Here is a 71,283-nt window from a genome sequence, read left to right as displayed (position 1 = left end):
CTCATCGAATCCATATTTATTTTTCTTGTCAGCAACAACATGTTGTTCCGTTCTCTTGTAATCGGTAGGGAAATGGGTGTGGACCCAAAATTATGTACCCGCTTCCATTGAAAGCACCACTTTCTCATTTTTGCCCGGACAGACTATGAAGTTGATTGGCCTTGGTCCTTCATTAATCGCAATAGATCCATCAGAAATTGTAACAAAACGTGTAATAGCAAAATGCAATATTATTTCCAACATGTTTATTATAACTGCGCTGGTAAACAACTTTGAAACTGATTAATATTTCTGCAGCACAAGAAAAATTTTGTAGTTGGCATTTTTATTAGTTATTAACTATATTTAGATTAATATATTATTAATATTTAATATATTATTAATATAGGGTAGTAATATTTACAAATATATTGAAGAGAAAACGCAATGATAAAACTAGCGATCTATAAGCGGATTTTCTTTTTTCAAAGAAATAAAAATGTTGGATTGAGCTGAGTAAAGCCTATCACGTTTAAAACTATGAAAAAATTTAGCGAAAGCATGCTTACCCAAACTTAAGGCAATGAAAGTAAAGAATTATAAGCTTGACAAAATAATTTATAAGCTGAATATCGCAATAGTCACCAAAATCGTAGCAAAAATTAGCAAAATAAAGCATGGTTGATTTCCACTAACCGCGGAATAGAAAAAACTTGCTAAAGCTTGCATGATATAAGTATTTAACTGGTAAAAGGTATTATAGCTAAAATTAGCAAAAATAAGCTTATGAATCAATTTGAAAAATGAAAAAGCACTTCTAAGCTATCTGGTTCGTACGGGAAAAGGAAGAAAGCGCTTTTCAAGGCATAAAAGAGTGTTTGTGCTCCGCTCCTACCCTCGCGTATCCTGATTTCGTGCACCCTTTATATTACACACGGATGTGTGTGGGTATGGAGTAGGCGGAGTTCTCTCTCTGATGCCCCATCCAAATGTCAACCCAGAGCCCGATGAGGAGTCACCTGATGACTCACAAGAATTGAATGAGAAGTTAACAGGGGATTTCAGTACATCCTTGGAACACCCTATCGCCTACACTTCTAAACACCTATTAATTAAAGTTGTGTACTACAGAGAAGGAAGTTTAAGTTATCATCCATTAGGTTAAGGCGTTCTTTCACTACCTATACGGAATCAACTTCATTATAGTTACTGACCATAGACCTCTGCAGTACATTTAGAAAATAAGAGAACCAACAGGGAGACTAGCAAGATGGATTTTATTTCTGTAACCATTCGAGATGGGGATTCAATGCCGACCTTGGAAGAAGAACACCAGTAAACGTACTGATATCACAAAAAGAAGTTGTGGACGACTGGCTAATCCCGCAGCAAGAACTTGACCAATTTTGTCAAGAGATGACTGAAAGACAAGGAAAAGGAATCATTGAGAAAGATGAGTTTAAATACTTGCCTAGTGGAATTTTGATCACTTCTGGAGGAAAAATCGTAGTACAGGCGACGCTACGACGACAAATAATGGAACTATATCATGACCAGAAATTAGCAGGTGATTTAGGAATTGTAAAAATGACCGCTAACGTTAGTAATGAATTCTTTTGACCGAGAATGGCTAGTGAAATAAAAAATAGATACTTAACTGTTTATCTTAGGCAAAGAGAAAAGCCTCAGTTGCAGCAAAGCGGCATTCCAGCTAATTCCTATTGCCGACTACGTCTGGCATAGGCTGGCTATGGATATCGTAGGCGTACCTGAGAGCAACAAAGGGAATAATGTACCTTAACAACCAAAAGAATCTACACTTGGCCGTTTTTTGGCCTTTTTAACATGGCCTCTTATGGAAAAACGTCTCCTCAGTTTTTATCTTTTTACGGACTTCCCGTAAGAGTTACGTTAAAAAAAAATCGGCGTACTCATCGATCAGTTTGCTTTGAAGTGATGTGTGGCGCATCAATGTAACTGTTATACCATAAACGGTATTTGTGCGTTCATGTGTATACGATTTCTTTCTTTTCCCCGTTTTGCGCCGCCATTACTTTAGTAGTTGTTAACCCAAAAAAGACCCTTTTTTTATTTCGTGCATAGCTTTTAAACGAAGAATCGCACTAAGTTCCTGTTTGAACCCTCGTAATAAGTGTAAGTTAAACTTTTCATTCTTATAATTTAAAAATTTGTTAAGTAACTGTTGTAATGTTCACCACTAGGTGGCTGATCATCCTCCATGCAGGGGAGACCCAGACCTAGGCTGACAGAATACACCCAGAGAGACTCAGACACTTGTAACTACAACATCGTATCAGAAGTTGTCGAGTAATTTTTCAATTTCTTGCGTGGTTATTAATTGTTTGAGTTTTTGCCACTGTTGCTTGGACCTATTTGGTGAATAGTAAGTTACTTTAAGTGTCTTTAATTTACATTTGGTGTAACGAACACGTCTGAAGTACTGAGTGTGTGTGGCGACAAGATTGTGTCGCGTGGTCTCTCTCATCTGTATCCGTAGCAATCGTGAACATCTTTTGTTCATGTGGTTTACTGTTTCTGCTATGTGATTGTGGACTAGTTATCTCTCACGCAGTGTAATTTTGACTCAATTTTGCAAACGTTTGTTGCTTGGTTCACGTTGGCCCATCTTTTACTGGTTCTCGTCAGCAAATCGAGCGTGGTCATCATGGCTACGGGACTAAAGTTTCCTGATCCGTTTAATTTTTCGGCTCCTAACTTAGCATTGGAGTGGAGTCAGTTGCCAATTTAACTGGTTTATCCTAGCAACACGTAAAGACGAAAAAGCTGAAGAAATCATAGTCGGTGTGCTTTTTCAGTTGCTGGGCAGAGAAGGAATCAAGATCTATGACACTCTACCCTTGTCAGCTGCTGATGCGAAGAAGAGATCACGCCAGTGTTGGATGCTCTGACAGCATATTTTCAACCACTTAAAAATGAAATGTTTGATCGATTCTTGTTTCATCGCCGGCATCAACAACCGGGGGAGATGACCTAGAGTCCAGTCAAACCATGCAATTACGGAACTGCGTCGGTGATTGAATCGATAGTAAGGGATCAGATAGTTCTTGGCGTAGCCAATGAACAAGTTCGTGAAAAACTTCTGTTTAAATCTGGTATGACTTTGGCTAGGACGTGCAACATTGTTCGGGCGTGTGAATCAGCGTCATCACAGCTTACACAGATGACCGCTCGTTCGGATTCGACCGTTCATCGCCTCATGGATAGCTCGTCAAAAGGAAGGCCGTCAACATCTCAGGCCAATAAAATTCGTCAAAATGGTGGAAACGCACAAGCACAGAATTTTGCTAATTGCCAAGGCTGCGGTCGACGTCATAAAAAAGGCCAATGTTCGGCAACAAATGTGGAGTGCAACAGCAGTTGCATGCCGTTGAGGAGGAGAAGTGGGACAACCAGTATCGAGAAACAGGCGGGTTTTTGGCGGATATTGTGAATCACCAGCTCACGTGCTCAGAAGAAAAAGAAGAAGAATGGTACGAAGACTTATCGGTTGACGGACGAGCGGTAATTCACTTTAAACATGATTCTGAAGCCACGTGTAACGTTTTTCCATATGAGTTGTATACCCGTGTGTGTCCCAATGGTGGTAATCTGGAACCAGGCCCTCGTGTACGAAACTATAGTGCTAAAGGTGGTTATTTAGATGTACTTGGAGTTTACAAAGGCCATGTCGTGCGCAAATGCGTAACTTATGCACTCAGATTTGTAGTTGTGAACTAGGGTGGTCCGTTTTGCAACTATATTTTTTTTTCGTAGCGGGCTTTTAATATGTTATGATATATGTTTAAAATAGTCATTTCCCAAAATATTATTGACTAAAAAAATTTTCTTCATCCCGCACAAGGTCTCAAAAGTTTGAATTATTTTTTTCCTTTTTTCTCTACACGCGTTTTTTGGTTAAAGTCTATTTGATAAAAATAGTCATTTCCCAAAATATTATTGACTAAAAAAATTTTCTTCATCCCGCACAAGGTCTCAAAAGTTTGAATTATTTTTTTCTTTTTTCTCTACACGCGTTTTTTGGTTAAAGTCTATTTTACCCGACTAGATTTACTTAACTTTTAATTTACTTTTACTTAATTGTAAGCCTGTAATATATACAACTGGTCTGAGCTTTGTTGATTCTATGTCTGCCAGCAGTATTAATGTTACATTGTTGCCATATATTATATAATAGGGTAAACAATTTATATATTTTTTTAATAAATCTGCTATTGCTACTGTATTTATTACTAAAATTATCAGCATTGAATGCGCTTTGGTATAACACTTGATTGCGGCGATCGAGGTTATGGGTTCAAATGAAGATGATTTAGTACTTGGTATTTATTGTTTGTTTTTTTACTAAATATCTTGATTAATTTATTTTACTTTATAGAAATAGTAAAGTAAAATATTTACTTAGTTAAGCAAGTGAATTTTTTTGTTGGTTTTAAGTAAAGTAAAGATTAGTTATTCCACTTATAGAAAAAATGTATTTAGTATTATGATACTTAATTGTTTAAGTTAAGTATAATTTTTTTAGTTAAGTGTGGTTATGGGCGTATTTATTATTGTAAACAGTTACGATATAGTCATGTCAAATAACGGTTCAATGTTTCTTAGCTCGTCAAGTGAAATAATAAAGAGTTACAGTGAAGCTCTTGAAAGTTTTTATTTTAAATGTAAAAAAAAGAAATCTACAGTAAAATCTTTAATTCCATTTGATAATTTAGTATGGACTCATTCACAATCACAATGATATGCCTAAAAAAGAAACCAGATAGAACTAGGGCTAGAAAAAAAATTGGGAAATGAAAAAATGAATAGGGTACCCACTGCTAGGAAGAAAAGGGAGAAAATCTTAATTATATTTATGAAAAAATTTTTTTAACATGAAGAAGTTGGTTTCTCCATAAGACGCTGGAGCCGCAGTAGACCAACTTGGACACAAATGAGATTTTCGCATTTGTGGAGAACGTGCAACGTAGGATGTTGCTCTATTGAGTTTTGTATTTACTACACTGTCAGTTTACTATACTTTTAACTTTTTACTATATTGGCTACGATGTCTTGTTATATTAATCGTTGTAATTAATGTTTAAATGTATTGATTGTATTTTTATATTTTTTGTTATACTTATTTTATTTTTTTATTGACATTGTAAATAAAATAATTAATAATTTAATAAATAATTATTATTAGTTTGACCATACAACAGTGTGGTATTTCAATTAGCAGACTTTTTTCCAAGACTATTTTAGTTTTCTCTCATAGCTTTGATGTTGTTATTTCTGTGCTGTGAAATTATACAACAAATAAAAATTATTTGTAATTTCTCTATTTGGACAATTTTATCTTGTAAGGTAAACATTGTTTTAATTGTAATGTTTTAATGCTATTGGTGTTTATTAATTTTAATTTCACTTTAATTTAGTCTATACTTTACTTAAGTTATATTTAGAATACTTTATCTATTACTGGTAGGTTTTAAATTACTATACTTAAAATGTAACAGTTTAGTTTAGTTAAGTTAAATTCTAGTACTGTTTGGTTTTAAATTACTATACTTAAAAAATAAGAGTTAAGTTTAGTTAAGTTAAATTTACTAAGTGTAGTTAAGTAAATCTAGTCGGGTAAAATAGACTTTTACCCGTTTTTCTGTCCGCAACTTGTTTTTTTTCTAGTGGGATTTTTTCCTATGTTTGATAACTATCTAAATTTTAAGTGGTCTAAATAAAAATAATTTTGAGAATGTTTTACCTACCGCACAATTTGTTTTATTCGGACACTTTATTTGGCAGAGATAAAGCAACATTTGCACAAAAAAAAATTATTGGTGAAAAACAGATTCCATGGTTTTCTTATTGTAAGCCGGTCCAGATGGTGCCTAGAAGCTCATACGATGTTTTTCGACAACCTGTGCAAGATATTCTCGCTCCTCGATGCCAAAACATGAATCCTTGTAATCGGTGATTAATTTGATCCCTCTTTCTGCGAAATCATTAACACATAAAAAAGAATCCACAAAGTGTTTAGCCTTCTTGAAATTTTCAAAGTTGTGCCAATGCTCGGAAGGAATGTTAAGCCATTCTTGTTTTCCTTCTAGTTTCAGTAAATTGAACAAAAGCCATGACTTTGAACCGACAAAAGATGACAGTAATGGCTTTTCGTCGTCGCGCCAGACAATAACGGGAAGTTTAGGTTTGTTTGGTGGAATATTTCTCGGTCTATTGGTGTCATATAAGGGCTTCCCAATCATAGTTTTCTCCGTATAGTTCAGTGAGTCGTCAAAAAGCAAAAACACAACTAACTCTTCAGTTAGGTATGACAGGTGTCTCGAAATCGACTTGATAGTTTCTTTTGCTGCTTCAGGATCAATTACTGAAAATTTTTTCATCAAGTAAAAGAAGTGGAGATCGTTTGCTGCAGCAGCAGCAGTGAGAGCTGACTGCAAGATGACTGCAAGAAGTACTTTCCGTAGAATAATCCAATGTATACTTCCATTCGTTCAACTTGCTTGAGTTCCGTTGGCGTCATCTCAAATGACCTAGAGAGTAAATATATTTTCGAAATATAAATGGCCTTCGACATAAACCTTGCGTGATGATCGGCACCAGGGCGACGAATGAAAAAACCTCTGGGAATAGAGCCACCGAGATAAAACAGGATTAGTTCACACAGCTCGTGATAATCCTCCCGCGGAAAGGTGTTTTTTTCAATGCAGTTTGTAACCCATATTTTAACTTCCAATGCTTGTTTAAAAAGGAAATCGTCTTGATTTTCTGGCCAATGCCACACCTTCAGCTGTTCTTCATCCTTGTCCACGTTGTCAAAGTCTTCTTTTAGTCGTTGGAAGAGTTTGATTGTTGGTGCTTTGTTTTCACCAAAGACAACTTTGAAGGTATGCTTGATATGCAATTCCGCTACATGATGGCGACATTCACAACGGAGAACGGCACGATTAAGTTTTTTTTCTATAAGGATTGCTGCTCCAATCCATTTTCCACTATTAGAAGCTGTCGTGTCATAAACTAATGCTACAATACATTCGGTTAGGGACCACTTTTCAACCAGAGAAACAACTGCTTTCATTTGGTTGCGTCCAGTAGAAGATTCGCTAGATGGTATTCCAAGTAGCTTTGGTGGTTGAGAAGCATAAACTGCGAGCCGATCTTCTTTTTTCCCAGTAATTAACTTGAAGAGCTTAGAATCCCAATGTAAAGTAGCAAGTGGCGGTCTTATCCAATTTTCCATTATTGATTTGGCTTCTTCCATTCGGCGAGCTGTCCTCAATCTTTGAATTGATGTCTTCGAGAGAGTTATATCACCCAGTGATCCCCCTCCGGATGTAACTGCACTTCCGAGAACTAATAGTTGTTGTCTCTGGGAGAAACGCATTCCGTCTGAAACTACTGATGATGCTTGTATCAGTCTTCTTGTTGGAATTTTAATTGTCACTTGGTCAGGACGCCGTCTTTTTCTATTTTTCTCCATAACAAATTCCGCATCTTCATTATCATTTTCTTCATTTCCACACACGTCGCTATCGGAAATAGTTGACGATTGGTCAATTACTACATCCCTGTTTGCTTGACGAGCAAGTTCAGCTTGCTCTACTCTCTCAATATTTTGTTCCAGTTGGTTCCGTCTTTTTTTTTCTGTGCTAAGCATTGATCTATTCCATCCTTAGTGCCGAATTGAGGAAATTCACGTTGACCAATGAGAAATTCCCAGTCAACCATCCAGTCGCAACATCCAGATGGTTTTAGCAAATTGTACGTGTTCTTGTGAGAAATATCAAATAGACTGTCCAGTTTTGATGAAAATTGCTGTTCCTTTTCCAAAACCGAGGTGTTCGATCTTCTCTGTATTGGTATTTTTTTTTATGTTAACGTATTCAAAAATCAAGTCCACGAACTGATCAATACAATCTTTCACGTCTTTAGTTGGTATTCTTGAAGGATACCAAAATCTATCTAATATTTCTTGAACTAGTCGACTTGCTATATCCCTGATCTCAGCTCTAGCATCAAGTTCTCTTTCAAACAAGTATCGTTTCAACATTATTCGGTTAAGTGGAAGCTTACCCCCACCAAATTTTTCCAGGGAAACACCAACAATCCAATATTTAGTTTGGGAACGACTGACTGGCCGTTTGGCTCTGGTTGACAAATCAGTTTCAGCCATTGTTTTACTGAAGGATAGACAGTACAAATAAAATTATAAATCGGTGATTAATAAGAAGGAAAGCAGTTATACTTACATTGATGAGTGAATATTAAGAAGACGCTGGCTAGACCACGTTGGAAAGTTATGAGAAGTCAATAAGTCTTACAATTCCTTTTCGTGTAGCTGATACAACGGTGCCAAGTCGTGGGGTGTTGTTAAAAAAAAACAAGTTGTGCGGTAGGTAAAACATTCTCAAAATTATTTTGATTTAGACCACTTATAATTTAGATAGTTATCAAACATAGGAAAAAATCCTGCTAGAAAAAAAACAAGTTGCGGGCAAAAAAACGCGTGTAAAGAAAAAAAAATAATTCAAACTTTTGAGGACCTGCGCGGGATGAAGAAAATTTTTTTAGTCAATAATATTTTGGGAAATGACTTTTTTAATCATATATAATAACATATTAAAAGCCCGCTGCGAAAAAAAAATATAGTTGCAAAACGGACCACCCTATTGTGAACGAGCTGGGTCTACCGGCCATGTTGGGCCTTCCAGCGTGCAAACTAATGAGACTGATTAAGAGAGTTCACACAGTTAAAGTGACACAGCGATTCAATCATCCATTTTTAGTGAACGAGTTTTCGGAAGTGTTTAATGGAGTTGGCAAACTGCCGATGGAACACGAAATTCGACTCGGAACGGGTGCAGCTCATGTGGATCCAGTCGTCTCGGCAGCAGATCGTCTTCTATTTAGTTTGGAGAAGCGTGTGTTTGACAAACTGGATCAGATGGTGGCGCTGGAAATCATAGCTCCTGTGGGGGAGCCGACAGAAGGGTCAGCAGAGTGTTGGTGGTCGGCAAGGCAGATGGAGATGTTCGCATTTCTCTTGATCCATCCAACTTGAACAAAGCCATTCAACACCAGCATTTCATGGTTCCAAATGTTGAACAGCTCTTTGGAAAAATAGGTAAAGCAAAGTATTTTTGTGGTTTGGACGCGGCGTCGGGCTTTTATCAAATTCCACTCTCTGAACGTTCGTCGTATTTGTGTACTATGGCAACTCCAAAAGGACGATACCGATTTCTTCGACTACCGTTTGGACTCATATCTGCCCCCGAGGTGTACCTGCAGGCTATGTCAGAGTTGTTTGGTGATCTACCAGGAGTGCTCATTTACTTTGATGACTTCTTAGTGATGGGTGAAACAAAAGAAGAACTAGAGTGTAACTTGCAGCGAGTGCTGGTACGTTGCCGTGAAGTAAACTTAAAGCTACAATTAAAAAAGTGTCGTTTCTTCCTGCAGGAGCTACCGTGGTTAGGACATGTTATTGCTCAAGGAGCCCTGAAAGTTGATCCCGAGAAGGTAGAAGCCATTGTGAACATGCCTGCCCCGACGGATAAACAAAGCTTAACTCGGTTATTGGGAATGGTAACGTACTTGGACAGGTTCTGTTAGAATTTGTCAGTGATTACCCGTCCACTTCGTGACATTTTGAAACAGGATGCGGCCTGGGTCTGGGATGACCAGCAAGAAGAGGCTTTGGGTGCTCTAAAATCTGCCATCTCATCGTTACCAGTTTTGAAGCTATTTGATCTGTCCAAACCGATGGTGGTTTCGGTTGATGCGTCGCCGATGGGTATTGGTGCTGTACTTCTACAGGAGGGACAACCGGTTGCATTTTCTTCTACGTCGCTGACAGAAACCCAAAAACGATACTGCCAGATAGAAAAAGAGCTGTTGTCAGTACAGTTTTGCCTACTCCGTTTCAAGCAGTATGTTTATGGCCAGAAAGTGCTGGTCGAGTCAGACCACAAACCCTTAATTGGCCTGCTAGAAATACCTGTTGCGTCCTGCTCGCCCAGAATCCAGCGTATGAGGCTTCAGCTCTAGAAGTTTTTTCCAGTTGATATATAAGCCCGGTAAAGACCTGTTCATTGCTGACACTCTGAGCATAGCGCCGTCTCCACTCTTGTTCGTCCATGATGTCACGCAAGATAGTGAAGATCAAGTTCACCATGTGCTTCATAGCGTCCTGTCTTAAGGATCAACCCGACAGAGACACGCAGACGCCACGTCATCGGATCCTACTCTTCAATTTTTAAAGACAGTCATTAGTAAGGGCTGGCCTGAAAAACGTAGCCAGTGCCCACCTCCGGTGAAACAGTATTGGTCTGTCCGGAATGAGTTGTCGGCTGTGGAGGGAGTGCTATTGTGCGGTAATCGCTTAGTGGTCCCGATGTCTCTTCGTCGTGAAACAATGGAAGGGATCCATGTCGGCCATTTTGGTGAAACAAAATCGGTTCTACGCGCAAAGTCAGCAGTATATTGGCCAGGCTGGGAAGATCAAGTGAAGAACATGGTGGCAAGTTGTGCGGTGTGTCAATAAAACAGGTGTCGCAATCCTAAACAGCCGCTATATCCAGTTCGTCTCCCAGACTACGCCTTTCAAATAGTGTCGGCGGACATATTTCATTTTGACAGTGTCGACTATCTTCTTCTGGTGGATTCGTATAGCAAATGGCTGTGCGTTGTTCCGCTCAAATCCTTGACGTCGGCGGTATTAATTGAAGAAATGTCCCCTATTTTCTGCGATTTTGGGCGCCCGGAAGAGTTGGAATCAGACAATGGGACCCAATTTGCAAGTGCCGAGTTCCGGGAGTACTACAAGAAAATAAATGTTACCCAGGTCACATCCAGCCCGGAGTATGCCGAGTCTAATGGGCTCGTTGAACGTCACATTCAGACAGTGAAAAATGTGCTTCTGAAAATTTTTGCGGATGGAAAATCGCTATGGGAGGCACTAGCTGCAATCCGCTCCACCCCCATGTCCAGCTCGTTGCCGGCCCCATCATTTTTACTGCAAGGTCGCAATCTTCGGGGATCTTTACCATTTGTTTCATCGTCGCTCAAGTCTACATTGATTCCTGCGTCGGTAGTTCAGGAGGAGCTGGGGCGTCGTCAACAGAGAGCGGCATTTACCCAACCCCATTCGGTTGATATTCGGTCCTCCGCATTGTCTGTTGATCAACCTGTTCCGGCTCTGGTTAAAAATAGGTGGTTGCCAGGTGTTGTGAGGGTAGTTTGCCCCGAACCAAACTCGTACGTTGTGCGTTTAAATGATGGCCGTCTGTTTCGACGCACACGCTGGGTTATTAATATTTCGGTTTGTGATTCTAAATTAAATTCGGTGAGGCCTTGTTTTCATCGACATCCAGTTGTTGCCATGCCCCCTGCTACAGTTCCAGTATCTAGACCGGTTACTGGTCTTCCGACCTTGGCTCCGCCTTCAGTATCCAGATAGATTCCTACTCCGAAAGATGTGGATTCATCCGGATCATGCGGCAGTGCTGGCCAGTCGTCGGTGGCGCAACGTCAACAAACTGTGGCTCCGCCCATTGGTTCTGCGCCACATTTGCCCTTGGCTGCTCAGAGCGTGTCTTCATGGCCTGATCCTAGTCTGTCGCCTGCCCGTCCTGTTCGGAGTTTAAAATCCAAACTTCCGGTAGCTGATCGTAGTGTTTGGTTGCCGATGGCATTTGTTCCTCCATCACAATCGGTTCCTTTTCCGGCCATTGTTGTTACTCGCTCTGGACGTCATTATGTCAATCCAACTCCATAGTTCCATGTCTTTCATTTATGTTCTCTGGTTTAACTGCATTCAATTAACGCTTGCTAGACTGATCCTATCCTCTTATTCTACACGTTCTATTCTGTTCAGTTCGGTGTTTTGTTTTATCATTATCATCCACAAGCTCCCTCACATCATCACTCTTTTTTCATTTATTCATGTCACGCCTTTCTATCATTTCGTCATTGTTAATGTCATTTCATCATTGTTCATTTCGGTTCTTGCTTATTTCTTGTTTATCGTTTGTGGGTTATGTTAAAGGGGGAGATGTTGTAATGTTCACCACTAGGTGGCTGATCATCCTCCATGGAGGGGAGACCCAGGCCTAGGCTGATAGAATACACTCAGAAAGACCCAGACACTTGTAACTACAACAGTAACATTTTCTCTCTAATAAAAAAAAGTTAATGGGAGCCAATTTTTTGAAATAAATACATAGACATTATGCATGGGTAAGTTGGCTTGAGATTACATTATTTACCACTAGAGGAGCATGTTACAGCAATCTTCAAATTGCTATTCCCTCCCATATTTATATTTTCCTTTAATGAAACGAATTGAAGTTTGCTGGGCTGTAGCTGTTTTGTTGACATTGTTTGAAGCCAATATAGCTTGTTTTAGACAGACAAAAAAAGTCTACAACGAAAATAGTTCGTTTATAAGTAAGTAAATAGTATTAACACTATTCTGATAAGTAACAAATATTTTTCCATTTCAAAAATCCATTTCCAATTCAAATTCTTACCAAAAATTTTAATTTTAATTTTGCAGGATTACGGCTCTCGTTTTCAAACACTACTACAAAGAAATTACCCTTTTTAGGTCAAACAAAATATTCAGACAATTGAGACACCACCAATATCTGCGTATTGTAAGGATAATTCTGTTAACACATTTGTTACGTACGCTCACGTGCAGTGGAACGTCGTAACAGAAAAATGTGGGCTGGAGGATGAAAAATAATGAAGATGAAAAATATGACTTGAGGGAAAACGCACGGCTTTATTCTTTGTTGAAAAAAGGGGGAACAAAGAGAGAGAGAGAAAATTGTGAACTTAAATTTAGACTGGATTACGGGGGAGGTAAACGAGAGATCCTCGTTCACGACCGTTACAGTACACTATACGGAAAAACACTGAACAAAAAGGGGGCAAGGGCCACTTCCGACGTAAACACAAAACGAAGGCCCTTGCCACCTACAATCCTGCCCGTGAGGACAGCACTGTAAGTGACAACATTATAGAGCACTGTTAAATGATTTCTCGTAGCTGAATAATTATATCAATCTAACATATACTACACATTGTATTTTCAGGCAGAATTAATTTAAGGGTTTTGTGTGGTTAGCTGTTGCAATGTGTTAATGCATCAATATTTAGTGTGGCCACATTTAGCATTGATCACAGCTTGACATCTTCGTTTCGTGAAGTCCACTTATGCTTGAAGGATAGGTTGTTTAATCTCCCCCAGTACTTCGAAAGTTTTCCCCAGGCATTAGATACATTTGCTGGTGGTGTTTTCCATAGCTTTTGATCCAAATGGTAGTGGTAACTCTGAAAGCGAACGAAAAGGATGAAATGCGGAACGAAAACAATCAGAATGTTGGAGAAACGGGAAAATAGCCTGAAGGAGAGAATTATGAGAAAAATGAAAGCGAAGGTGAAAGTAGAGAAGGAATTCTTGAAGAACGAGAAGCAGCGGCCTAAGGCAAACAGTAACAACAGAGAGTAACGATAATAATGAAATAGCTCAGACACCAATTGAGAATGGGAAAACGCGTAGAGAAAGACGGAAAAAACTAAGAATCGTCGAAGTTTAACCTAGATGTTCTTTAAAGAGAAACACAAAACAACCCAGTTGACTGATAACAGAAATATGATGCTTTTACAGATAGAAATGGTAATTTCGAGCTTCTTTATCGCTATAGCCGTAGACCTGGTGCTACCACTAACGATCAACATATGCAACTGTTATCAACAGATCGTCAAAGGTACTATAGATTTAGAAGACCCTGAATATTGCTCACACCCAGAACCAGTAGAAGCAACGCGGAAAACTAATTAAAGATTACTAATAAAATACAAAGAACCGATAACTTGAGAAGGATATGCGTGTACACAGCGGTTGTCGACGAAAGAAATCTCGGCGATTTTTCTGCTAAGTAACGATACCGTTTGCAAAAAACAGATACTAAAAGTACCTGTCAACGACTGTTGGGCTACTGCTCAATACCCTCATACCTGCGTAGCAAACCCCATGATAAAAGATGAAAAAATGTACAGACACCTACAGGAGCCAGAGAGAGAAGGCTATTGGATGGCGATCCAAACCTATACATAAGAAAACTGCACCACACAAATGATTCAACAGTCAAAGGAATACCAAGAATGTCCGTTGATGTCTCCTTTTGGCATTTTAGCAAACACAAGTACAGCAGAATTCTCTAATCAAAATAATCTAACGATCGTCTCGAAGGTTCCAGACTTGAAAGAACCAGCTTCTGATGGCATAAACTTGGTTTTTCAAGGGAAAGGAAATCTAACGAAAGAAAAGAAGCAAAGTAGAATAAAAGATCATACAGCTCAGTTAGAATTTAAAATCACGACTAAAAAAACATTGATTTGTACTAATCATACAGCTTATCCAGGAATAGGCTTACCAGACACTTATATAGATATTCTGGATGTGACAAAGCGTCAAAAAAGAAGCTTAGTAGACGATCCATCTGGATTTTTAATTTTAGCTAGTGATCCTAATCGTGGTCTGGCTTACATGCCAAGAAGCGAAAAATTTACAGTTCCACCATGCATTTTCGATGACAGAGCAAGTGCAGAAGAACAATATCACAAGGCAGTGAATAGCGGATAAAATTTTAAGTTCTTACCTAATGGAGTTATTACGCAAAGTAATTTTAGATACTGCATTCATGAATTCACCCAAAACAAAACGGGAAGAAAAAAAGTGCGAAGGTGAAGAAGAGGCATTCGGGCATCGAACCGATTCGTGGATATTCAATCCGAATCCAATGACGTCAGAACTCGTACCGTTTCAATTAATCCAATCCCATATGGGAAATGCCTGACAGCTGATTCAGCAGTGGAAGACGCCATAACAGAAGAACCGTGTCTAGAGGAAAATACGAAGCAGTTTTTGCTATTAGAATTAATAGATCCAGATGATGACTTGCTAGAATTTAGTAGTATAAGCGAACAGGAGCAGAAAAGACCAAAAGCAGAATGGTGGGGAAGAGGAAAAACAAGGAATCTTGCAATCTACCATTTCTCTATGGAAGGATTCAACCGAAGGCTAATCTCAATTATTGCTTATCCATAACCAAAGAAAAAACATTAGAATTTTACCGCTGTAATCAAACCTCTTCATGGGATGATTACCCAAAACAAGACTTCGCTTATGTAAATGGATGACTCCGTATTTTAGGCACAGCAACGTGTGTAACCCATCTAACAATACAACCCTGCGATTATGAGGAAGGTCATCCGATCTACTGGGTTTATTATGATTTGTTAAACAGACAGTTTGCCACTAGACAGACTATTTTGCCTAACAACATTTTTTAAAGAGAAGACCGTACGCACCACACCATGCGACTCAACACAACATCAACAAGAATGGGTATTCCAACGTAACCGTAACCGAAATTTTTTCCCACTGGATAAAATAGACGACATTCTTAACGTTAAAAGACGGAGAGAAGAGAGAATGCTGAAAAGAGGGAGAGGAAAATTCATTGAACTCAACGATTCCAACATGACCTTAGAAAATACTGAAAATAATGCTAACTCAAAATTAACCGAAAATATTCGTGCTTTACTCGATGTTGAAAACCGACAAAATATCGAGGGTCAAGTGGAAAAACACGAATCACAGCTGGCTAACGAAATTCGTCAATTGTATCATAAAATCACATCTTTGCAAAGAAATCAAGCCATGATTTTTGTGCAAAGCAATGGATTACTAGCAGCACGAGCATTAAACTTAGAAACATGTAGTCGAGTAAAAGGAAATGGGAAAAGTTAATTCTTTCAAAAATGTGAGACCGTATTGATTGAAATTTAAGCCATTCAAACTCAATGCGGGTATCAACCATTTTTCCAAACCAGTTTAAGTGGAAACTTACCGGTTTGGAAAGACGGATGGTCCCTCCATCCATTCCACGAATGCTTTTGGAATGGACAATACGTAAACCTCAATGACAAAACTTATACCTGGATAAATGGGTAATGGTAAAAGAAGAACAAATTCTAATCTATTCATGTTTTAAAATTAAAATTTATAGGAGAATTTGAAAACTTACGAATCAAATCATAGGATTATCAACCCCAACATCATTCAATGTATGAGGCAAATAACGTAGAACAAATTAATGTGCTGACCGAATTGATCATCAGAATTCAACAATCCAATACGACTTCATTTTTAGGATTATAGAGCCCAAAATAGTTTTTGTGATATGAACAGTTGGATGTCCATATTCAAATGTGGAACTTAAGCTGCCAGCTTAGTGATTTTGACCTTAATTATCGCTTATATTTGTTTTGTTTCTAGTCCGTTCACTACGATAAAAAAATCATATCGGAAAACTAGAACCCTAGCACCCCTCAAGAAATTGAGCAATCAATCCTTAATTCAAGAGACAAATTGATGACCTTACAAATTCTTGGAACCTAAAAACCTGTGAACCTTTGGCTCCGGCTTTACTCGATAGCGTTGAAAAGAGGTTCAGTAACTTTTTCCTCTGTGATGAACTGCGTTTTGCTTCCGCAATTCACCCTTGATTTTGATTCAATAGGGTGTCAGATGGTTTTTCGTCAGAAGAACAAATTGATGGCGTAAAAACAGTAATGAGGGCTGAACTAAACAAAATTAATTAATGGTCCAAGCTGATGTAGGGGACGAAGTTAGTTCTATAGATCCTTTATTATATACCAAATAGCCCTAAAGATTTTTTAAATCCCTAAAACCTGTTTCAAACCCACAAAACAAATTTTCCCCATGTGATGATGAGATCGGTAGAATCTTAATGGTTTGCGTTTATTTGTTCAGCTTCACACGGGCTGTCATAAAGTGATACCGTTGAATTGCAATGAAATAAAAAAACTTTTAATTTTTTTTGTATCGGTAAAAGTATCGATATCGGCGATATCGATACTGGCTAAAAATGTATCGGAATCGGCAACGCCGATAAAAAATTTCTGGATATCGGAAGCGAATTCGGCGATAACTTTTCAAAGTATCGTTAACAACCCTGATCCAAATGTTACCCCTAAAAAATAATTGTACTAATTGTGATGACTTTAGGTGAGAGTGCAACAACGCATTGCCCGTCGGCTATTCGACAGCCTCCCAACCTCCCCCTGGTCCAGTCTTGATCTTACTGCCCACTACGTTACATCACCTCTCATGACAGTCCATTACTTCACCGTCCCAATAGAATTTATTCGTCACCTCGACGTCTACTTATTTATACACGAATGACGTCATCACACTAATGTTCATAACGACGCACATAGCATTCCAGGTAAAGACCTATGCTAGAATGACGGATGCCTAATTGTACCCCAAAAGTAAAAAAAAAATATATATATATATATATATCGAATAAAGAAAACAATAGAGAAAGAAGACAGTTCTGTCAACTCATTTAAGTAGAAATTTAGGGAGGTTAGGGGTACCCATCCGCTAGGATGAGTTGAATTAAAATTTGGAAAGGTGGGAATAATTATAGTTTTAGGTCGTACGATTTACGAGAGAAAGCGTGAGTTTGAGGTATAAATTAGTATTTAATAACCCTTTGCTAAAACCACCCCTAAACTGTGGTGACAGTTTGGACAGGTCACTTAACTAGGGTTTAAGTGAATAATTAGTGAAAATATTTCTAAATCTAAGGTTTATTTACGCATTGTTATCTTAATCTAAAAAGGGGTTGAATATTCTGGCGCGTGTGGTGCAGGTGCAAGAATATTCTAGGCGTGAGAAAAGGTAGGAAAATGTTCTTGAAGTTTCCGGCTAGACAAGGGTACTCTCGTGATAGTCAGCTGAAATAAGGATGTTATCGGTAGCGCAGTTGTCTTTTTGAGAGTAAAGAGGGAAAAAAGACCTCTTGTGTTATTCGGTTGCTGCTTGCAGTTTTATGGTGGGTTTTAATGAAGTCTGTGTGGTGATGGAAGTGGGGGAAAGAAAGTGGAGGAGCCATGCCTGCAGAATGGAAATTGTGTTATAAAGCTATATGAAAACAAGTAGAAAAGTAGTTGAATCGCAAAACCTGATGGGACCCTATTGCAAAACACTAGCAAAAATCATGCTAAAAACTTAAAAACTAAAAAAACCAAAGATCGCATGATAAACCGTAAAAGAAAAAGAAAGAGAAACTAAATAAGAAGCACACGGAAAAATCCTCCTCGGTGGCCCCTTGACGTCTAGAATTCTCGCTCAACGGTTACCATGTAGTTAACGGCCCAGAAAACTAGGTAAGCCTCCAACCGAACGTGTGCTTCGGACTGAGGCCGTTCGGGAAGAAGGAGGGAGGATGAAAGGGGTCGTATGATAAATATCCCGTCCTGACTCTAGTAACCACAGGAAACGGGAAAACGGTAGCGGGAAAACCTCCAGGTAACGACATTGCCCGGATAGTTCCTAATATCGAAGAAACAGTGGACAAACTGAAATAGAAAGTACAAAATGAACTTACATATAGAAATGGTCGTGCATGTGTTCAACCTCAAAACCAAAATCCCGTTGTGAGGAACTCTTCAGAGCAAGTGACGCGTCCAGCAGGTCATAGAAAAGCTCATGCTCCGCGGGCCAAAATCGCCTGAAAACACGATCCGGTGCGTGGAAAACACACACATTAAAATGTTTACTTGCTATTTAATTATATTTAAACTAGTTTATCTCTCTAATGGCTCCTGATTACACTTTCCATTAAGTAAAACGGAATGAACAATTCAACAGATGGCAGTCAAAATAATGGTCAAATCGATATTTAAGCGCTTTTTGGTTTCGAAAATAGTTGGTATAGCTGCTACAGCCCCTTCAGTGGCTGTACCAGGTTTCTATAATTCTGGTGAGGAGTGTGGAATGCCGACGTTGTGGTTTTTTTAGTTTCTGGCTGAGCCAAAAACCAGAGAATGCAGAAAAAATGAAAGTTTTTCCAGAGTAATACAATCTAAAAAGGATGGTAAAAAGGATGGCTCGTTCATTCCGTCGACTTTGGCCATAAGGCTTGATCGTCAGTTTTCGAGGGGTTTTTTAACATTTTCATTTTGTGTTTTTAAATGATACAACTGAGGGCAACACAGTACTAAAGGAAAAACGCTGAAAGAAAGATTTGGGTAGCTGGAATTTCATTTGGAAATTTGACTAGTTTGGGATTGAAAATGTATCAATAAAATCTGCTGCAAAATATAAAGAGTATCTTTTGTTTTCAATCGTTTTTAAATATCTTGGTACAAGCTAGCCTAGGGTTGACATGTAGTTCAGTTCAAAACCACCACTATCGTTTAGGAGAATTTTGACGACCAAGCCTTATGGCCAAAGTCGACGTAGTGAACGAACCATCCTCTCTATTGTCGAATTTGGATGGCTGCACTTTTTCTGCACTGGTGCAATTGCCCCGAGAAAAAGTTGTTCGAGTAGTAATCTTAGTGCAATCCACTTTTTCCGTGCATCGATCTTTCTTGCCCGATGTTTTTAGTCAGTGCAAGCGGTGCAGTGCAATGTTTGGCAGAGGAATTTAGAGAGTGTGTTGTTTAGTGATAGGCGCATTTTTTCTTTCGTCTTCTACTTTCTCCAGCCGGGGAAAAAAATAAAAGAGCAACTAGATATCAATCATCCCGACGGCTCTCAGAAACGCTTTGTGGTGATTCTGAGCGATCGTAGCCTACAGCGCGATGTACTTTTCTGCACGGTGCGATGCACTTTAAAGCTAATTTTTTTTACAAAAAAATGTTTTAAAGCCTTAGTTTAACATTTCCGACTGTCGCTTAAAAAACACACACCCTAAGGGTTTCAAAAATGACCTGACCTGTTACTTTCCCTGAAGAAAAAAAGCAAGGTGTAGACTTTCCCAACCCTGCCCTCTCGTGTCCTCGCCTTGTCTACCCTACTTATTAAAAAAACAAAACAACAAAAAACCCGTAACCCCGTCAATAGATGGCTTTCAACATTTAAATCGCTGTTTGAATCTTTTTGCAGGATACTGTACATAATAACTATGGGAAAGGGAATTATTTTTTTACAGGTTTTCCATTTCCAATTCCTCCCTCCCGCGGTCTCTGGGTAGAAGGCTGACAACATCGTGGTGTTCGTGAGCAGCTAATCTTTCGCTAAGTAGGTAAAATTTATACCCAAAAAATATTATTCCCATGCTCAATACTAAAGCTACTATTATTAATTCATATGGTTATCGGGCAGAAGAAGTCTCCATCAGTTTATCCACATCGGTCACGAGGTTGTGAGTTTTCCCCGTCATTTCAGCTGCCAACCTGGCGCGGTCATTGCGTTGGAGTATTTCGCTAATGGTGTCTATCAAACTCGTGTTCTCCCACGTGATTTCGATGACGACGTGCTTCCCGCTGCTGTTACTGGTTGGGTTCTGAGAAAAAACGTTGACAGATGACAGGAGCGCCACTTGCAGATTCGGGTTTCCTTCCATGCTGGCTGGAAAGACCCAATATTCTGTTATCGCCGTACAACCCGAAGGTACTGCAAATATTCAAACTGCTGGTAATGTTACTGTTCTTAGGGGCAGTTGTACAACATTCGATGGGCATGAAAAAATGTCGAGTGGTATGGTCGCCAAAAAAGCCTATTGATTTGCTTCAATGCATACGACTTCTGGACCTCGACAATCTACAAATTTCCTCCGACATTCGAGGTACATCGTTTATAAACGCCGCAATGGCGTGGACTTGCCAGCGTTCAGTTTGCTGATGCCCTTATGAAATTTACATAACGGTCGGTCTATTTTACTGCACTCCCGGAAGTCGTCCTTGGATAGTTCCAGGAAGGTTTCGAGGTCAGCGGCTACTGCAAGAAAGTTTGGTAAGTTGCTATAGCTGACACTATGCGTTCCATTATCCGCGGCCCCTGGCCAGTTGATGATCTGGAACAGCTTATTCTGTTGAGCATGATCGAAGATAGGAACCTGAATGAAGATCCTGAAATGAAGTTCCAGTGCCGCCACCGTGACTGTGGATTCGCGATAAACAACCCAAAGCTCATCGCTAGAAATTTACCATCCTCTAGGTAATTGTCGGCTGACTTTTTAACCACTGCGTTAAATCGTGCTGAGGAAACGATTTGAGGGGCTAAATGCCCATTTGCTAATAGACTGATTCCTAAGTTGAGACTATCGGCAAGTTGGTGTAGCCATTGCAGGATTTGATTCAACGCCTTAAATGGGTCGCACAGCTGGAAGAAACGCGTGAAATGGTCGAAGTCAAGTTCTTCTAGCTTTTTATTGCACTCTAATAATTGTGCTGTAACGCCTTGCAGGGACGCGAACTGATCTCGTAGATTTCTAATCAACTGAGGGTTGGCTCTGGATTCCTACAGTGGTTCGTTCAGAACGGTAGCTTGCTTGTCCATAATGTGTATCATTTCCTTTTCATTCAGCTTAACCTGTTGCATTTGATGCCTGTTTAATACTTCTAGGTCTTGCTGTGTTGAAACGCTAAAAAGCCACTTGAGAGCTGATCCACCTCCGTCGATGTGACTACGTCGGTTTCTTGGGTTGGTATTTAAGGATTCTTTCGCGGTCGTGAATTTATCGGTCACGCTCTCCAGTTCCTTCGAGAAACTTCGTGATTTGCTAAAAATTCTTTTGGCTGCTATTTTTTGGGGTCGAGACCCTTGCTTATTCCACTTGTCTGCCACTGCTTGCTGTTGGAGAATTTTCTGTTGCAAGTAAACTATTGCAGCTCCAGCCGAAACTAAATCGAGGTCAGTCACGATTGTCCATGCTGATTCACTGAAAGCGACATCTATGTTCTTTAAATTTTTTTCCCCTCAGGATCAGGGCTGTAACCATTGATGGATTGAAGACTGTAACCAAGAGCATCAGGAATGGTACCAAGCAAGATAGGTACCCAGCAGGTGGTCTTCTGTTACGGATGGGCCTTTGAGCTGGTGCTACTTCGGTTAAAGTGGGAGGCGCTACCATGACGCCATCTGCTGTGGGATGTTCGGTAACTGTCTATTCATCGTCTGCTACCACTTAAGAGCTGGTAACTACAGCTACATCTTGTGATTAAATTTCTTGATCTTCCCTTTGTCCTTTTTCAGTGGCCTCTTTCAAATAGTTTGGAGCTATTTATTGTGAGAGCTGCCATTCCTCTGAAGCTTCAAAAAATGGCTTCCTACGAATGATGCGAACAATATCCGTTTTCTTTCGTCCGGGGGCCGCATCTTATAATTCACTGGCACGGTGTTCTCCAACACCTTGAAAGGTCACAACCATCAATGAAGGAGTTTTTCGGATTTTCCCACTTTTCTGAATGGCTTGTACACTAGCACTAAATCTCCTGATTGAAAGGATAAATCAGGACGATGTGAGTCGGACCTCTGTTTTGGTTTGTTTTTCACCACTTCCATTCTAGTTTTCACCAATTCTCTAGCAGTCGATAATTCGGTCAATAGGCGATCTGCGTAATCTGCTGTGGAGCAATCTTCTGTCAACAATGGATTTCGATCTGCGCCAAACTCCAATTTGATTGGTAATTTTGGCTAGCGTGCATAGAGGAGAAAGAATGGATAATATCCTGTGGATTCTTGCCTGGCTGTGTTGTACGCGAAGCACACGTACTGTGGGGTCTCATCTCAATCACGCTGTTCAGTACTAACATTCATGGAAAGCATTGCTACTTATTGTCACGTGGAGATCACGTGACATACGCGTGAGACACACCCCACACTCAACTCCTTCTTGGAAACAAGCAAGGGCGAATGTAAGAGTACATTCGACCTTGTTTTGTCTGAATGTTGCGGTAGCATCACAGGACGCTTGCATCTTCTCTAACGCTTCGGGGAAACAAGCAAGGGCGAATGCACTCGAACGTTCGGCCTTGCTTTGTAGTAAATGGTTAAGGGTATCTTCTTCTTTTGTAGAAACAAGCAAGGGCGGATGTACTCGTACAACCGACCTTGCTCAGTAATAAGTCATACGGGTTATTTCGATTGTTCGTAGAGACAGCAAGGGCGAAAGCACTCGATGATTCAACCTTGCTGTTCACCTACCATAAATAGGCGGTGTAGTGTCTCTTGAATGCAATGTTCTTACTTGACGTCTTACCGTGTGGACGTCCTAATACACTCGTGTTACACATCACCCCCAAGTGTAACAAATGGTGGAGATGCAGCATTACTAAGGAGACAAGGCAAGGAAGTTTATCTTATAGTATTATTCATTGTCAGAGGCGAAAATCGTTTAGGGGCTCTACCACAAGCGGTTTAACCAACGGGTTGTGCCAAATCTTAAATTGTTGGATACGGATCCACGTTTTCGGCTGACAGTGGGGAAGACTATTTGGTTTCTATTAGCTTTCTCTCAAGGAAATCGTTTATTGCTGTGACAAGATTTTGAGGTATTGTAATGCAGAAAGACATTAATCATTTTTTTTGCCAGAGGTAAATGAGAAAGTCATCGAATCGACGTTGGCCTAGTTGTCCAAGGGATCCGAGCAGACGTTTACACCCTTTGCCTCCATCTACGCGCCCGGTACCGGAACAGCATCTGGAAGGAAAAACTGTTGAGCCGGACAGCACAGAGGACGTAGTGGGAAGTGGGCAGCGGATAATCCAGGCGGAAAAAAGGTTGGAGAGTACTGCGAAAGATCTTGAAGAATCTTACGTAGACAAGAGTATTGAGGCAGTTAAAGAAGGTAGCGAAAAAAGTGAAGACGACGAGTTGGAGAGTACTGCGAAAGATCTTGAAGAATCTAACGTAGACAAGAGTATTGACGACGCACACGAAAGTAGCGAAGAAAGCGAAAAAGAGGAAAACGGGGATAGCACTGACGAGGAGCAGTTATTTGCAGATACCGATAGTGATTCAGGTACTGGCATTATGCCTCCTCAGATAAAGTTTTTGAGTCCCAAGGTCTTTAAGGCAACGCCGGAAGATGACGCCTTCGATTGGCTTGAGCGTTACGAGTCAACGGGAGCGTACAATCAATGGGGCGATACGGAGCTAAGGGCGAATTTCAGCATGTATCTGGATGGAGCGGCAAGAAAATGGTACCTGTGCTCCACACTTCCGACGGAGTGGCGTGATTTACCCATACGACCGGGGGTTGGCCTCAACGCAGCTGATCTTCCGGCAGTAACTGGAGTCAGAACACAGTTTTTGAAAGAATTTCAGCAACAAAACTACAAGCTGTTCCAGGAAACACGCTTGCGGAACCGGGTTCAAGGTATCGAAGAAGCGACAACTAACTACTATTACGATGTTATTGATCTTTGTAGGGTGGTGGATCCAACAATAGCGGAAGCCACCAAAGTCGACTATCTTTTTGGGGATTACGGCCCTCGTTGGTCGAAAAATTGTACCCGTTACAACCCAAAACAGGCGAAGAATTTTTAGAGGCGGCGAAACGGTTTACTGATGCCAAGCTCTTGGCCAATAGACGAAACTGGCCGGACGCGGTGCTCGGGGTGGCAGCAACCAGAGTGGCGGATGTTCCAATTGATTTCATTCGGACCCTTCCAAAACCAGCTCCAACTGTGGCTGATACGGAATTATGGAAAGTAATTAAAGAACTGCAAGGTGCGGTAGAAAGTTTGAAGATTCAAGCAACTCCACCTCCGAAGAGACCAGGAAACGAGAAGACAGTTACGTGGGGAGAGTCGGAGAGAATCTACAGAAACAATAACGGAGTACTCAAATGTTACTGTTGTAACGGAACGGGGCACATGGCCCGGAATTGTTGGGAAAATCCGCAATCTGCTCGTTTCCGACAACGATCCTACTCAGGTCCTCCTGGCCCACAGAGAGGGCCGTTGGGTCCTCCCACGCCAATCAACATCGTGTCCCAGCTAGCCGAGACGACTGCAGATTCATCAACACAGGAGGAGATAAAGGAGCAACCTATCCTTAGACTAGATTTCAGCAAGCTGATCAGAGAAGAAGTCACTTGTGGAACACGGCAAGTAATGGCAGTCGTCGACACAGGGGCAGCACTGACAGTTATATCACCGGAGCTGCTACTTGCATCCCAGTTCCTGCTGCGTCCATGGGACGGACCGCGGGTGGTGATGGCTAATGGAGAACAAGCAACGTTGATGGGAGCAGCCGCCATTTCGGTCAACCACAAAATGGGAACAGCAACTGGCGAAGCGGTGGTATTGGGGATGGACGGAATTGATTTGATTTTGGGCAATGATTTCCTGAAACAGTATGGCAAAGTACAAATCGATTATCGAGAGCCGAGGGCCTCAATTACTTTTGGAGATCAGCCTCTTGCAGCCATTACATCGCAGCGGACAGATCACCAAACACGGTCGGTTAAATTGATTACCAACGCTGATGTAACAATCCCTTCTTTCTCAGTGGCCAATGTGATGACAGTAGCGCCAGCTTTACAGGCGGAGAACTTTTGTTTCGAACCATCAGGAAAACTTCTACAAACCAAGGGAGTGTCGGTGGGACACGCGTTACTGGCAGCCAAAGTGGATTTCACCCCGTTGGCCAATTTAACGTCGACTAGCGTGTGGATTCCAAAAGGGACGACATTGGGAGTCATCAGTGGCTACGACGGAGAAGTGCTGAGCTGTGGCCTAACGACAAAAGAAGAGAACTCCCCAATGACCAGACCACCAACAAAGGAAGAAGTGAATCAGCGGAGGAGACTCATAGACGACCTCAAAAAACAAGTAAATCATGGCATTCCGAAAGACAAACGTGAAAAAATGTTCCAATTGCTAGAAGAAAATTTTGAATGTTTTGCGGCAAACGCTTCGGAAGTAGGCCGCTGCAACATATCCGAACATAACATTGAAACGGGAGATTCCCCGCCAATCCATCAGGCCCCGTATGCCAGCGCGTGGAAGGCTAGAACCATCGTGAACGAACAAGTAAAAAGTTTGGAAGAGGCGGGAATTATCGAAATTTCGGACAGCTCGTGGTCCGCACCGGTGGTGCTAATCAGAAAGAAGGATGGAACATGGAGATTCTGTGTCGATTACAGAAAGCTGAATTCAGTCACGGTACGGGATGTTTATCCTCTACCAAGAATTGCGGATGTGCTGAGTCAATTGGAAGGAGCAGAATTTTTTTCCATCCTCGACTTACAAGCCGGATATCATCAGATTCCGGTGAGAGACGAGGACCGTCACAAGACTGCCTTCATTACGACTGATGGGTTGTACCAGTTCAAGGTACTCCCATTTGGCCTATCGAACGGTCCCAGTTCATTCCAGCGGTCCATGGATATTATACTGGCCGGACTTCGATGGACAGCGTGCCTCGTCTACTTGGATGATGTTATAGTGTACTCGTCAACAATCGACCTCCATGTCGAACGACTAAGGTTGGTATTGGAGAGTTTAAAGAAAGCGGGCCTTAAGTTGAAGGTGTCCAAATGTCATTTTGCGGAAACCAGTTTGAAAGTATTAGGTCATGTAGTGGATGCGGATGGTATTCGTCCAGACCCGGACAAATTAGCAGCGGTAAAGGAGTTCCCATCGTGCAACGAAGGAAAGACGGTGGCTCTTAAAGTGAAGAAAGTACAGAGCTATCTTGGCCTGTGCTCTTATTATCGTCCACACATCAAAGATTTTTCTATAATTGCACGCCCGTTAATTTTGTTAACCAAAAAGGATGCAGTGTTTGATTGGGGTCCTGACCAGGAGTCCAGCTTCAACACACTGAAGCAAGCGCTGCTTGCAGCCCCAGTCCTGGCTCATCCGAATTATGACCTACCAATGGAAATCATTCCCGATGCCTGTGGCTACGGCATTGGTGTGGTATTGGCACAACGAGTGGAAGGGCAAGAACATCCGTTGGCCTATGCCAGCCGCCTGTTAAGCAGCTCCGAAATAAACTACAGCATCACCGAGAAAGAATGGCTAGCCTTGGTTTGGGCCTTAAAAAAATTTAAAGGTTATGTATGGGGATGCAAGATCGTGGTAGTTACAGACCACCAGGCGCTGTGTTGGTTGTTAACCAAACGAGATCTCGCTGGACGGCTAGCCCGTTGGAGCTTGTCGATACAGGAGTATGACATCGAAATCCGGTATAGAAGCGGAAAACTCCATGACAACGCAGATTGCCTCTCGCGATGCCCTTTACCCGTGACCGAAGACCAAGAAGAAGATCGCTGTGTGGCCATTGGACTTGTGGGGAGTGGCAGATCGGTGGATTTTGGACCGGAGGAAGAATTCGTTGTGGAGCAGCGTCGGGTCCCGCGGTGGCGTCGTCTGATGGACCAGTTGGAAGCAGGTCGTGCAACGTTAAAAAACTTCTGTCTATTCAATGGGCGACTATGCTTACAGACCATTAAAAACGGTAAACAGTATCGTCGCCTGTGCGTCCCACGTTCCTTTCGGGAACGCGTCGTAAAGGCATACCATGACGACTTGATATCAGGGCATATGGGAGTTCGACGCACCCTAACGAAAATTGCTAATCGATTCTTTTGGGAGCGTTTGGCGATTGATGTTACGAATTATGTGCAATCATGTCCTAATTGCCAGGGTCGAAAAGGAGTGAACAAACGGCCAGCCGGTTTACTGCAGTGTATTCAGGTGGCACGTCCATTTCAAAAGGTGGGAATCGACCTCTTAGGTCCGTTTCCTATGTCCAACACCGGAAATAAGATGATCATCGTTGCTGTTGACTACTTAACGAAGTGGGTGGAACTACGGGCCATGCCCAACGGAAAGGCGGATATGGTGGCAACATTTTTCGTTGAACAAATTGTGCTGCGTCATGAAGCACCGGAATCCATCATTTCGGATCAAGGGAAATGTTTTATAGCTGAGCTTACCCAAGAAGTCATGAAGAATCTTGGAACTAACCACAAGACAACGTCAAGTTACCATCCACAGGCAAACGGATTGGTTGAGCGAATGAATCACACCTTGGCGGCTATGCTCTCAATGTATGTCAGCGCGGACCATAGAAACTGGAACGAGGCATTACCTTACGTGTGTTTTGCTTACAACACGGCGCGGCAGGAATCTACGGGATATTCACCATTTCTTTTGCTTTACGGGCGTGAACCAATGTTACCTATTGATTTGGAATTAGGTGTGGATGCCAACCCTCGGCTGGTTACGTCGGGAACGGCTCCGGATTATGCAACCCAGGTTGTGACCGAATTGGCGAAGGCTCGAGCATTGGTGCACACGCGATTGGGAGTCGCCCAGGACAACCAGCGACGAGAGTATGACAGTCGCCACAGAGAGCTTCAATTTCAAGTAGGAGACCAAGTCCTGGTGTACAAACCCTTTCGAAAAGTAAAACGAGCAGAAAAATTGCTTCATCGCTGGCAAGGACCGTTCAAAGTGATCCGACAGACAACTCCCGTGAACTACGAAGTGAAGTTAAGTTCCGGATCAAGAAAATCGGAGATTGTGCACGTCGTAAAAATGAAACTTTTTCACGACTTGGTCGAACGAGGTCCAAATTTGAATACGGAATCCACAGAGGCGACACGTGAGACACCTCTACCAAACGCCCCTCAACCACCTGTGAGGATTCATCGGGAGACGGGTACGGATAATGGAAACCACGGTGAGAGGGCTGCAGTTTTATCCGACAACAGCGTCCATCCAGTACCGTCATCTGGGGGAGTTCGTCAGCCAGAGACAGCAAACAGGCCGGCCCGCCTCCCCACAAGGATACAGCCGGCTCGTCGAGCTGGTCGACCGAATCGTTACCTCGCTTTGTTGCTGCCTTACACAATTTGTGTATTGACCTTTCTCGGGTCAGTCAATGTAGATGCGTTGCTTGTCCGAGACACCGTGATTTTCAATGAAAAGCCGGGTGTCGCGTTCGGAGAATCATTCTGGACAGTCATAACAGACCTCGATATACGACCGGCAGAGGCAGTGGTTCAGACATTGAAAGTGAGGCTGAAGGAGTACGCGGACATGGCCGTTAAATGCCGTAAAACAGGAAATCAACAAGGTGCATCGGCGGCCAAAAAACTTGATGTCAAGTGTCATTGGTTTGAACGTGAATTAAATCAATCTGAACATCGACTAGCAACTTTTCGGGACGCCATTGGTTCTCCTTCCAAACAACGTCGAGCGGTGATCGATGGCGGCGGATCAGCGTTAAAGTGGCTGTTCGGAGTAGTCACCCAGGCTGATCTCGCTGGATTGAATAAGAAGATCACCGGCCTTACACACCGGGAAAATGAAATAGTCCATTTGATGGACCAGCAGGCAACTGTAGTGAACGAATCACTTTGGGAGATCCGGACAAATACCAAGTTGATCCAGGAGTTGGAAGGGCAAACGGCGGAACTAACAAAGAATTACAAAAATTTGCTTGGACGAATGGCAGAGCGTCAAGCTTACATGATCGAGTATTTCGATTTTTTCATCAATCTAGACACAGCATTCGAGTCGATGGAAGCGAGCCTGCAGTGGCTTCGAGACTTGGCAGACGCTCTTGACGAAGGGTTGGCCCTCTTGGCAAACGGCCGATTAGCGCCTCAGATATTTCCACCTGCTCAAATGGCTTCGGTGTTGAAAGCAGTTAATCGACAACTACCCTTGGGTTGGGCAGTATCGAGTGAAGAATTATGGGTGACCTATCGTGAAGCTATGGTGACGGTGGCAGCGGTGGAGGGACGTTTTCGTCTCTTTATCAAAATTCCGATCTACGATCACGCACAGCAGTATACCCTGTTTGAAATTTTCAGTTTACCACGAGCAACAGACAATGGCACCCATGGAGTGGCGATCGGGGACCTACCGAATTTTCTGGCCGTTTCCACAGATTTGGAGACTTTTATTGAACTTTCGACTGCCGACGTTCGGGGTTGCAAACAATTGGAACGATTAATTTGTAATTTTCATACAGGTTTAGGAAAACGGGGAGCACGGAAATCCTGTGCGATTTCGTTATTCACCAATGACGCCAACCGTAAGCTAACGCAATGCAGACAACAATTTAAAGAATGGAAAGGATCCGAAGTAGCTTATCTTGGAGAGAATCGCTGGGTGTTCTCAGCCGTTACAGCTCATGAGGTGGTGTTCTCATGTCCGATCGGTAGCAGCCAAGGGCCCCCGCAATCACTGTTGCTGCCTCCGTTTGGGATTTTTGATGTCCCTCCTGGATGTACGGCTCGAACGGAAGACTGGGTCTTCCCCGCCAGTTTAGACGGACGATTGGAGGCCTCGTTAGATCCTCTGGTGGCACCCACGCTGGCCGCAGGGGGTTTAATGTAACAACGTTCAAATCGGTGGCCATCATTGAGCTCCCGAAGGCGAATGCCACATCAATTAATTTCATCAGCGACCTACTGCGTCGAAACGACGGCGCTCGTGCGTCGTCTGAAATGACAGGATTCCAGATTCAAGAGTTAATGAAGAAGACGACCGAAGAATTTCAGCTGTCGGAGCCAAGATATCCGTTTGAACTTCTGATCATGTTACTATTACTAGTGGTGGCAACAACTTATCTCAGTTACCAAACTGTTTGGCTGAGAGGCCGTATGAGGGCCCACGAACAATTAGATGTTCAAGACGATCACTTCCTACCGCACCTCGAACAGGTGGCGGAGGTTTGACACGACATTTCCTTTGTTTTTTTTAAATGCTTCTTTTGGGGTGTTCGTTTGGAATTTTTGTTTTTCGGGATTTTTTGTTTGTTCTTTATTTTGGTGTGTTGGGTTTTCTGATTTAGGGTTTTAATACTTTTTGGGGTTACCGTTCTGGGGGTTTTATTTTTATCAAGCAGTCGGGGGCGACCGCCTTCACGGGGGGGATCTGTCACGTGGAGATCACGTGACATACGCGTGAGACACACCCCACACTCACCTCCTCCTTGTGAAACAAGCAAGGGCGAATGTACGAGTACATTCGACCTTGTTTTGTCTGAATGTTGCGGTAGCATCACAGGACGCTTGCACCTTCTCTAACGCTTCGGGGAAACAAGCAAGGGCGAATGCACTCGAACGTTCGGCCTTGCTTTGTAGTAAATGGTTAAGGGTATCTTCTTCTTTTGTAGAAACAAGCAAGGGCGGATGTACTCGTACAACCGACCTTGCTCAGTAATAAGTCATACGGGTTATTTCGATTGTTCGTAGAGACAGCAAGGGCGAAAGCACTCGATGATTCAACCTTGCTGTTCACCTACCATAAATAGGCGGTGTAGTGTCTCTTGAATGCAATGTTCTTACTTGACGTCTTACCGTGTGGACGTCCTAATACACTCGTGTTACACATCACCCCCAAGTGTAACATTATGTATGGTTCATTCTTTCCATAGCCCCATTTGCTTGAGGATGATAACTGGATGTCATTTTGTGGTTGGTGTGTAACTTTTTGATCACTGCTTGAGTTAACTCAGCAACGAAGCATTTTCCTCGGTCGATGATCATTTGTTCTGGAGCTCCATGGTGTACAAAAATTTGGTTAACGAAGAATTTAGCGACATCATCTGCTTTGCAGGTTGGCATAGCTTTTAGTTCAACCCGTTAAGTCAGGTAATCCACTGCAACAATTATTTTTTTGTTACTCTTGTGATTTAGAGGGAAAGGAAAGGTCTTTCTACTTTAATGCACTGCAGGAATCCAAAAGGTTTATCAGGGACTTCTTTTCGTCCTTGACAGCAACTCTGAACGAATCGAGTTATGTCAAGATTCATTTTCGGCCAAAAGAATCGACTACAAAGTTTGTGGAGAGTCCACTTGATGCCAAAATGACCGGAAACAATGTCACGGTGATAAAGTTGCAAAATTCTTTCACAAAATTCCGCAGGTACACGTTATCTTCTGTAATACTTTCCATGTTTAAAAGTTTTTTTGTAAAGTATTCCGTTGTACAGCACGTTTTTTACTCCTTCTTGTTTCAAGTTTTTTACTCCTTCTTTCCCATCCTCGAGCTTCGAGATTTTTTCGTTCAACACATGGTGAGCTCTTTGTTTGCTGACAAATGAGCCATCTTCTTCGGGAGAAAGGATGTCCGATGTGTTTGGTCCAATGGCTGCAACGATGAAAACAACGAACAATGGTTCCATCATCTTCCATTTCTTCTATCTGCTGAAGTGGATTTCGTGAGAGGCCGTCGACGTGGTCGTGAGTTTTCCCACTACGATATACGATAGTTATATCGTACTCCTGAAGTGGGAGACCTCAACGTGCTAAACGTCCGGCGAGGTCCCGCTTGCTCATTAACCAACACAACGCTTGATGATCGCTGATCACTTTCACTTGACAACCCCACACAAAACATCGAAACTTGGTAAGACACCACACTAATGCAAGACATTCTTTCTCCGTGCTTGAATAATTTCTTTCTGATTTAGGTAGTAAACAGCTTGCATAAGCTACTGGTCTTCCGACTCCATCGAAGCGCTGGGCTAGTACACCTCGTATGCCTAAACCACAGGCAACCGGAATATTTTCCATCGGCAAATTGTAATTTGGATGAGCTAGCACTGGAGCTGATGTAAGTGCTACTTTTAGAGCATTGAAGCTACTAACTTGATCCGTTCCCCAAATGAATGGAATGTCTTTGTTTGTTAGCGATGTGAGCGGACGTGCGATGGCTGAAAAATTCTGGATGTGTTTTCGGTAATAGGAGCACAATCCCATAAAATTTTTATACTCGTTTGATTTTGTTTCTTGTTAAATGGCCTACTGCAAAAGATGGAAAATTTTACACCGCCTCTAGTTCTTCAGGATCTGGACCAACAACTTCCTTGGTAACGACATGACCAAATACTTTTAATATATTCTTAGCAAATGAACACTTTTACCATTTGATTTTCAGGTTTAATTTTGCAAGACAATCCAGCACTGATTGGAATCGTTCCAAATGTTGTTCGAACGTTGCCGAGTAGACGATGACGTCATCTAGGTACACTAGGTACGTTGTCCATCAAAATCCGACTAAAATAACATCCATTACCCACTGATACGTACCAGGGGTATTAGTTAATCCAAACGGAAGAGCACGGAACTGATATAATCCTTCCACAGGTACGAAAGCTGTTTTCTGTCTATCCTTGCTGGCGACTGGCACCTGGTGATATCCGGATTGGAGATCCATGCTGAAAAAATTGTAGCCCTCTCCAGGCGGCTCATCGTATAGGGTTCACGAGGCAGCAGGTAGACGATTTTTTTTACTTGGATCACAGGCGAAGACCAAGGGCTGTCAGAGTGTCCAATTATTCCCTGACGTAACATTCCTTCCACCTGCTCTTGGATCACGGCTCGTTCCTTCCAGGAACTCTTAAAAGGAAGCTGGTGAATTGGAGAATTAACTCCAGTGTTAATGTCGCGCTCCACCAACGTACAGAGCCCCAAATCATCTTCACTCAATGCGAAAAAATGGACGAAATTCTTGAGAATTTTAAACACCTCATTTCTTTTATCTTCGTGCAGGTTTTTTTCAATTCTGGTTTTCAAATTATCCAAGAATTTTTCTATTTTTTGATCCATTTTCTCAATCGCAGCTGAAGCTTCATCAGATTATTCTGTGTTTTCCTGTTCTTGGAATTCTGTCAAAGTCCCCAAAGTTACACATTTTTCCAGACACCCTAATTTTAGAGACAGATTTGCTACAGGAATATTTGTCAGGTCATTCTGCACGAGGGCTTGACCCGTAGAAAGACTTGTAATGGCCATCAGCGAATCTGGCGGTTTCAAGACACAAGCGCCTTCCAGTTTGCTAGAAACTTTCGCTGGAACTGGTTATTTAAATAAATACATTGGAATTTCCTGACGTTTATTGGACACAAACACAATATTTCTGATTCTTCTTTCGTAGGGAGGGAGATTACCGCAAGCGGTAAATCACCCATAGTTAGAAAATGTTTCTCCGTCTGAATTAATCCGTATAGATCCAAATTGCTTGAGAAAATCATTTCCCATCAAAAATTCAATTTCTGTCATTGCCATAACGATTGCTTTTCCTTTCACACATCTGTTTTTGTGCGTCACTAGGATTTCGGCTGCTCTTTGAGGCATTAATCGTGAACCGATCACGAGAATAATTCCAGAACCATCCCATGCCCACACAGCACACTGACGTCTTTTAAAGAATATTTATTCATCCTAACGGCACTACTAGGATTTCTTTATTCTATCCAGAAATCCTACAATGACGACTTAAAGACGATTTTAGCAGGTGTTGATGACCGGCAAAAACTGTTCTAATACACGTATTTTTATGGTCACCAAAGCTCTCATTGTGGCGTTCACTGGGACGACTTTTTGCTCTATATAAAAATGCAAAAAATAGTATTCTGCTATCGGATTCGAACACGGGTTTGCCGCATGACAGTCGAGTAGTCTACCATACACGCAACATCCATTTATATTTTTGGTATTTTTAGACTGACACATTGATAGAGAAATAGTTTTGGCTTCCATAATTAAGAAATAAATTTTCAAATAAAATTTAGCATTTAATGAATGGACACTTTGCGCTCTTTGACCAAAATACCAGAAGAGAAACATAACTGTTATGAGTTTCGATCATTGGACTCCCGCATCATAGAATGAGCTTCTTCTTGTTAACCAATCACTACGAAAAATGATTGAAAAAACAATCTGGATTATTATTTGATGTGGTGTACGTAATTCTTACATAGTTAAACCCCAACGCTACACTGTTAATTGTGGCAACGTGGCTTTTAAAGAAATAGATCAAAATAAGACGTCTTCTGAGGGACGTGATTTATTTCTTAAAAGGACCGTGGCTTAAGCTCGTCCTTATAACGTCCTTTGGCGGTCCAGTACTGCTCGTCCTAGTAAGACAGATTTAGGATGAGTTCCTGCATTAAATTGTTATGTGAGTGGCTACTGAACGAATTGTGTTTTTTCGATAATTCGGGAGAGATCACTGTCACTACTGCACCAGTATTAATCACTGCCGTTGCATTCACCTTGCCGCAAAACACAGGTTCTTTAATCAAATTGGTTCCATCGTAGTTTAACAGGTGTTTTTCTTTCTGTACGTTAGGAGCTTGGGTTGCAGATTTACTGCTGCACTCACCATAGAAGTCATGGCTGGTGCTGCATCCCGTGTCGGAGCTTTATAATTTTGAGATTCTGGATTTTTGAAACAGTTCCGGGCGATGTGTCCGAGTTTCTTGCAATGGAAACAGTATGGTTTACCGTCAGTAGTACGTCCTTTTGGCTTGAAGGGACCTTTTGCTTTCCCTTGCTCGTTTTTCTCCTTCGCAATCAATTTCTGAAAGGTATCTTGGATTAACTCATACATTGATTTCAAAAATTCTGCTTGCTTGTCTGGATAAACGATGGAATGGTTTGGTGATTGCTCACTAGGTTTCTATGGTTCCATTGCCGCATCCTTCCATCCTCTTGCTTCTGACATGAGCGACGCTTCCCTACAAGCTTTTGCCAGTGTTAAAAACTCTTCACAATTTTTAGGTTTCAACATATTAATTTTTCTAAGAACTGGTCGAAGGACTCGAAAAAGATGCTCCAATCAGTGTGTTTCCGACATATTCGGGTCGATCAGTCTGCAAAGGTTGAGGATTTCATAATAGTACCTGATGGTTGGCTCATCCATCCCTTATATTATACTCCTTAGTCTTGTCTCTTGAAAAAACCGTAGTTGTCCGGTTGAAATTCTTTTAAAAACATCGAACGAAAACCGGTAACTGCAGATGGGACAGGGTTTTCTCCCGCAGCAAATTTTGACATCGTATTTTTCCAGTCGTTCGGGATTCTTGAACACAGGAGCTCTGCAGCACTAATTCGTCACTTACGGGTAACGAGCTGCGTCTGCACCAATGGTCACACGAGTTTGGATTTGATCGAGCATAAAGGAATTCAACAAGTGATGACTCAAACCTAAACAGTGGCTTTATTTTAACAAAAAGGGGATAACCATTTAATAAAAGTCGGAGAAGCGTCTAAAGACCTTAAGGGAATCCAGGGTACTCATCTTTAGCTAAATTGTACACTCGTATTTAAACTGCTATGCCAATTACGCCCCTTCCGGAGCGCATGTCTCCGTATCTACTTCTAGCGCTGATTATTTGCGATGATTCATTCCCACGGTGATAGTATAGTTCAATATATATCTCTGTGATATGTATATCTCTGTGAAGAGATAAATATTTTACGTCTTTCACCAACGACAATATCACAGAATCTTCCCGTCAGTTCAGGTATCACTAATTTCTAACTGGAAAATTTATTCATTGGTACAGAAATATATCTCCTAGTAATATCTCATAGAATTTCTAGAAATTTGCGCTGTGAGGTTTTAGGTAATTTATGTTGAAAATTATACCAATCAATGAGAAGGTTCTCACAGAACAAAAACCTTGACTCGTCATCTACAGTTCCTAACCAAAATCCTGATAATGTGTAGTCTTCAGTCTTGCATTCAGTTTTCCAACCACACGCAGAGCATTCAAATTTGCTAAAACTTTAACATTTTATGTAAAGCTTTTAGACCTTCTGCTGTGGCCACAGCAACATTTCTAGATCCTGCAACACATTGTAGACTTGTGAATTCACATTGTTCACATTCTAGTGGAAGGAAACATGGAACAGTAACATCTGAAAATCAACAATTTAAAATTATATCGGTGATAAAGTAAAAACTGAACAATAAATTGTTTTATGTTACCAATTATTTAATTTCTCCATCTGAAAACAAAAATTAACTTTGGCTCAGGAAGCTATTGTGTTTTCCATCACTGATGACTCTGTCATGGAATAAAAATTTACTGTGAACATTCAAGTCACAAGTCACACACAGATAAGATCTGCAATCCATGCAGCGCACAGCTGCATTAACATTTTGACAGTTTCGACAGTTTTCATGGTGAAATGCCTGGGAAGCAGTAATGTTTTCCTGCAGTTTAGGTCTGAATATTTCCCATTCTTTCTCTAGCATGTTGAGTCTTTTCCCCGATCTCCAGTTATATTAACTTCTGTAGTCTTTTTCCCTAACCCCAAAACTTTCTTCGTCTGGTCTAACTTTGACTGTAGCTGATTGTCAATGTCAGTTGATGGCTCCAAATTAGATTGCTCAAATACCCGTAAATCTTGGAATGAAATAGTATTACATGTATTATGATCACTGTTTGAAAATTCACTTGTGTCTTGACTGATGGCAGAATATGGTTCGAGAGCTATTCCTTTTCTCCGTCTTTTCGCTTTGCTCTTCAATTTGCAACCGTTTCCTCTACCCACTTCAGACAACTTGCTACAAGACTACAATTTTTTCGTGGTGTATGATGACACCCTTTTACAACGCAGCTCATTTTTGTTTAGAAAGAATGTAAGGAAAATTGTAAACAATACCGTTTAACATTAAAATTTACTTATTTTCTAGAACTAAATACCCGTGAATTTAATAAAATATAGCTCATTCACTTACCTTCCACACAAAATTATTGCTAGTATCCTTCGGTAAATTGTAAACGTTTCACAAATATTTTTTTGCGACCCCCTTTTTTCCCTATGTGAATTCCTCAAAGAAAAATGGACTCGCGAGAGTGCGTAACTTAAGTTTTGTTGAATATGGTTGAATATAACAAGGCAACAAACTGGGAAGAGCGGCAACGCTGCACAGGGAGAGAAGGGGTAATCCAGAATTTTCTTGTACGTAGACAAGACGGTGTGGCGTATGGTACTCTTGAGAGTAATACACAGATTCCTTTTGCTACAGTTTACTCAAAGTGTGTTAGTTGAACACCAACAGGTTATGGGCCCAGCTATACGCGTAGCTATATTTTTTTTTCTTTCGTTCGTGTTTTTTTTATAGTTCGGGAAAAGTGAATTGAACTGATCTTCGGCGATGGAAAAGGATGGACGCCGCCATGTTGGATGGTGCCTTGATGGCAGAAACTACGAATCATGGAAGTTCGGGATGAAATTGGCACTACAAAGTGATGAGCTCTGGGGAATTGTTGACGGGACTGAACAAAAACCTGATGTGGTAAGAAACAGTTATTATTCTTTGTTGTGTTTCTTGCTAGTTATGTGTTGATGGAAATTGGTGGCCAGCAAGGCCATGAGGCTATGTTGTCAGTATTTTTTTTCTTTCCTTTGCTATGGTCTGAGTGAACATCTACAAGACAGTTTAGTGTTTTTCCATATCGTGATGATATGAGAGGGATTCCACATTATGACAATGTGAGAGGGATTCGGCATTGAGAGAATGTGAAGAACCGAGTAGAAAGCTGGTGCTTTTCCACATTGTGACAATGTGAGAGGGATTCCACATTATGACAATGTGAGAGGGATTCGGCATTGAGAGAATGTGAAGAACCGAGTAGAAAGCTGGTGCTTTTCCACATTGTGACAATGTGAGAGGGATTCCGCATTATGACCAGCCTTCTTTTTTTTTCTTTCCTCACTTCAGAGACGCAATGATGCCCAAGCCATTGTGAATGCAGCTGATATCACCAATTGGGAGAAGAAAAACACCAGGGCAATGCAGAACATATTCGGAGCCATTAAAGAAGAACAATCACGAATCCTGATGACCTGCAACTCAGCCAGAGAGATGTGGATCAAACTAGAATCTGAGTATGAAGAAGCTGCCGCTGATAGCATACCATTATTGTGGACCAAGTTTTATGGGTGCACCTTTAGGCAAGGCCAGAGTGTCTCAAGTTTTTTGACAGAACTAGAGCAAATTGCATTTCGTCTGAAGAGCCTCAACATAGCCATTGATGACGAACAAATAATGGCAAAAGTCCTCATGTCACTACCTGCAGAATTCCGTGTCTTTGGCTTTGCTTGGGAAAGTACACCCGTCGCTGAGAAGACTCTAAAAAGGCTCACGACCCGTCTCATTACACTCGACAAGAGCATGAGAAATGATGAAGAAAAACGATCAACTCCTGATGCAGCATTTCTCAGTAAGAATAAAAACGGCGCTGAACCACATGATGAAGAATCAAGAGAACGTGCTCTACCTGCCCAGTTCGATCGTGGAAAACGAGGCCATCCTTCTCATCAACAGTCTGGCGCAACGAAGGAATGCTGGGAGTGCAAATCGACGACGCATGTCAGAGCTCAATGTCGTAAATACAAACGCCGGCGTGAAAAAGAGGAAGACGAAGCAGACAGGATTGTCGAACATAAGGATTTCCGACACAAGGATCGGTATCTTTTCCAGCATACTTTGTATTGATGTCATTGTATTGTCTTCATGTCCTGTGTTTCCTCAGTTTGAGGGGAGGTGTTGAATATGGTTGAATATAACAAGGCAACAAACTGGGAAGAGCGGCAACGCTGCACAGGGAGAGAAGGGGTAATCCAGAATTTTCTTGTACGTAGACAAGACGGTGTGGCGTATGGTACTCTTGAGAGTAATACACAGATTCCTTTTGCTACAGTTTACTCAAAGTGTGTTAGTTGAACACCAACAAGTTTTACTCTGATTTGTTGCATTGTTGTCAGGCAAATGTTCTTGGACACTGGTTTTTGAGGCAACATTAATATCTTTGCTCGATAAAACTTTTGGTGTCTCAGCTTGGGACTTGCCTTATTAGGAAAAAGTATGTCAGAAAGTCAGAAACAAACACCAAAGTATTCATGTTAAAGCCTAAATATTACCTGCATTAGACCTATAAGAATTTGTCGCAGCTGGCTTAGCTCGTGGCTTTTTCTTGTTGATTAATTGAGTTTGTACATCCTCAATGACTTCCTTATCATCTGCAACAAGTCAAATTGAGTTAGACCTTTTCATTAATGTTATATAAAGTACAGGTACATTACCACTGAAGTTAAGAATGATTGCTTTCAGAGTTGTCGTGCTATCATTCTCTTTATATGTACTGATGCCTCTTTTTGGTCGACTTGACAATTCACAACCTTCACTAGGCCAACTAAAGAAAAACATTTTCAAGTATACCATTCAATTTTTTACAAGTATAAATATAAATCCTACCTCACACCAATTTCAGTCTTTTCATTTCTTGCTTTTTCGACGAACTTGAGTTTGTCTTTCTGTGACTTAGCTTGGAAATTTCTGGGAATAGTTATTTATTCAATTGTTCCAATTCCCAAATTGTATGTATCACAAAATTCAAAAATAAAAAAAAGCAGGGAATCCATTCCCATTTTAAGACTAAGAATAAAAGTGCAATAAACTAAATATGAAATGATTTTATGAAAGAAATAAGCGAGACTCTGTCACACCATCTTCAAGCAGAAAGCACATCGTCTGCTACTTCAGTTAAGCTGCATGACGGATATGGTTAGCTGACAACTACTTCGCGCCTAAAAATCTGAAGCCTCTTCTGAATTTCAGCGTACGTGCTTATGGTGGAGGGCTATTATTAAATATAAGGAATGAGACTATGAGAGAAATTTTCTATTTTCTGAGAATCATAATTTATGTATTTATCACCATTAATTCATTATTTTATTTTATTTATGAGCCGACGTAAAAAAAATGCTAAACCCAGCCAAATACCAGCCAGAGATAAGGAGATGGCTCACTCCATGTAAAGCCCAGCAGTCGACATTTTCCCTCCTCCCCCTCTCTAGCAGACGAATTCGACTGCGCTGCTCATTTCGGCCAGCTCCGGAATCATGGCCGTACTTGGCGGTAAGGATTTCCCAGTAGTGCTCCCCCTTCACGTTTTAAACCATATCGTCCTTACCGCCAAGTACAGCCATGATTCCGGAGCTGGCCGAAAGGAGCAGCGCAGTCGAATTCGTCTGCTAGAGAGGGGGAGGAGGGAAAATGTCGACTGCGTGGCTTTACGTGGAGTGAGCCATCTCCTTATCTCTGATACCAGCTAATAATATTTTATAAAAATAAGCCAACACTTAGCAAAAAAGTAGTAGCTAATATATAGGTTTCCATAGGCGTTAAAAAACAGTGCAAAAATAAAAAATGCTAAATTTCGGCTAAACCTTACCAATAATCATAGCAAAAAACTTAAGTAGCCTTAACGGCAATAATTTAGCTTTAAAAATTAAAGCTAAAATAAAGCCTCCGATAGCGTTAAAAGGTATAGCACCAATGAAACAATGCTAAACCTAGCTGCCTACCAACTAAAAGATGAAGGAGCTCTTATATTAAGCGCTAAAATAAAGCTAGCGGGGAGCTTCTTTTCTTTAGCTTGTAGAAATATGAGCTAAAGCTAGCAATTTCAAAATTAAAGCTAGACCTCTTAGCTAAATATTTCGTACGGGCGGTGTTCGGATTTTTGCAACTCGGAGTTCACTGGGTCGCCACACCGTCGTGTTCGACCACACCGTCGTGTTCGACCACACCGTCATGGTTGGTTTTGCTAACTTTTTTCAAGGCTACACAGCAGCTACTACCATAACAAGTTGCGCCGTCTCTCCTCCCAATTTTAAACGTTTTTGTTTTGAAGTTTTGTTTTAAATGCCTTTTTGATCGTGCTTCGGCCGAACCTCCATTAACTCCACCACCCAGCAGACTTGATGTACAAAGTAAAAGTAAGCTCCCGTATAAGACTAAAATGGTTTGGGTTCTATAATTAGTACGAATAATTTTTAATCATTTTATCCCCAGAAGCGGGCCCTGTTACTATGAGTAAGTTAATAGGTCACGAGACTTATGATGTGACGATCAAAAAGGCATTCAAAACAAAACTTCAAAACAAAAACGTTTAAAATTGGGAGGAGAGATGGCGCAAGTTGTTATGCTAGTAGCTGCTGTGTAGCCTTGCAAAAAGTCCTGCAAAACCAACCATGACGGTGTGGTCGAACACGACGGTGTGGCGGCCAAGTGAAGTCTGAGTTGGATTTTTGTGCACGATACTGTACGCTCTACGCTCAGACCAGAGTAATAGAATACTGGTGTAGCCACGGCCATGTTAACTCCCCCTCTCGGATATTTTTCGAAAAGTTGTTGCCAATTTCGCGTATCGATTGTGAGAAAATGAGGCAAGATATCGATTTAAGTGTCCCATAACCGTAGCTGCCACCTATGCATTGAGTTTTAAGGGTTGTTAAGAAATCTCTTCATGCTCTTACTTTTTTCACACTAATTAATTAAGCCACTTTTTGTTTACTTTCTGAAGTACAGACGACGAAAATGAGCGAAAACATAGCGAAAACGTAATACATCACAAGGTCACAACACAGCCGCTGTGGCGCTTTCGTTATAGGACAAAAAGACTTTCAGGCCAAAAAAGCAATGGGAGGGCCCGCCATAAGCGTGGCTACACTAGTATTCTATTGTCGATTTCGGATGGCTGCACTTTTCTGCACTGGTGCAATTGCCCCGAGAAAAAGTTGTTCGAGTGGTAATCTTAGTGCAATCCACTTTTTCGGTGCATCGAATTTGTACGTTCCAGTGTCACTCCGGCACCGCCCGAGGTCACTCGAAAACTGCACTTTCTTGCCCGACCTTTTTTGTCAGAGCAAGCGGTGCAGTGCAATTTCTAGCAGACGAATTTAGAGAGTGTGTTGTTTAGTGATAGGAAATTTCTAGCAAGTTTTCCATAAGCAAAAATTTTAGGAACGAATAATTTTTTTTTTCGTTTTCTCGCCTAAGTCCAGTATTTCTCTGAAACGCAAAAATTGTAAAAAACATTTTTTTTTTTAATTTTTTGTTTATGAAAATCTTGCTTTAAATTTTAAAGGAATCGATAGCCCTTACCTACCTCTATTTATTTCAAGTTAAATAATTCATTTTGGATTATTAGTTTGTCTAATAATTCACTTTTTAATTTTTGACGATTTCATGGGGGAGGGGAAAACCACAGAAAGTGGCAAACTTTGGGCACCCCGTTCGGGCATTGTTTTTGCTCGTTTCATGTATTAAAACCAATAATTAGATTCCTCGTAAGACAAGGAATGTTTTGGTGTGTAAAAAAGGGCAAAATTTTGCCGTCTTGTATAATATTTATCCAAAAAACGCAACAACCAATCACAACCGGGGGCCATTTTCTCGCGTCAGTTTGAATTTCATTGAAATACTCTGACTATAATTACTATTTGACTATTGCTTACTACAAATTTAGTAAATTTACCTAGTAATTACGAAAAAATATTCGAACGCAATTACAAATAAATACAAAAATATCACTCGTTTTATTTCCACGGTATTTTATTCTTTATTTGCCCTTATTGTACAGTTCAGACAGGTTTCAGAGAGGACAAAAACCGCATTAATTACGATTCATTACCAGATTGTACAGGCAAAAACAACGAAAGTTAAACACAAATAACTTTTAAACCAAAACTACATAAAATTGATTACATTGGTAACAGTTGTGTAATGATTTGAGTTGAAATTGTTAATTACACGCTACAACAAAATAATTATTTAATAAAATTGCGACGGGGGCGATTGGACTGATTGACGCACTTGATGCAGTCCCACTTTTCGGTTTTCTTCAGGATTCTTTTTATCCCTGCGCAACGATTGTGGAACCATCTCTTGCAAGGCCCGTCACACTTGGTTCAATCGCCACTCAAATCCCGTGCAGTCTGAAGAAAAATTTAAATGGAAATAAAAATGAAGAATAAAAATGAAGTGCATAGAATAGATAACAAGACCACTCAACATTTTGCATATAGTGGCTGAGCACGTTTCATCCTCTTCATTTGTATCTTTTGCTTTTGCTGTCTTTTTCTTTGGAACCATTTTAATGTTCTTGTTTGCTACGAGTCTTCGCTTCCTCAACGGTGTATAGGTTTGTGGCACATCGTTGTCGCTGATTGGAGTATCAACACGTAGGCCTATCTCATTCGAAATCATGACACTCGACGTCTTGAATCCTTGGTTGGATGCCTGTTGTAATGCATTAATGTTGACATATTCTTAACAAGCTAAGAATACAAATACAAAAATTTCCCTTCCTTTTAAGAAGGATTTGCAGGGTTGTTCTACAGATGGCGGTTGAAATGGAATTGACTATATCGAGGAAATTGAGATGGAAATAATTACAACTTTAAATTTTGTTCTTTTAATAAACCTCAAGTTCACCCAAATTTGATGGTGATGTACATGAGTTGCTGGTAGCCTGAACCAGTTCATTTAGGTCAACAATTGGGGGTTCCAATTCTTCCACGACTATATTCTGAAAGCCCGATTGCAAGATCTCTTGACAGGATGATGGCTGATAAAAACAAATACATACAGATTACAGCACAGGTTATTTACAGAAAAATAGCTCAACAAACCAGATCTATTGGAACTTGCTTCGCATTCCCTTTGTAATTTGGATTCCTTTAAAATAAGGTCAAAACGAAAATTATTATCGAAAAAATATAAATAAGACTGAATCAATTACTTCTTAGCAATCCAATCGATTACTGCTTCTTGACTACCTAAGTCTACCTCTTCGGTGTCTACCTGTCCCATCTCTGAGCTCTCTGCTTCCATATTGTCCACAACTTTTAAAAATGTAAAAGCTTCCTAAATGTTGAAATGTCTGAGGTAATGTTTAAATGATTAAGGTCATTGTTTAAAAGACTCGTTAGGCTGAGCATGCTTACTAAACCAGTATTGAACACCAGCTTTTGTTTTGAGTGAGTTGCGATCTTTTGCCGCAGGAACGCTCGGAATTGGGAACAAAATATGCGCAGGGTGGCAGCGCATTGACGTTTGAGCAGGCTGGCTGAGCATGCTCACCCAAGGCCTACTTAATGGTTAAGGCCTGTAAACTTGAATGTTCCCCTATGACGGCGAGAGGATTTGCAAAATTCCCTATCCTTTCCCCAGTCAAGAGCCAATCAGAAGAAAAAAGGAGGCGAAGACTTCGCCGTCTGGCGTTCAAAAATGCCACCTCGTAAGGATGGGAAGATAGAAAGAAAATGGGGGTTGGGACTAACGTTTGACGTCTTCAGCCAAATAATGGTAAGCATTTTGTTATTTAAATTTAAGAAATAGAAAATGCTGCAGAATTTGAGTTTATTTTATTGTTTCAGTGTTCTGGCCCTACATTCCTTATTGGCTGGACCAAAGGTACTGGTCTTCTTATTTAAACTTAAACGCAACTTTTTCTTGTTAGACAAAATTGGTTTCAAAAATTTTCTCAAAATAACTTCAATTAATGCTTTGTTATTTTCACCAGGACGAGCGATTTCACAGAGAAAAGTGTTACATGTCTCCAGATGGGGCAGAAGGAATTCAACAAGGCCCTTCAACATGAAAGTCGAGCTTGACATCTGTCAAAGGCACTCCTTTACAAATAGATACACCGTCCACAGCCTTGACACAAACTCAACTGTGGGATAGAAAAGGCCCCCACAGTCTGTAAAAAACAATAGAGGTAATGTTGTTTATGAGATTTTAAGTTTTGAAATAATATTGAGTAGTGCCCTCTCTCTTCTCAGCAATTGAAGTAAATTTGCATGTCTTAATTTGTTTTTGTTTATCGGAATTCATAAATGACAGGGTTTTTTCTTCCGCACGGCCACCTACTTCATCTGATTGCCAACTTGATAAATCTTCCCAGTCATTGCGAGAGTTATATCGTCTTGTGATTGAGGGACGGATTTGCCTTTCCCTTGGACGACCTTGCTTTGCAGTTACTTCACTCGGCGGAATGGTTGTAGCTTCCATTTCACTTGGCGGTATGGTTTTAGCTTCCATTTCACTCGGCGGTATGGTTGTAGCTTCCATTTCACTCGGCGAAATGGTTGATAACAAAACCATCGAATTGTAAATTGGCTGATCCTGATTGTCCATGCCTGAATTGTCTAAGCAATCGACATTCTTTAATTCATCTTCCGAAAAGTTTATTCTCACATTTAAGGCGCATCGAGGAATTACCGTGCATCTAATAGCTTCTAACACCGTTCCCTGATTCCATTCTCAACCCCTAATAACAGTTCCCTGCCTTTTTTATTTCCGTTTAACGGTTTAAGTCGTGAACACACGCTGAAACAAGATTTCTGTACATTCGACAGGTTCGAAAATAGAACGAATGATATTTATTTGATTGTTATGCATGTAAAAAATATATCCGTTTCATAACTAATTTCCCTTAATTTTTTGTTTATTTTTTCATTTCATGCCTCAATATTTATTTTTCAACGAGTTCGATTCTGAACGCCAGATGGCGAAGTCTTCGCCTCCCTTTTTCGTCTTATTGGCTCCCACAGGGGCAGGGATAGGAATTCTGGCTACACCTGTCGCCTTCATGGCAGTAGATACATGTTTACAGGCCTTAACCATTAAGTAGGCCTTGATACAACACGGGTTGAGGTGAGCCAATATATCAATAAATTGCCATGGTTTCTGCTCGTTGACAGAATTTTTTTCCCCTTTATCCTTTTTATACCCCCCGCGAACTCTAGCAAACCAGCTGTTGCTGGAAAACCGCAAAGCGAACCCATATAAATTTTTTAAAAATATTGTATTTAACATATCTTTATATTAAAAAGTGAACTATGTGGCTAAAAATATTTCAAAAAATAAAAAAAAATAAATTATTGTAAAAATTTTATTTCCTACTTAACAGAATTGAAAATACGATCATATTCCCTATCTCTCCCATGTAAAGTCGGCCTACTCTGGCAACTAGCGCCACCCAGCGTCCTGAAATCGGGCCCAACCGGGAAGGGCCCAGTGGAGGTACCTTCTAACCTATTATACCATGGTATTACTCTGCTCAGACCATTGAGTTTTGAGTACGCATTGGGTGAACTTGGTTTAAGGAGTGGATTTATGTATGCGTCATGGAAAACAAAGCTGACCAAGTTCTTTCTATAAAAGGTATTTCTCATTCAAACTGTATTGTCACAACATTTCGTTGTGAACGAAGGGTCTCTTCCATTCGATTGCAGTGATGAGGTTGTCCCGTCCTCTTTTTACGCAGTGTGACCCTCATCATCTAGAATTTTTCTATTTGACTGATACAAAACCTTCGGCTGAAACCGATTGTTATTCATTAGTACATGCGGACCATGATCTGGATATGACACTTTCATCCAGACATGGATTACTTCTACCGCAAAGTTTTGGGTTAGAAATCAACATATACAAACTAACAGCATCATGAATCCTTATCTGTTTTCAGAACTATATATTTAGGTGAAACATTCCAGAGCTACCTTCGTGTTCAGAATGTTGGTTCATTCTTGGTGTCAAATATTTCAATCAAGGTTTGAGTGGTAAAGGTTTTTCAGAAACAAAAAGATTTCATGGATTTAGATTATAGGCTGATCTTCAGACTGCTGCACAGAGACTACCATTGACAAAAAAAAAAAATAACGTAACCCTTGATCAACTTGAGCCACAACAATCAACTGACGATATCTTAAGTCATGAAATAACAGAACTTGGCACTCACATGTTAGTTTGCATGATTAATAATTTTATTTTATTTAATCTAAATTTGACCAAATTTCAGTTTAGTGTGTGAAGTTTCATACCAAGTAGGGTTGGGTGAAGTAATGACATCCTCTCGCTACTACAAATTTCAGGTTAACTACAAATGGTTTGCTTAAGAAAAACACATAACATTGAATTGGTTTTATAGGTCTTGAAACCTTTGGATGTAAAGACAAAGTTCTACAATGCTGAGGTGAGTATAATACCCTGTTTTCTTCAATTATTTTCTATCTTTGGTGATGAATGGCTTTCAATTGTGTGAGAGGACAATGTTGTTTCTAACCGAGACAAACGTTACTGGTTTTGTTAACTAGGAAATCGTTGGTATGATTTCATTTAGTGATCGGCGAATTTTTCTACTGGGCCATTTTATTCTACCAAACGTTGCTGAAAGTACTTGTAGCATTTCTTTTGGGTCGCGCAACCCATAAAATTTTGGGGTCGCGCCTATTGCCACACTTTTTGAGGGGCAAAAGACTTTTTGCTATTGCTCCTTAACTCCAGATGACACTAGTTACGGAAAGGGTCGTTCTTCTGACTGTTTTTTCTTTCTTTTTATTATATGATATGATACCTTCGTGTAGTGTGATTCACTGCTGATATTCACGTTTTTCTCCCCTAGTTACTTTATTGAGGTAAAATCCTTCAGTGGGTACTAATTGCAAATGCATTCTTTTCTTCAGTCATGCGTGTCATAAGATGAAGCATTTTGGTATTATTTTGTCTTTTGAGATAGTTTCATATGATTAATGTCATTTGAAATGACATTGATGACAAATATAATACCTAAACTATCATCTTATAACACATTAACACGCACGATTCTGGAGAAATAAATGCGTTTGCAATTAATAACCACCGAAGGATTTTATCTCAATAAAATAGCTAACGAAAAAAAAAAAAAAACCCTGAATATCAGCGGAAAGTCTGCAAGGTTTCACATAATAACAAAAAGGAAAAAACGGTCAGAAGACCTACCCTTCCCCGTAACTAGTGCCCTCTGGAGTTGAGGGGTAATAGCCAAAAAGTATATTGCCCCTCAAAAGTTGTTTTGAGGGGCATTAAGACTTTTCCAATTTTTGGGGGGCAATATACTTTTTGGCTATTGCCCCTCGAATCTAGATGGAACTAGTTACGGGGAAGGGTATGCCTTCTGGCCATTTTTTCTTTCGTTATAAAATTATGTGATATCTTCGTGTAGTTTTTCCGCTGATATTCAGGGGGTTTCGTTAGTTTTTTATTGAAGTAAAATCCTATAGTGGTTACTAATCGCAAATGCTTTTATTTCTTCAGAATCGTGCGTGTCATAAGACGACGCTTTAGGGTTTTTTTTCTGAAATAGTTTGAAATGACTTTAATAATATAATTAATATCATATTATTTATATAATAAATGATTAATTCATTGAATCATAATAGTTATAGATTCATCAAAATCTAGTTCATGCTTCTTAGGTGAAGTTTAATTGAATAGTCAATGTTAGTGTAAATGCTAGTGCGAATCCTTTCCCCTGCGGCTGATTTTCTTCGTAAAAATAATTTGACACCTTACTCCATAAATATCAGCGCCATCGCACGCAGCTTTAACCGCTTCAAATATAGCTTTACGGTATGTTTACTTAAGCTTATGAAGGAAATAGAAAATAAACTTAAGAGATGTATCCGCAAACAAAGTTTTTTATTTTAGCGGAAAAAGTTCTTTCTATCATACGTAATCCCTTCCTACTTTGTTGTACAAAATATCGTAAAGGTATATTTGAAGCGGTAAAAACCGCGGAAGGTGGCCCAGATATTTATGGAGTCGAGTGCAACTACAAGCGTAGAAATGCACAACTATAAGGCATGTAGGTTCTTGCTCAAACATATTAACTTATGCTTAAATTTTTCAATTTTTAGTCGGACGATGTCTACTTAGAAGCCCAAATTCAAAACACAACCCTTGACAAACCACTTTGCTTAGATAAAGTCACCATGGAACCATCAAGTCTCTTCAAAGGTTTGCATTACAAATCAAAAGAAATCTCTTATCCAATAATCTAAACTATTTCTTCTCCTAATCATCATAATCAAGTACAAGCTGGCTGGGGCACTTCTTGGTCTAATGCATCACAACTATTTGGTGGGATTGTAAACATCGTTCAGCCTGGTGAAATTCGTCAATATTTGCATTGCTTAAAGGTAAAAGTTCAAGTAGTGACCATTTTGATAGAGTTAACATTTCAAGGAAACAGCGAGCATATGCAAATGTTTGAAATGTGCTGTGTTGGAAGCCAAAGCAGGATGTGCGGGGTAACCTTCGGCTGTTAAGGGGAGAAAGTAACATTGGAAAACTTGATTTAACCTGGAGGACTACGATAGGTGATCGTGGACGATTGCAAACCAGTCAGCTACAAAGAATGGTAAGTTATTTAATTTTCCTATCACGCGTTTGAAGGCTTTAAACGTTTCGCGCTTGTGTTTATTTTGTTGAGTGGAATTGAAAGGCGTTCAAAAGACAATGACCATTTCTTCGAAATTCTTTATTTAAGTCCTGCAATTTTTGAAATTTTATCGTTTTTAACGGAGTCATTCCATAGATGCTAGAACTACTGGTACTTTTACTAAAAATATTACTATCGATATCTGTACCCGCAAGGGAAAATCATCCTGTATTCTTATCGGAATAATTTTATTTACTTATTTCTTCGTACTGAAATATCGCGTAATCAGAATAGATGTTTTCCTGTCAGTTTTTATTATTTAGACAGGAAAACAGCACATGACTACTTTTTTCACGCTGATTTCCATGAATGAGAATGATTCATCATTCTTGGATTATTCAGTTCAAATAAAAATAGTACTGTACGGTTTGTCTTGTCGAGACAAATAGAACACACCAGATAAGATTTTTAAATCTGCAGTTTAGTTCAATTTTTTGTTATATTTTTGCATCGTGTATCCTGGTGACAAGATAATTTGCTACATTTTTTGCACACTTTAAGTAGATGTGCTTCATATTTCATTTTCGAACTCACCATGTGATAATTATTTTACTGCTGTACTTTGTAGGGCATTTTTTCTTTATTCTGAAGTGAGGCTGTATTAACAACCTTATACTTCTAATTTTTAAAATACTATAATTATGCGCTGTCCGACTTCCACGGACATCGAAAGTTCATGCGGTTAAAAGCTTTTAAAAATTTTTTCTACCAAACGAGTTTCCACCAAAAATGTTTCAAATTGTGTTCTCGATAAATCCTACTGAATTAATTTGAACGAAATTATATTGTTGGATTTAAATACTCCCATTAGTAAGAGAGCCTTATTTTCTAAAAATGGATATTTTAGGTTCCTAACTATGGCGACGTGCGTCTAACGATTCAAGAGCTTCCGAATCCGGTAAAGCTGTATGAAGCAATCAGTTTCGTCTGTAAAATAACAAACACTAGGTAAGTGAAGTTCTCTTGTAAACCGTAATTTCACGAAACTGCACGCACAAAAACTCTATCAGCTGCTATTCTCTACCATGTGCAATCATCTCTTCATTATTAAAACCAGGACGCTATCTTGCGTGATTTTGAAATTTATTTCTTTGAGTTACCCAAGTATCCCATACGACGAGACGGAACGCTCATATCAGATCAAATCCTGTAAGCAGCTGTCAGTATGGTGTCCTTATTCGATTAGGATAGGATGGTTACACCGTATCTCATATAGACTACATTTTCATGCGCTGTAAACAGTTGCGAAGTTATCTTTAACACAAGAAGCCAACATAGGTATATGTGACTTGTATACCAATTTTGTACAGGGAAATAGTAGAAGTTTCGTAAACTAGAACCATTTCCGATCACCCGCACATGCAGAACAATGATTTCAAATTCGAGTCGATGTATGTGAACAACTCGTCGGCTTTGGATCATGTTATCGTACAACCAAGTATTAAAATCGAATATCCATGGGGAGGACAACGACCAATCTTAACTTTCGCAGAATTTTTACTTAAAGAATGCGAGATTTCTTCTTTTATTACAAACGACTCGTACTCAATAGAATTTTTTTTTTATCATTATCGTTATATACATATAGATTTTTTTTTTTCAATTTCTTTTGTTTGTATTTTCCGTTAATGAATTTTCTTAAAAGAAATTGTCGCTACGTAAGCAACTATGTGTACTGTAGCTATAACGAGATAGACGAAGAATTTTCAAGCTGAGCAACGAAGTGTTGTCTCTTAACCTCCATTACCGGCTTGTTGGGGCCTCACGACGGATTTATAAAAAATCCGGCGTTCACACCTTCCTTGTCCTAGTCCAGTCAATATTGTAGTTGTAAAGCAAATTTTATTTATTCATATTAAATGAACAACTACGTAGTTAATGAAATGGTGGGTAAGTAGTTAATATTTCTTTTCTTTTTTCATAGTGAGAGGCCAGTCGAACTGAGTTTAGTATTGGATATTCGATCAAAACCGGCCATTCTCTGGACAGGTATTTCAAATCGGCCACTTGAGAAGATTGATCCCAATCACTCTGTTGAAGTTTGCCTACAATTGGTTCCGATAATGCCCGGTCTACAAAGTCTTTCCGGATTAAAACTTATTGATCTTTTGCTTAAACGTACATACGACTATCCAGATATAGCCCAACTTTTAGTGCTTCCTTAATAATTCTCTGGCTCACTGATACACTGCTTTATGTCCCAACTTTTGAGTGCGCGTCTTTTTCTAGAATTCTAAATAATTTATGGCGTTTTCTTTTTCAACTTTTTTTCTTCCGTTTGTTTTATATCCACGTTTGGGAAAGACTCTGAATGTCTCAAAAATGTATATGCTGTAGTTCAAAATCAGTAGCCGGGGAAAGTTTACACTAAACAAGGGATCAAGCTGAAACGAACACATTCTTCGACGAAATTTTTCCGTTGCACCACGATATAAAGGAAAGGTACACGATCGTCCTATCCCTGTCGCTTGGGGGGAACTGCGGGTGTTTAGTGAGGGGTTCACTAGATTCCCCACCATGTTCGCTAGTGAGTTTTTCTAGCCCTAGTTCTATCTGGTTTATTTTTATTTAGCTATTGTTTGTGAATGGTTTGTTGTTCACCTCCTTGTAGCAGACGAATTTCTGGCAGCAAACGAAATTCTTCGGCTAAAAGAGACGAGCAACTTACAAACAAAAATAAAATAAAAATAAAGTAGATAGAACTAGGGCTAGAAAAAAAAATTAAGAAATGAAAAGTTGAATAGGGTACCCACTGCTAGTAAGAAAAGGGGGAAGTCTAAATTATAGTTATGAAAACTTAATTTTTAACGTGAAGAAGATTGTTTCTCCATAAGACGCTGCACTAATAATAATAACTATAAGACCAACTAAAACACAAATGAGATTTTCGCATTTGTGGAAAATGCGCAACGCAGGATGAAGAGACTTTACTCTCTGGAGAGGCGATTTAATCGAGATGAAGACTTCACCCGGAAGTATGATACAGTTGTTAAGGAGTACATCGGCCTAGACCACGCCAGACTCCTCACGACCGAACAGTTGTGGAAAGAATCAAGTAAAACGTGGTATTTACCGCACCACGGGGTCGTAAGCCCATCCTGTTCTACGACCAAAGTTCGAGTTATATTCGATGGAGCCGCCGAGTATGCAGGAACGTCCATCAAACAGAACCTATTACGCGGACCAATCTTCTCGTTAGCCTGCTCGGTGTCCTACTACGCTTCCGAAGGAACCTAGTACCGGTCAGTGCGGACATCGAGAAGATGTTTAACCAGGTGATGGTCCCAGTAGAAGATCAGGTGGCCTACCGTTTTGTCTACCGGACTCCTGGCAGTAATCAAGCACCGTTAACGTACCAAATGACAATTCACGTCTTTGGATCAGTATCTTCCCCAACGACTTGTATCTTCGCCCTCAACCGGACTGCCGACGATAATCGTCACCAGTATCCAGAGGCAGCAGATAGCGTCCGATGAAACTTCTACGTTGACAACTACCTCCACCCCTTCGAGGTAGTTGCTCGTTGCCGATAGAGCGAACACTTGGAGTAATTTGAAATGGGGAAACGGATATGCTAACGTTCAAGTTACGAAAGCAGCCCAGCCATGACGTTCTCATCAAATTGACTTTCCTTAGTATTATATTGTCGCGGGTGAAAAGGGAGATTGGTTATCTCTTCACAGAGATGAGTCATCCGCTCCTTGGACAACGCTGCGATCGTGGTGAAGAAATTATCGGGAGAAGTCCGCTCTAAGAAAGATACGCAGATATGCAGTCCGGAAGGGGAGTAATTCGCGCGACGGTATAAAACGCTGCCCCGAATATGCGTTAGATGAGTCTCCATCGGGTGAGCTCCCGGAGCTAGGCTCCGTAGGAGGAGTTCCCTGGTTTCCCAAGAGGTCTTCAGACGCTTCTCCAACTTTTGGTAATGGTTATCCCTTTTGTTTGAGTTAAACCATTGTTTAGAATTTAAGTCATCACTTGTTGTATTCGTTTGTTTTTGTTCCAATACAACTCGTGTGACAATTGGTGGAGACGCAGCTCGTTACCCGTAAGTGACGAATTAGTGCTGCAGAGTTTTAATTTTTGAGACGCAGCTCGTTACCAGTAAGTAACGAATTTTTTGCTGCGGTGTGGCAATTATTGAAGACGCAGCTCGTTGCCTGAGAGTAAACGAAGTCGTGCTGCAGTCATTTTTAGCCGATGCCGAAGAGGACAAACCAACGGCTACCCAGTTGCCTAAGAGACCCCAGCCGACGATTACATCCGCTTCGAGAACTGTCAAGCGTTCCGGTAGAAACTTCACCTACCCCAGCCTCATCGTTGGAGAGTGGAACTTCCTTTGTTGGTAAAGCGCTAAATTTTGAAGGTCCTATTCCAAAGGACCATTTGACCGAAGAAGCTGACAGTCAGGGTGAATCAGTCGAGACTCGAAGAGATTCAGACTCGGATTCAGAAACCGAGGTCGTTTTGAGAACTGCAAGTCCAGTTGTTCCAGTCAGTGGACAACAATTTATAGTGCCATCAGGGCATATTGTGCAGCCACAAAGACAAGCTATGGCAGCTGTCAGAAAATTTATTAGCCCGCCTATCTTTCGAGTTAGTCCGGATGAAGATGCGCGCAAATGGATGGAGCATTACGAGACAATTTACTCCCATAATGGATGGGGTGACGCCGAAAAACGTAATAATTTCAATATGTACTTGGACGATACTGCAAGAAACTGGTTCAATTGTGCAAGGCTCCCGAACGAGTAAATGGTAAATCTTAAACGACCGGGAGATATGCGATTGCAGCGCCTCTTCCGTGGCCGAAGGCAGGCGGTTAAAATAATAATAAAAAAAAAAAAAAAAAAAAAAGGAAAATCCTTAAGACTATCCGGGAAATACAAAAAACATTTAAACAAGTATGCGCAACCGGAAAGAAGAAAAACGAAGGAGTAAAAGTCCCTTATTTGCCAAGAGGACGCAAGATTAGTACAGTCGGGTCAAACATGAATTTAGGAGAAGATAAAAGCACGTACAGTGACTTTCACTTTAGTCCAAGAAGAAAACCAAAAAAGAATTTTTTTCGAGCACTATCTACATCCAAAACAAAAGCGACACAAATGAATTGGATCTTTTTCTGGCTGATGACAGCACCGATGTGTTGTCTCTCTTGAAATACCCAATTCTTAAGAAAATGTTCTGCAAGTATAACACTGCTTTGCCCTCGTCATTATCAGTGGAGCGTTTATTTAGCGTAGCTGGGAAAATTTTTCAGCCTTGTAGAAGTCTACTGTCAGACGAAACTTAAAAAAAAAAATGCTTTTTTTGAAAGTAAACAGAACTCATTGAAAGATTCAATGTGAGTGTGGCTTATAATTTTGCTTTTCTCGTTGAAAAGGATGTGGAAATGTTGGTGTGAGTAGTATGGCGAAGGTTTTTAGTTGGGGATAGAAGTATAGTACCGAAGGAAGTACCGCTACCGCGTTACCCGAAAAAAACAGTGCGGTACTACCGCTACCGCGGTAGATTTCTGAAAATGACCGACTACCATTACCGCGGTAGCGGTAGTTTTTTAAAGTACCGGACCCAAACCTAGTGTCACGTTTCTGGAGTTAACAATCCCACGTAATTGTGTAGTCGTGGCATCGACCCGAAGAACGTCGACGAGTTGGTGAAATTTCACGAAGGTCCATCGTTCCTGAAACTCGATCCGTCGGAGTGGGATTCTTTGGAAGAGATCGCAGAGCCGGAAGAGAGTGACGTTAACGTGATTCGATTCTTCGCCGTCAAAACTAAGGACGGAAATCACCCGATAGATGACTGCGTGAGATAATATTCCAGTCTTCTGAAGATCCAGAGAGTTATCGCTTGGTGCAGGAGGTTTACGACAAATGCCAGAAGGAAGATGGGCACTTGCAAGCTCACTGTTGGAAAGTAGACGACCGCATAAATATGGGCGGCTTTAACCCTCTGCATTAAACGCGCTCAAGAATTGGCATTCGCCGAAGAAATCTACGCCTTGAAGAAGAACCTGGAGTTGCCTCTGAAGTCAAGCCTACGCACTTTCAGCCCTTTTCTAGAAGAAGTAGGACAGCTACGTGTAGGCGGACGTATACTATAGGCTCAAGTCGATTATTCTACAAGGCCCGACTTGTGAGTTTACGTGGAAATCCGAACGTTGTCTACAGGGATAATGGAACCCATCTCGTCACTGGAGAACAAAAACTTCGTCAGGCTCTAATGGAATTGGTACAACAACACCAAGAACTTCGATCGAAATTAGCGTGTCAACAAATCGAGTGGCATTTCTCTCCCCCTCACGGATCTCATTTTGGTGGAGTTTGGAAAAGGATCGTGCAATCTTGCAAACGGGCTATGAAAGTCAGCGTGGGAAATCTTCTGGTTACCGATCAAGTTCTCAGAACGGTAATCACAGTAGTAGCAGCCCTCTTAAACGCCCGGCCACTAACGCACCTCAGTATGGATCCAGAAGGTCCCGATCCGTTGACACCAAATCACTTTCTACATTGAGAAGCCCGTCTGTATTTTCCGTTACAAACTGGGACAAGCCGAAAACTTGGACGTCACCACTAAACAGTTTCTTCAGAGTCAGGTCATCCTTCAGCATTTTTGAAACAGATTGCTACGTGAATACGTTCCACACCTGACGGAAAGAAGAAAATTGACTGAAAATCAGCCAAATGTCACCGTCGGAGATCTGGTACTTGTAATCGAACCGAATACCCTACGTGGACAGTGGCCATTAGGAAAAGTGATTGAAGTTCTACCCAGTGAATCGGATAACGTTGTTCGAGTGGTAAAAGTCCAGATCAGCAATCACAAACACCCCTGTATTCATCCAGTGACTAAACTCCGTGTTATGGCTACGGCCAAAGAGCAGTACGTTTACGTAAAAAACGAAAATATTAGAGTCAAAATCGGTGTCATGAAGTCAAAAAATGTAGTGTAAATAGTAAACTTTTGTGTACAAGGTAAATTTCTCTGTATGAAATGTAAATTGAGGTATAAGTTGTAAAATATAGTCAAATGTCAAATGTCAGAATCGTAAAATGTTAAATTGGTATAAAGTCGTATTCAAAAACTGAATAAAAAATGTAAAACCCAATGTAAATATCGTAGAGGTCACTGCAAGAACGGTGCAAAATTTTCCGACAGCAACGCCATCTATATTAAGTTCAAAGGGCAAAGGCTAAAATTAGGTCGCTTACTGTTTAGCACCTGACTGTTTAGGGAAACTGTTTATACTAGCAGACGACAGTTATCCCCAGTTATATTATTGAACTTGTAGTGAGCACACGTTAAAGTGACCTCCTCTGCCCCAACGTGCATCATGGCCGAGAATCCACCTCCATCTGCTGCATCAGTTAAAGAAAAATTAAATAAGTCTCGTGAGCGTGAAGAAGAGTGTTCAAATAACTTTCAGTTACTTCAGCAAGATCTTTTGAAGGCCCGAACGGCGGCCATCGACGTGGTTCTAGCCCACCAAAAGGCCATTGTCAAACTCGACGTGGAGCTGTAGGAGAATGCAAAGGATTTGAAAAAGATGCACGTTCACTTTCTTTCCGAACATGAAACCCTGTTTAGCGGTTACTTTGGCTCCCTGTTACGTAATCGGGAGAAAGCAACGGAAAAACCCCCAACTCTTCTGGACGCCCACGGTTCGTTACACCACAATCATCTTTTGCTTTTTGAGGACCCACCTCGGCAAGCCGGGTATTTTGACCTGCGGCCGTGAAATCTCGGAGAGCGAGGATTTAATGCTGAGGACCAACCGAGAGCGAATGGAGCTACTTTTCGCACAACACCGGTGCTTCGGATGTTTCTTACCGTTGTCCGTCACCGGGCACTTGAAAATGGCTGATTGCCCTCATCTGCGCTACTGTGCCATGTGCGGCACTACGGATCACCATCAGATTCTTTGTGCACCCCGACGGGCGTATCAGGGAATCATCCCGGAGTGAGACGTGAACGTGGGTCTCTACCAGTGGTGATGCCGGAAGATTAACTCTTTTTTGTTTGTTTGCTTTTTTTTTGAAGTTTGGTATTTTTGTTTAGTACCTGTGGACAGGTGGGCCTGCTATCACTTACATTGCTGCCCTCACGGGCAGGATTGTAGGTGGCAAGGGCCTTCTTATTTTTATTTACGTGTGAAGTGGCCCTTGCCCCTTTTTGTTCAGTGGAATTTTGTAAAGTCGTAGACGAGGACATCTTGTCTACCTCCCCCGTAATTAGTAACCAAGTGATTTTTAAGTAGCCAAGTAATGAAGTACTCCCCAGCTCTCTCTGTTTATCCCCCACGCAGGTGGTCAAATTGTCTTCCCAAATTAAGAAATAAAATTGTTCAGTTCCCACCCGTCATTTTGATTTCATCATCACCCTCATACCTCATCTCTGTTTCCAACGTCCATCTGCACGTGATGTTCGGAACAAACCGAGTTGGTTCAACAGCTAGACGGTTCTGTAACTGGACCACTGCTGTACTTCCACTAAGCGCATGTCTAACGCGTTGCATTTGTAGTGCATGATATCTCCGCATGGTGCAACACTTTCGGAGGGAGTGAGCCCGAAAAAGCCTTAAAAATTGGGTTTGTGAAAGACGCAGGCGTGGCTTATTTACAGGCGTTTAACATAGAGTACTTGAACCGTCTAATCTATGAGTCTAGTAAAAAGCAATACACCTTCAGCGAGTGCTGTGTTGCGCGATCTCTTAATTCCGCCCAATCCTTTCTTTGGTGTACAAGGAAGGTGAAACAACTCTCCTTTTAATGGAGCTACTCGGTTGAAGCCTTTTTGTGGTACAGAGGTTACAAATTTTGAGAGACGACTGGTGACCGATCTTGAAGTAAATGCAAATCCATATTGAAAAAAATTGGAAGTCCAAAATAGTGGATCTATCCCTAACGGCTTTCCCCCATGGGCCCATGGCAATAAGATGATATTTCAAAATCATCGTCATAATCTTTCTGTTAAATTGTTATCGTATATGTATGCTTAGTTCGTTGAAAAGAAATATCATGCACAATTTTTCCGTTAAACGGTAGCCTATTTTAATAAATGAAAGTTAAAGACAATATTGGACTTGCCGGAAAAAATAATTCCAGTGTGTCAACTTAAAATACTACATGAATAGAGTTGGCTAACGTCCGAAGTTGCCAGTTCGATGAAATTGTGAAAAAAAAATTGGACACGAACTAGTAACAGTTCTTGCATGGCGGCTTACGGAGTACAGTATGTAGAAAAACTAGTTAAATGTGAAATAGATTGCCCATTATAATTAATTAATTAATTATTATAACGAAGGGCACAGTTTTTCGATAAAAACGGCTTCCACTACCCACATTTGTTGTGGAATAAAAAATGGGCAGTCTATTTCACATTTAACTAGTTTTTCTACATACTGTCGTTTGTCTTTTTCATCAAGTCCCTGTGCATAGTCACTTAATTCACAGATTGTTATTATGGGCTCCCTCATCAGCCCGCCAGTTTCCTCTACAACATCCATTTGTCTGCTACAGAAAGTAAACATGTCTACAAAAAAATTTATAATAAATAAAGTACAGTCTATATCGAGGTCAAATAAAAATTACAAGATTACCTGATAACGAAGGAATTTCTTAATCCAATTATGAATGGAACGGAAGGTAATTTCAATGGAAAAAATTAAAACTAAAACTACAACGGGCGAAACTCCGTAAGCCGCCATGCAAGAACTGTTACTAGTTCGTGTCCAATTTTTTTTTCACAATTTCATCGAACTGGCAACTTCGGACGTTAGCCAACTCTATACACATAAAATAGTTAATAAATTAAAATCTACTTGAAGTATTACTTTGTAATAACATATGTGGTATGAGCATTTTTGGCTAGTTTGAAATTCGCTTAGACTGTCGTTTGTTCTTTGGACAATTACATATTCCAGTATTAAATTTCCCATATTAGAATGCCGATGGGCATCACAGAAGAAGGGCAGGACTTTGGTTAGTTTAACCTTTGTGATGTACAAGGTATCAGTGATAAATATGTGATTAAGTGACTTAAAGGGTTTTGATACAACTTTTTCATAGTGCGCAAAGTTTGGTACATGGGCATGGTGACAAATACTAGTCCGCCTTTGGTTCGAGTTTTCGTGTATGAATCTGCGCCAAAATAACTTGGTAGAACTGCTTCTTTAGTAATCACGGTCAACCTGCACGCCTCACAGTCAAAAAGGTTTTCTCTCGTTTTGACCATGTAGCTTGCTACATCGTATACGAGAAAGAACCGATTCTATCTGCTTTGGAAAAGGCAACTCAACTCGCTTACTTAACGCTTTGCCAGCTTTTCTATAAAATCATCTTTCATTACTTACCGTAAGTCAGCAGCAGCCTTGGTACAGTATCCTGCACAAAAATCCGAACATTCGATTTAATTTTTTAAAGCCACCTATTGGTGGGGTAAAGGGTTTTCTTTTTGGTTTGTTTTTCTTTAAGAAGGAGGGTAGACGGGGTGATGGACACATAGGGCAGGGTTGGGTAAGTCTAGACATTTTTTTTATGCCTTAAGGTATTACGCTTTAAGGCAAGTAACAGGTCGGGACATTTTTGCAACCCCCAGGGTGGTGTGTTTTTTTAAACGACAGTTGGAAATGTTGGACTTAGACTGTGTTATATTCTATACCCAAATAAATTAGATAGCTGCATGTGCACAATGTTGTCAATATCGATGGCATATGTGTAGAGGCTCTGATTCCGACGCCGTAGATCAGTGTTCGATTCCCGATACGGAATTGCGAAAATATTTGGTATCGTTATAAAATTCTTCATTCGAATTTGCTGGGAATATTAATTACTTCAAAACAGACGGGTTTATAATTTTTTAAATTATAAAAAAAAAAAAACACATATTGCTCGATAAAAATTTGTTTTATATATAATCGAGAATTTCTCGTAAGAAAACCCCAATCACTTAACACCTCATATGGAATCGAACACCGATCTCCAGCATTACACTCAGAAACGCTACACCTACGCCATTGACAACGACGTAAATGTTCACAGGCAGCTGAAACATAAGCTAAATTGTTTCGGTAAGAGACATTACTAAGCCCAAGCCCTAAATTTCCAACTGTCGTTTAGAAAAAAACACCACCCTGGGGGTTGCAAAAATGTCCCGACCTGTAACTTGCCTTAAAGCGTAATACCTTAAGGCACTTTTTTTTTAATGTCTAGACTTACCCAACCCTGCCCTGACGTGTCCATCACCCCGTCTACCTTCCCCCTTAAAGAAAAACAAACAAAAAACCCACTACCTTGCCAATAGGTGGCTTTAAAAAATTAAATCGGTGTTCGGATTTTTGTGCAGGATACTGTACTTTCATGGAATTTTTTATGGATACAATCCTTGAAATCAATGAGCACCCTTATATACTCATCATTTTCTACATTTACGTTCAACAATAAGATATTCGCGGTTATGTAAAGTTACATCATCCTGATAATATTGTCGTGGGTTAAAAGGGAGTTTGGTTATACCTTCGCAGAGATGAGTCACCCGCTCCTTTGGCAACGCTACGATCGTGGTAAAGAAATAATCAGGTGAAGTCCACTCTAAGGAAGATACGGAGATGCGTAGTCTGGAAGGGGAGTAATTCATGTGATGGTATAAAACGCTGCCCCAAATCTGCGTTAGATGAGTCTCCATCGGGTGAGCTCCCGGAGCTGGGCTCCGTTAGAGGAGTTCCCTGGTTTCCCTATAGGTCTTCAGACGCTTCTCCGAGTCTGGGTAAATTGTCGTTCTCCTTTTGGTTCTTTTTGTAAAACATTGTTTAGTTTAAGTCATCACTAGTTTTATTATTGATTGTTTGTGCAAATACAACATACGAATGACAATATTAAGAAAACTTGTAACAGTCGCATGAATATTGTCACGATGGGACAACAGCCTTGTATTGATTTATTCTGTATCGGAAAAAAATGCAAGAGCCAGATAAAGTCCAGTGTGACAATATCAACCGAAATAATGCGTCTAAAAGTCAACTCTAGGGAAAAAAGGGATAGTTTCTTAAACGATTATGTGTTTATATAAAAGAAGACCTCTAAGGCTTCCTGATTCCATTTTGCAGTCAGCACAAAATCATTTTTAGGTAAAGGGTTATTAGGATTCAAAAACTCCTCTGTCATATCAATGTTGCTACGGATAGACAAGCGCTGTGTGATTCTTTGAGATAAAAGTGGAGGATTGCCTAAACAGGGAACCTAAAATGGAACTAAGATCTTCAATCTAAAATTATAATTCTTCTTGACTACTGAAGAAGAGAAGATTTTATAAGAATTTGCAAATTGTACAGATATCAAAGACTTATCTGTATTACGTTCAATTGCATTCAAAGGTGTCAGTGGTTGACGATTAGTTCTTGTTGTTGGAGTAGTGTCTGCGATTAGAAAATATAACTGAAAATCAAATATACAATGGACAACGTAACCTCAATATAACTAGAAGAAGTTTTAACTTAGACGCAAACGTTTCAGGTGAAAAAATTCTTTTTCTATCATTTTCCCCTTAACGCCCATACAGCACACTGACGTCCTTTAAAGGATATCAATTTATCCTAACGAAACTACTAGGATTTCTTTATTCGGCCCTGAAATCCTACAATGACGACTTAAAAATGATTTTAGCAGATGATGACCGGTAAAAACTGCTCTTTTATTCGAATTTTTATGGTACCCAAAGCTCTCATTTTGGCGTTCACTGGGACAACTTTTTACTCTACAAAAAAAAAAAAAAAAAAAAACATTATTCTGTCATCGGATTAAAATACGGATCTCCCGCTTGACAGTCGAGTATTCTATCATATACGCAACATTCAATACTGTGGGGAGAAAACTTGTCAAAGTGAGCGGGAGAGCGGTTCCTGGTCAGGGGATCGCAAGAGACGATTGGTGGAGACACACATAAAAGAAAGACATTCTAGGAGATGGGTTCAGTACACCACCCAGTATGTCTGCCTTGGCTGTAAAAAGGAATTTAATTCATTTATTTCATTTATTTCAGCCGGCAGACATGCAAGACCTTGTAATGAGTCCCTCTCCTACAGTATTCTCCGCCAATCCCTCGATCTAACCATTGCATCTGCAATGGATGGTTCGAAGGGGTCTCCTAATCCCGCTCTCTCTTCTCTCCCCACGTTTTCCCCTTCCAGAATAAAAGAGGACGAAATAATTTAAAAATATCCTGGAACACCCACGAAGTGTCCTAGGTGTGAGTGGACTACCTTTGCAACTAACACCAGAGCCATGGGTAGTATCCACAGACACCTAGAGACAGCCCACACACTCCGTTCAATATTGAGAATGCGGAGTGTGGGGATTTGCTGGAGATGGCCCCACATTAAAAGGACATTACCAAAGGTTACATTCCAATCACAACCCATCACCCTCCATCTGATTTGCTGGGATATCCAGTATGGATGGCTCCAACCGTGACTCTTCTGCTGCAGTGATCTCTCTAGAGGAGGTTACTGCAATAGAAGACGAGCGTGATGAGCTATCCGTGGTGGAAATCCCAGTGATCGAGGAATCCCCTGGTAATGTCCTATCTCCAGCAAATTTTACCGCTAGCCCTATTTTAGATCTTGGGAGGGAGTTCGCCTCCTCTTTCAATACACAAAATTTTAGTTGGCTTTATGAACTCCCCCCACAAGAAAATACTAGCCCCACAATTTTATCACAAGAGATTTTTGACCCTTCACCTTACCCCGAGACTTTAACCTTTGTCCCCAGTCAGCAAAGCAATCAAGTACGTAGTCACAACAGCTCAGAAGAGCAGAGCCAAAGAGACGACGATTTTGTCAGTCTCTGGGTTCCTGTCTTCTAGAGCTGTGTGACTCAACATGACCTAGACGACGTCCTTGAACGTTGCACAGCTGACTGGCTCCCTAAAGCACATATTTTACAAGACCCTAGCCCTGAAAAAACCCGAGAAAACCCTGACAAAAGAAAAAGAAACCAAAACCGGCAGATGCAGAACGCTCGGTCACAGATCAAGCAAAAGGCATGTGAGGAAGATTCAGCGGCTCTTCAACATCTTCCCAAGAAGAGCCGTTCGAGAGGTGCTCGAAGACCTATCACCCTCCTACGATGGTACTGTTGAAGCTGTGGAGGAATACCTTGAGAGGACTTACCACCACTCGAGTCCACCTCCGCAGCAGTGCCATAATGCGAGGGAACTCTACGACACCTGTGACTGATCCCAGCCATAAAGGGACCAGATGGACTTCCTCAATCGTGCACCTAGCCAAAAAGAGCTTGAGGCTAAACTTCGCCGGGCTACAAATACATCTCCAGGTGTCGATGGCCTAGAATATCAACATTTTAGGGTCTTCGTCCCCGATTGCATTCTGCTGGAAACAGTTTGTAAAATGGTTTGAAAGATTGGAATTCCTAAATGTTGGAAAACATCGCGAACTGTCCCCATCTTTAAGAAAGGGGACACTAACGATTATTCTAACTTTAGGCCAATTTCCCTTCTTCCAACCATCTACAAACTGTTCTTGGGAGTAATCAGCCAGAGACTTACAGAGGTCGCCTCATATCTTGGCTGGTTATCTCCCGAGCAAAAGGGTTTCCTCCCGGAGGTCCATGGTATTCAGGAACACACACAGCTCTTGCAGACCGTTGTCGAGGAGACAAAGACCAAACGTAGGCATGTGTATCTAGCATGACTAGACATCCTGGCGGACATTTACTCGGGGAATCGGATGGATTTTGCCGTTCGTATTTCTCCAACAGCAGGTGTTCGTCAGGGTGACGCTTTTAGCGCCTCTATTTTTAACCTGGCTTCCGAGCCCCTCGTCAGGGCCGGAAAGTCCAATATCAACCCCGGATTTTATTATTTTGCTCGCTCGTCAAGACCATGGCATATGCTGACGACATTGCCGTGGTTACAAATTCTACTGGCGAGCTCAAAAATATTTTAGACATTTTATCCCTCACCGCTGACACCTTAGGGCTGCAATTCAACGCCGGTGATTGTGCTTGCTTGGTCATTGAAATAAGCAAGCCGTCTGAGGCCCTGTGTCGAATTGGTACTCAACCAATTCGGTGCTTGGGACCAGACGACGATAACAATTTAATGCAGTAACTCATCCTAAATCTGTCTTCCAACGACTTGCAGTACTGGACCGCCAAAGAACGTTATAAGGTTGCGTTTAAGCAACGGCTTTTTCAAAATAAATCACGTCCCTCAGAAGACGGCTTATTTTGATACGTTTCTTTAAAAACTACGTTTCCACAATTTAAAGTATAGCGTTGGGGTTGAACTTTGTAAGAATTACGTACACCACATCAAATAATAATCAAGAATTACTTTTTTCAATACGTATGAAGCTCAGTCTATGATGCGGGAGTCCAATGATCGGAACTCTAGCACGAAAATTATGTTTCTCTTTTGGTATTTGGGTCAAAGAGCGCAAAGTGTCGATTTACTAAATGCTACAGTTTATTCGAAAATTCATTTTTTAATTATGAAAGCCCAAATTATTTCCCTCTATTATTTTTCAGTCTAAATATATCTTTAACATGAATGAATATTGCGTGTATGGTAGACTATGCGACTGTCATGAGGGAGATCCGTGTTCCGATAGCAGAATAAGTTTTTTAACGTTTTTTAATAGAGTTAAAAGTCGTCCCAGTGAACACCAAAATTAGACCTTTGGTGACCATAAAAATCCGTGTATTAGAGCAGTTTTTGCCGGTCATAAACATCTGCTAAAATCATCTTTAAGTCGTCATTGTAGGATTTCAGGACAGAATAAAGAAATCATAATAGTGCCGTTAGGATGAATAAATATCCTTTAAAAGACGCCAGTGTGCTGTGTGGGCTGGTATCTTCTGCACAAGCTAACGAATAAAATACAATGCAACAGTACCTTAACTATAGCCAAAAGAAGAAAGGGTCCGGAATCGAAATATGCCTCTGCATGTTTATAACAGAAAACATTTTAGCTCCCCGTATTTCTTTCAGATTGGTTTCACTTGACAAATCAATTTCCAACGAAAAGTCTGTTCAACAGTTTACACTTGGAAGGAAAAAAGCCGATAACATAATAAGAGATAGTAAGCGGATAAATATATTCTTAAATTAAGAATTTTTAGGGTTTAGTTTTTAAATGCTACTTAGTTTTAGGAGCAGTTTTAATCAAGAATCTCCACCCCACATTGAAAAAAACATATTTTAGAGTAATTCCCGATGAGACAACTGATGTAGCGGTGGAAAAAAATGAATGTCGTTGTACAGTACTATGATTTTTATCAGAGGCGTTTAAACTGTGAGCTACTCGATCTGGTGAATCGTACTGTTGTGCCAATGTTCTTTGTCGCTTAGCGCGGGATCTTAAGTGATGCAAATGTGCGGTGTCAATGGAATTTGCCGCTCGAACCGGATGACAGAGGATTCAAAAGTCGGTCTTTGATCGACCAGAGAGGCAGTCTAGTGTCTTCATTCAGACTAGTTGTTAGTGCTGTTAGTGTTGTATACTGTGTATGCTGTGTGTGTGTGTGTGTTGCCTATAATCGAATAAATTCCTTAATTCAGTGAAACTGTTACATGGTGAAGATGCTCCTGCGTTTTTCACTGATCAGATATACGTTTTAACTCAAGTAGCCGTTTGATGTGAGGGGTCTTTGGAAGACGAACTCGGCCATTCTCTTGCTGGGCACGAGGCTAAAGCAACGGTTTGGGAGAACGTGCATTTGACAGTGGGATCGCAGGGCATCTTTAATTTAATGTCACACGGGAGAATTGTGGTACTAGACGCAGGGAAAAGAAGCAGTAGACGAGCAGCTGAGGACGTGGTCAAGGAAATTCTTCAACGGGATTGACGCAGAATGGACTTGGACAAAAAGCCGTTTGATAGACCTTCTTGGAGAAGTGAGTGACCTCACATTGCGGCAGTAAGGTACGTGGCTGGGCAGAGAGATATCCCTACTGCTAGGAATACCAGTCCCGTCGCAATTCCAGTCTGATTCTGAGCAACAGAGTGGAATTCGGAAGCAAGCAGTCCTGTAACGGGAGGGGCATACGAGCGGGTAACTGCAAAGTGAGCAGTGCGATGGTGCTCGTGGGGAAGGGGACAAGAGAAGGGTGAACGCACTAACCGCCATCAGGGATCGTGGACTCGACAGGCAGAGTTCGACAACCGTGATTTGCTTATCCCGCAGGTGTTAGTTGCCATGGTCCAGTCAAGGATCGAAGCACAGGCCGTATCATCGGAAGTGAAAGCTTTACGTTCTAGGCCTCAAATGATGCGAGGAATTACTAGAACAGGCAAGACTTCACGTGGATGCCGTCAAAACAGCATATTAGAGGGGCTATAAAAACGCAAGTACAGAGAGCATGGAAAGCCCGCATTCGGGGCAGTAGGCATTGACAAGGTTCAAGAGCTACGGTGCCAAATTCAGGAACTGAAGGGCGAGCTGGCAAGGGCAAGAGAACCTTTGCAGAAGAAGGAGAAAGAAGGGAAAAAGGGCGAATGGATTTAGAAGAAGAAGTGAAAATTCCGTTTTACTTTTAAAATTGCAACGAAGAAGGGCATATTGCCAAAAATTGGCAGAAAGAAAAGAAAAAGAAATGATAGGCAAAGCCTAAAAGCCTGAAGAAGACCACTCTAGGGCTTCCTGTGCTGTGATTAGTGGAGACGCAAGTCAGGCTACAGCGAATGGCAGCGACCGACAACCGACCGAGAAATTTGGATTGGTGGACGGCCGGTCGATGCGTCAGTCGACACTGGATTGATTATTTCAGTCATTTCGCCTTCATTGGCAAGTAAACATAAATTGAAAATTACTCCGTGGGATAGAACGATGGTTGTTACTTTGGATGGACAGCCGATGAATCCGAGGGGAAAGGTTTCTCTAACCGTAATAAATAAAAATCGAGGGGGATGCCTTGGTCTTGAAGACTTTTGGACCGGATTTCATAATGGGAAAAACTTATTCAAACTGTTTTGAGAGCTGAAAATTTGTTTTAGCGATCCACCGGTAGTGGAGCTCGGAGCCTATCCATATTGAGGCTAGCGTTGGGAGCGAAGCAGTGATGAAAGTGATAGCAACGGTTCGCGTGATGGTTCCGAAAAGGAGTGCGGTTTCGGTGAGGGTGTCAATCACTGCAGCGGGGGGAAATAACACGATGATGTCTCAGACCATCCGTGAAACTTCTGGAGAAGAGTAAACTGTCGGCGGGTAAAGCGTTGATAGATTGCTTGAAGAAGGATTCGGTTGTCCATGTGATGAACGTTGATCATGCGGGTCATGTTATCGTCGAGAGGACATCGATCGGTCACCTAGTGCCCATCGAACAAACTAGCAATCTCTCTCTGGAAGTTGGAGGGAAGAGAAATGCAACTGGGGAGATGTTTGGCCTGTCGGGAAAACTGCATGAGCCAGCGGTGTTTGAACAATGTGTGGCATCGACCTTGGTGGTGCACGATCGGAGCGACCTGATTGAACTGCTGATGGGTTTCAGGATGTGTTTGCCGAGAGCAGTGATTGTCTGGACCAGTCCACCGTGCTTGAACATGCTATCTAAACGGAAGAGGTGGCCCCGATTAAATGTTTGCCGAGGAGGTGGGCATGGAAGGAGCAGGAGTTTAAAAGGTTGAGGTAAACAAGATGCTAAAGCAGGGAGTCATTGAACCGGTTCAGAGCCTATGGTCATCACCCATCGTCCTGATGAAAGAAAGGGACGGGAAGTGGCGGTTCTGTGTCGAATGCATGCGTTTGAACGAAGTGACGACCAAATATGTTTACCTAGTCCCGCGCATAGAGGATGCACTGTCTAAATTGGAGGAAACGGCGTTGTTGAGTGTTGGAAACCTTCCGAGCGGATATTGGATTGGCGAGTGCCAGTCGTGGGAGCAGATAAACCAAAGACAGGAGATAATCCCAACGTCTAATAGACATGGGATTGATTGGATTGAAGTGGACTGCTTGCCTGGTTTTGGATATTGGATTATTATTGGCTAGTCGATATTGAACAACAGCAAAGGTTCGAAATTGTATCGACATTGGTTTAGTAGCGGGATACATGCATCGTTAAAACTCGATTTTCTAAGCATGGCCCAGGTCTGAAATGATTTGGTTTTTGAAAAACCCCATTCCAATATTTTTCCAACCATGGACCAATCTCATGTAACTTATAACGCATTTACGACGTGAACCGACCTAAAATCAACATCTGATTAAGAATGGTCAGTATTGTTTCCTACCCGGGTAAGGTGGCAGAGGGAACAGGTGCATCAGGCGAGAAAAGTTTTCAATTACAGCTGGACCCAACTTGCCCGAGAATTACTCTTCCTACGGAAGATAACGAGGTCGGTGGAGAAAGCAAATAGGGTGCTCGACTGGATGGCTGACGTCGTGGACGGCTGGCAAACTACCAAGCGGGTGCGGCTATAAAAAGGCTGTTACTACTGCTTTGCCCTCCAAATGTACTGTCTCATGCGCTAGAGTCAGTTCGACAAGCCTTGCCCCGAGGTTGGGGACTTACACTAGCACTTAAAGGGGGTAATGGCCGGAGTGTACCAAGAGGCCAGGTCGGAGGCGGTGCTGGCGAACGGCAACGTTGATTGTTCATTCATCTGCCTGTATTTGAGTGTAATTTTGCTTTGCAAATTTACAGTGTTTTTCCTGTGCTGATAGCCACCAGCAAAGAAGAATCGGTGTTCCAAAAGCACCGATAAACTAATTTCAGAGTGGCTACGCGGCACCGAGCACGTAGCACGAAACAATGAATGGGACGACAATCAAAAGATACGTTTCTTTTCTGATCGATTGAAAGGCGAAGCCTTCGAATGGCATGAAAACTACGCTGAGGAAGAAAGCGATGATCTAAATTACCAGGATTGGAAAGAAGCACTAATAACAAGATTTCAAGACACCTACGACTTAGCCTCACTGGAGAAAAAACTTTCAAAATTAACTCAAAAACCGGAAGAAAACTGCAGAGCTTTCGTGTCAAGGTTAAACAATCTTTACGATACCATCGCTGGTAAAGAAGAAAGGACTGACCATAACCAAACTATTATTGAAGGACAATTACTAAACAAAGTGAAAAAGATGAGGGATCACAGAAAAAGCAAAGTACTATTACAAGGATTACTACCAAAGTATAAAGCAGAACTTTATCTACGAATGCCAGAAAACACAGAAGACTTTGACGCATTATGTAAACAACTTTTCATTTCTGAAAAAATTCTACACACAAAAGAAGCTACAGACGACAAGGAGATGTCAGCTGTCAAAGCAGGGATAACGCATCACGAAAAACAACAAGACGATAAAATCCAACTACTTGAGCAAAAATTATCAGAAGCTCTGTCAGAATTGAAATGTACTAATACGAAACGTGGATTCCCACAGGAAAACGACGTTACCATACCTGCAACTTAGCGTTCAAGTGAACGTTACTCAAGATCACGTGATTCGCGAGTACGATTTGCTGACAGTCATAACAGCCGAGAATCAAGCCGAGAAAGAAGTCTAAGTAGAAACAGAGACAACAGCCCCTACCGCAGAGATTACAATTCGTCAGGACGAAGAAATTATAATCCTTCAGGATACAGACAAACCAGATTTCCATCTCACCAACGTCCCTCATATCGGAACGACTACCCCAACCGACAAGGAAACTACAACGGCCCAAACAACTACAGACATCAAGCACGTTATAACAGCAATCAACATACACAGCAGCAACAACACACTGGCAACAACCCTCGAACCACTGAAAATCGAGAAATAACCTGCTACAAGTGTAACCGAAGAGGACATATTGCAAGATAATGTTGGACAGATAAGGCAAGTACCAACAACCAAGGTCCCCGATAAACAACATAAAACCAATCCGTAACTCCCAACTAACATACAATTTAGGATCAGATGTAGAAGTAGAAATTCATAAACTGATACGTATTCCCGTTAGAATTTTTAATAAGGAAATCATAGCTTTAGTGGACACTGGCACAGCCGCTAGTTTAGTATCCAGTACAATATTAGATACTCTAGAGTGTAATGAGAACTTAAAACAAGTAGAAAATGCGAATCCTCCTATTTTTAGAACGGTGTCGGGACAAGAACTTAAATCGATAGGGAAATTTGAATTTTCAGTTATTATCAATGATAACCATTTTATTAACCATCAATTTTATGTTATGAAAAACTTAAATGAACAATGCATCTTAGGATTAGATTTCTTATCTAACAATAATGTGAAGATTAACACAAGAAATCGTCAAATATGTTTTGACCACTTTGGAGTAGAACATAATTTTGGAAGTAATACCATGCCCATTTATAGCGTAACATTTAGCAAAGCAGGCATCCATATACCACTAATCCCGATTGATAGAGAAGACGAAGATCTTACACAACAAGATTATCGTAATTTAGAACACTTCAATCAATTAGACTTTAATAATAAAACTAAGCAGATAGCTTAGATTGCTGGAAAAGAAGAACAAGCACTCAATGTATCAGACGACATACAAACTAAA

At 40.9% G+C, this 71,283-nt stretch overlaps 4 protein-coding genes across 12 annotated transcripts; 2 read left to right on the top strand and 2 right to left on the bottom strand.

Moving 5' to 3' along the window:
- Positions 1-37,495: 37,495 nt before the first annotated feature.
- On the top strand, positions 37,496-39,336 carry LOC123473981. 2 transcript variants are annotated; one of them, XM_045175741.1, is made up of 3 exons: positions 37,496-37,664; positions 37,751-37,924; positions 38,351-39,336. In XM_045175741.1, the coding sequence occupies exons 2-3, from the start codon at positions 37,784-37,786 to the stop codon at positions 39,125-39,127; spliced, it is 918 nt and encodes a 305-aa protein (XP_045031676.1). In that variant the 5' UTR covers positions 37,496-37,664; positions 37,751-37,783; the 3' UTR covers positions 39,128-39,336. The 2 variants fall into 2 exon arrangements, with proteins under 2 accessions (XP_045031676.1, XP_045031677.1); XM_045175742.1 differs by having other exon boundaries at positions 37,504-37,627.
- On the bottom strand, positions 39,101-39,981 carry LOC116924927 (the record flags this gene model as incomplete). Its single annotated transcript, XM_045175147.1, has 4 exons — positions 39,101-39,480; positions 39,553-39,651; positions 39,715-39,824; positions 39,887-39,981. Coding segments are annotated over 4 exons (447 nt in total), but the record flags the coding sequence as incomplete, so codon positions are not given.
- Positions 39,982-43,179: 3,198 nt separating this feature from the next.
- LOC116924928 lies at positions 43,180-44,834 on the bottom strand. 7 transcript variants are annotated; one of them, XM_045175739.1, is made up of 7 exons: positions 44,425-44,834; positions 44,220-44,360; positions 44,110-44,155; positions 43,902-44,045; positions 43,786-43,840; positions 43,491-43,717; positions 43,180-43,413 (listed from the first exon to the last, which is right to left on the bottom strand). In XM_045175739.1, the coding sequence occupies exons 2-6, from the start codon at positions 44,309-44,311 to the stop codon at positions 43,671-43,673; spliced, it is 384 nt and encodes a 127-aa protein (XP_045031674.1). In that variant the 5' UTR covers positions 44,312-44,360; positions 44,425-44,834; the 3' UTR covers positions 43,180-43,413; positions 43,491-43,670. The 7 variants fall into 7 exon arrangements, 6 of the variants coding, with proteins under 6 accessions (XP_045031674.1, XP_045031675.1, XP_045031669.1 ...); XM_045175740.1 differs by having other exon boundaries at positions 44,220-44,344; XM_045175734.1 differs by having other exon boundaries at positions 44,257-44,344.
- A 1,189-nt stretch (positions 44,835-46,023) lies between these two features.
- Positions 46,024-53,506, top strand: LOC116925047 (trafficking protein particle complex subunit 13). 2 transcript variants are annotated; one of them, XM_045175733.1, is made up of 12 exons: positions 46,024-46,121; positions 46,530-46,648; positions 46,720-46,897; positions 46,953-47,037; positions 47,094-47,227; positions 47,286-47,358; positions 47,415-47,459; positions 49,162-49,261; positions 49,337-49,443; positions 49,536-49,664; positions 50,593-50,693; positions 52,661-53,505. In XM_045175733.1, the coding sequence occupies exons 2-12, from the start codon at positions 46,612-46,614 to the stop codon at positions 52,980-52,982; spliced, it is 1,311 nt and encodes a 436-aa protein (XP_045031668.1). In that variant the 5' UTR covers positions 46,024-46,121; positions 46,530-46,611; the 3' UTR covers positions 52,983-53,505. The 2 variants fall into 2 exon arrangements, with proteins under 2 accessions (XP_045031668.1, XP_032787560.2); XM_032931669.2 differs by lacking the exon at positions 46,024-46,121 and having other exon boundaries at positions 46,528-46,648; positions 46,752-46,897; positions 52,661-53,506.
- Positions 53,507-71,283: the final 17,777 nt, after the last annotated feature.

Source organism: Daphnia magna, linkage group LG6, assembly GCF_020631705.1.
Source record: "Daphnia magna isolate NIES linkage group LG6, ASM2063170v1.1, whole genome shotgun sequence".
Classification (NCBI taxonomy): domain Eukaryota; kingdom Metazoa; phylum Arthropoda; class Branchiopoda; order Diplostraca; family Daphniidae; genus Daphnia; species Daphnia magna.
Note: the sequence above shows the minus strand (reverse complement) of the source record. Positions and strands in the feature narration are given on the sequence as shown.

Bases quoted from the DNA above. Each gene is read 5' to 3' on its own strand.
- LOC123473981 (XM_045175741.1), top strand. From the start codon at position 37,784: ATGGAAAAGGATGGACGCCGCCATGTTGGATGGTGCCTTGATGGCAGA. The intron at 37,925-38,350 runs GTAAGAAACAGT...TCCTCACTTCAG, and splicing joins CTGAACAAAAACCTGATGTG to AGACGCAATGATGCCCAAGC.
- LOC116924928 (XM_045175735.1), bottom strand. From the start codon at position 44,554: ATGCTCAGCCAGCCTGCTCAAACGTCAATGCGCTGCCACCCTGCGCAT. The intron at 44,345-44,424 runs GTAAGCATGCTC...TTCAACATTTAG, and splicing joins TGGTGTTCAATACTGGTTTA to GAAGCTTTTACATTTTTAAA. The intron at 44,156-44,256 runs GTAGTCAAGAAG...CTTATTTTAAAG, and splicing joins CACCGAAGAGGTAGACTTAG to GAATCCAAATTACAAAGGGA.
- LOC116925047 (XM_045175733.1), top strand. From the start codon at position 46,612: ATGGAAAACAAAGCTGACCAAGTTCTTTCTATAAAAG. The intron at 46,649-46,719 runs GTATTTCTCATT...ATTCGATTGCAG, and splicing joins CCAAGTTCTTTCTATAAAAG to TGATGAGGTTGTCCCGTCCT. The intron at 47,359-47,414 runs GTTAACTACAAA...TTGGTTTTATAG, and splicing joins CTCGCTACTACAAATTTCAG to GTCTTGAAACCTTTGGATGT.